General features: G+C 42.4%; 2 long non-coding RNA genes across 2 annotated transcripts; one reads left to right on the top strand and one right to left on the bottom strand.

Moving 5' to 3' along the window:
• Window positions 1-3,256: 3,256 nt before the first annotated feature.
• LOC144339999 (uncharacterized) lies at window positions 3,257-8,929 on the bottom strand. Its single transcript, XR_013415664.1, has 2 exons — window positions 8,366-8,929; window positions 3,257-5,934 (listed from the first exon to the last, which is right to left on the bottom strand). It is a non-coding gene; the product is annotated as an uncharacterized LOC144339999 (long non-coding RNA).
• Window positions 8,930-15,918: 6,989 nt separating this feature from the next.
• Window positions 15,919-16,817, top strand: LOC698161 (uncharacterized). The gene is made up of 2 exons (XR_013415663.1): window positions 15,919-16,474; window positions 16,581-16,817. It is a non-coding gene; the product is annotated as an uncharacterized LOC698161 (long non-coding RNA).
• The last annotated feature ends 51,342 nt before the right edge of the window (window positions 16,818-68,159 follow it).

The following is a 68,159-nucleotide window of genomic DNA, read 5'->3' on the forward strand; positions in this document are numbered from 1 at the left end:
AAGTCAAGAAAGAGGATCAAAAATAACCATTTAGTGAGAATTATGATCCCCATTCATTAAATACTGAGATGGAGGAAAATATATTTACAAATGGAAAAATAAAAAAAAAAAAGACTATGAGTTTTCCAATAAGTTATCTTTTTTGAATTATAGCCAACAAAGGTGGGAAGTAGTCCCAGAAGAAAGGCATGAGGTGCAGCTGGTGAGGGAACCCATGTGATGGGGCAGTCCTGTTGGGCACGTGTGACTCGGGGGATGGAGGAGGCTAGGGCATGAATGGGATGGTACAGGGGACCCTGACTTGCAGAAAAGGCAATGAGCTCACCCCTTGGTGCCTTGTGTTGGGGACGCTGATGGCACATCCTAGAAAACATGCCCAGCAGACAGAGGCGCGGCTGTGGGGTGAGGAGATGAACTCAGAGATGCAGCATGAGGCCTCTAGCTCCAGACAGCTCTGGAGAACAAAGTGAAGACCGATGCATTTATGTTGTTTAAAGGAGCTAATAAATATCTAAAGCAGTCATCTAAGTGTGTTCTAATATAAATCCTGTGTTCCTGAGATTGTGGGGATTGAGAGAGGAAGTGATGTCACTGTGGGAACTGCTCTGTGGGGACAGGGACGTCCCTCTTCCTCTGCTCCTGCTCACAATGACTCTGATCTGGCAAAGCTCCCATCCTGCCCTGACTCTGCCATGGGCACCAGGCTCCTCTGCTGGGCTGCCCTGTGCCTCCTGGGGGCAGGTGAGTCCTCAGACACCAACCAGCCTCATTGTGTGTGTGTTTGTGTGAATGTGTATATGTGTGAGATGAGTACAACTGCTTTCTTCATTCTGTTTTCAACTTGTGTCTCCACAGATCACACAGGTGCTGGAGTTTCCCAGTCCCCCAGTAACAAGGTCACAGAGAAGGGAAAGGATGTAGTGCTCAGGTGTGATCCAATTTCAGGTCATGCTGTCCTTTACTGGTACCGACAGAACCTGGGGCAGGGCCTAGAGTTTCTAATTTACTTCCAAGGCACGGGTGCAGCAGATGACTCAGGGCTGCGCAGTGATCGGGTCTCTGCAACACGGCCTGAAGGATCCTTCTCTACTCTGAAGATCCAACACACAGAGCAGGGGGACTCAGCCATGTACTTCTGTGCCAGCAGCTTAACCACAGCATGACACAATCGCCTCTTTCCTGCTCACAAACCTCCTCCTCTCTCTCCTTGCTTCCTTATGATACTATTTTGCATCCTCATCTCACAACGCTCCTCTGCCTCTTCCAGAATCATTGCTTGCATGTCTGCTGCTCAGATCAGCAGATGTGCGTTGTACACGTTAATCATTTTCTGTGGAAGGCCCTTTGCTGGTCTTCATTATCCATCCTTATTTTCCACGTTGGATACTGCTCCCTTCAAGATTACTTGTTGCCTGCAAGGGATCCTACTTTTTACATTCAAATTTTACTTCTCATTAATACATATTTGATGCTGTCTTGAAGGTAATCTCATTATCGTCCCAATCTTCTGCTAATCTTTATTTTCATGGTAACATTGACTGTTATTTTGGGGGACATGTATTTCATCTTTGGTAATGGAAATGAAATAACTATGCACTTCAATTCCTCTATGTTCCTCCTACTTCAGAGTAAATCCAATTTTCTTCCATTCCTCCCATTCTATCCCGCTCCCTTTATATGATAGTTTTAAGGGAGAAAATATCAGTTAGACTCTAATGGCTGCTATGTGATAAGAGTTATTTTGAATGAGGGTGGGATATTCAGCTTTGAGAAAAGCCATAGTCAGGGTTAGAACCAGTGTTGGAATCAGGGTTTAGGGAGATTGCTCATAAAACCTGCAGGATGGCACTTCTAGAATAGTCTCCCAGCTCACTCTGCAGACACTTCCCAGCACCCCTTGGGCCATTGCAGAAGCAATGATGAAACTTAACTTACTGGCCACAAGATGGCACTGTGGTCCACTGGGATCTAAGGGGCTCTGGGGACAGCCTGGGAGAGCAGCCTAGGAGGGGAAGGGTTAAGAAAAATTAAGGCTGGGATTCAATATTATGCAAATGTTGCAACAGTTTACAGTTATTGCTAGGCTACCTACAGCTATGCAAGATTCAGGAAATACCTCTAATCTTTAATGAGATCCACAGTTGAAGAATTCTGGCCGGCAACCTTGGTGTCAGGGGCAGGTGCAGACAGAGGAGCAACTGCCTCAAAGGAACATGGGGAGGCGAGGGGCGGGCTGTGCCCTAAGCCCAGTGTGTCTCTGCTGCACCCTATCTTCCCTGCAGGCCTCGCCGGGCAACAGCCTTCATGAGAGGAGGTGGATCCTGCCTGAGACCAGTCAGAACACCCTGGACAGCTGGACTCCTAAGGCATGGGGGATGACACCACAGGCCCACCAGACTGTTCCCTAGAGAGGGGCCTCCAAGCCCCAGCTCACAGTCCTGAGGATCAGGGCACTTAATTGGGAGAGCCCCTCCTCACTCTAACCCTGTCATGAACCCCAAACTCTTCTGCATGACCCTTTGTCTCCTGGGAGCATATGAGTCCTGGAAACAGCTGCAAAACCCTGTCATGGGTTTGCAATGTCTGGGCTCCAAGCCTTTTTTCCTCTTTCCTCTGAAGAGTCCCCCTACCTCTTAACTCTTGTCTTCACTTTCCATCTGCCTCTCCAGCAGACTCTGTTGATGCTGGGATCACCCAGACACCAAGATACTACATTATACAGACAGGAAAGAGATGATCCTGGAATGTGCTCAGGTTAGGAACCATTATTCAATGTTCTGATATTGACAAGACCCAGGACAGAGGCTGAAATTGATCCGTTATTCAGGTAGTGGTGGCAGCAGGACCAAAGTTGATGTCACAGAAGGGTACAGTGTCTCTGGAAACAAGCCTGAGCATTTCCCCTGAGCCTGGCATCCACCAGCACCAGCCGGACTTCTCTGTACCTCTGCGGCAGTGCATCCACAGCCCTGTACAGCCAGCTGCTCTCTGCACCAAAAGGGCAGCCACAGGTTGGAGGTGGGTACTCCTTACGGAAGGCCCTGCCTCAACCAGAAGAAAAAGCCGCCCTTTCTGAAGCTCTTCCCAGACTTCCCAGCAATGGGATCTCATTCTATGTGTGCTCCTGAAGCATGAAACTTAGAGTGAGCTGGGGTCTATCACTGTAGTGGGGATGTGTAAATGCAAACAACATAACGCTATTTTCCTCAATTTGGAATATTCTGGGAATTGTACAAAGGAACAGTAGCTTCCAACATGAAATTCATATTTCACTTTATTTTCAAGGGAGAAGAAGAAAGCAGAAAGCAACTGGGAAGCTTTGGCCTGCTTGAGTGATTTGGGATTCTCATGTAGTACACATAACATCACCTTGGCTTTGGTTCCTTTGGATACCGAGCGTGTGTTCTCTGGAGGACAAGAAAATCCGATTTTTTCTTTATAAAGTTACAAACACACAAGGGAACAATCCACTTAGTGACAATGTTAATAGATGCAACAAACTCTGCCATTAGACCTGAAAATAATCAGCTAGTAGAATTATAAAAAAGATTGTAAGCCTCTCACTTAAGTACCTGTTTGAGTTCCTCTGAGGATAGATGAAGGAAGGAAATTAATTCTTACCATCACTGTGACTTGGATTAGAATCCGTGAGTCCCTTAACTTGTTTTTCTTGTAAAATATTATAAAATAATATAGAACACGCATTTCATTTTCCTTTAGCCTGTCGTCCTCTTTAGCATCCCCAGGGAGAATCCCATATCCCGGTGCAAGACTTCTTATGTTGGGATCCATTAACTGAAGGACTGGGAGGACCATAGCTGGGTTTCACGGGAAATACATGCCTCATGTGCAGAGAACCCCATATGTCTCTTCTCTGCCCAATGTCCCCCTGTGAGGCTGCCAAGAGGGGAGAGTGCTGGGTCACCCAGGACCCCCCTCTCAAAAAGAGGAGTGGGCTGCTTGCTTGGCAGAAAAAAAAAAATCACCAATTGGCCAATCTGCTGAAAACCAATATGAAAGGCTAATATGTGAGACCGATGAACGCCCAATTTCTCAAATTATTAAATTTATAACAGTTCATGGTTCTTGGTATGACTTCAACAGCGAGTGAGCGTTTTTTTCTTTGTCTATAGCTTTCTTTCAGCCATTGATCCTCGGTTGTGTCTTAGCCTCTTATCAGCCCAGCTCATTTTGATACTAAATTTGGCTGTTGTATATCTCAGCAAGAAGCACGTCTCACATTCTCCGTATTTTATGTGGTCATGAGTGTGTTCCTGTCTTATTCTTATTTTATATGATGCATTTCTAAATTGGACGGTACAGAATACAAGCATCTATTTGTATAGGACTCCCGTCTTTTATGGGGATAGGTCAGAGTAGGTGAGCATGCACCGTGAGTCTCTGCTGGGATCTCTTTGGATTCTATGTCCACTGTCACATGGTTTATTGTCATATGCATATTTCTCATGGTTCTCCTGACTCAGCAACGCTCATTGCAGGATGTTAGAAATCTTATTACTTCTAATGGCAGAATGTTAGAAATTGTGTTAACTCTTAAGGCAAAATAAAATATCCCAGACTCGCTTTTCCATTGCTCTTTCTATTACTTGTGGTCCTGGAGATATCAAGGAGGGACAAAAAGGAGTATTTGCAAAGGTGTCGCAGGGTTAAGGGAACCCAATAAGAGAAGCAGAAGTAGCCTAGGAATAGCAGAATCTGTGGCTCTTCCTCACATTGGCCTGAAATTAGTAGGAGAGGATGTGGATCCCAAAGCATCTGGTACTGTAGCTTTAAGGCAAGGCTGCCTATAAGGTGCTATGGCCTTTGGTAGGGAAGAGTAACCAATATAAAATAACGAAGCAAGAGGAGAACCAGGGCATAGACAAATCAGAACAAGTGGTGACCCTACCTCCGTCTGCTCTCCTGACATTGTCTCCCATTAGCCAAACTCACTCTGGAGTTAGAGAAGAAGGGAGCCAGTTAACATAATACACTGGGGTCAGCCTCTGAAGGCAGGGTGGATCTGGAGAAATTAACATAAATTATCCAGATCACTATGCATAAGATGGCCTTGAGGGTGCTGAATCCCAAACTGGCTGGCTAGGTCTGTTCTGTGAGCTGATAAAGCCCTAGTGTTATTTCTGGGGAATCTGTACTCTTAATTTACAGACAACCCAGGTCTGCTTTGGATCTGATCAGATAGACTAAATCTTGGGGACTTTGTACCACTGGCCACTCAAGGGAGGGGCTGGAAATGTTATCTGAAGACGAAAAAATAGAACCAGAAAATTTGGTTGAATCTAACATCAGAGAGATGACCTTAGGACAGCCAGGAAGAACTGGAACATGAAGGTTTAATCACAGGCTCTTCACCCTCTGCTGATGGGCAGTGTGTGAGTTTCAGCATGGAGCACTGCAGCACTAGGTGGGAGGAGGGTGAGAGGGCGATGGGGCAGCCTGGGAGCTGGAGCAGTGTAGGCAGAGGAGCAACTGTCTCGTCACAGAAGCTTCTGCCTTCACCCAACCCTTCTGCTCTGCAGGGCAGGGAGAGAGTTTGGGTTGTGGGGAGCACTGGACTCAGGAAGCCTGTAGGGGGAGGACACAGGACAGTGACATCACAAGATACTCCTTGCATCAGCAAAATCAAGGCCCAGAACTCACTCAGCTCTTCCCCAGGAGGACCAAGCCCTGCATCAGGTGCAGTGCTGCCTGCCCTTCTGTGCCATGGGCCCCGGGCTCCTCTGCTGGGCGCTGCTCTGTCTCCTGGGAGCAGGTGAGTCCTGTGCACTGGACAGCAGCCCCATTCTCAGCCTTCCCACCCCTGTGTCCTCCACTTTACCTTGGGGAGGGCCTCCAGGCTGTCTCCTGGCTCATCCTCCATCTGCTTTTCCCACAGGCTCAGTGGACACTGGAGTCACCCAAAGTCCCACACACCTGATCAAAACGAGAGGACAGCAAGTGACTCTGAGATGGTCTCCTATCTCTGGGCACAACACTGTGTCCTGGTACCAACAGGCCCCTGGTCAGGGGCCCCAGTTTATCTTCGAATATGCTAATGAGTCAAGGACATCAGAAGGAAACTTCCCTCATCGATTCTCAGGGCGCCAGTTCCATGACTATCATCACTCTGAGATGAATGTGAGTGCCTTGGAGCTGGGGGACTCGGCCCTGTATCTCTGTGCCAGCAGCTTGGCACAGGCTGGCAGAGTCACTGGAACTCTGTGCACTAATCTCTCTGCTTCCACGTACAGCAGTCTCAGACCAGACAGCTGTGAGAAAGGCTGGCGGAAACAAGGCCAGGAGGATCTGCTCAGAGGATGCTGCTGCTTCAGGAGGTTCACAGCAAAATTACCTTCTTTGTCGGATGCTGTACACTATAATGATACAGTAGCTGGCACTCTCCTTTTTAGAAAAAGAAATTCATTTTGGTGTCAGGATTGTTTGACAGATGTGTAGTATAGAAGGTAAAATCTCAAGAGTTTGCTTTATATAATCAAGGGAGAAGAAATTGAGATTTGGTTTGGAGAAATTTGAGGAGAACATGATTAAAGATTATGAAAAAATAGAAGTAGAGCTACCAGATGATAAAAATTGTGTTCTCTGCAACATAACCTGTCAAAGTTTTCAATTGCTAGAAAATATGCAGCAAGGCCTTGTAATAACTGGCATCACCCCAGGGCCAGTCTAGGAGGGTCATTGCCACATAGCCTGTTGCCCCGGGGGAGGGCCCTAGAACTGGTTCCAATGTCTTCCTTCTGGACTTAGATCTCAAGTCTCAAAACAGAAGAATTCATTTCACTGCTGACGGTAAACAGATAAAGGCTCTCCCATTTCCCCAAAGATACATTCTGCTTCCATTGTATCTCTTCCTGACACTAACTACCCAGATCCATTCCCTTCTGTGACCAAACATCTCTTTGAATATTTCCTAAAACTCTGCAGCCTTTGCATTCTCTGCATTTGTGCTCAGTATTTCTATGGCCTGGAAGGACCTCTGTCTCCCAAGAAACAGCCAGACTCTGCTCATTGGTCAAGAATGGGCTCACGTTGCTTTCCTCTTCACTTCTTACCATGATATTCCCCAGCATTGTACTATACCAACATCTTTATTATTTTCATAGGAAAAGCCAAGTATTAATTAAATATATAGTGAATATTCTTTGATGTTGTGAAATGTATGTTAATTCCTGCTTATATAGCATTCTGGAATATTACTATTATTAATATGAGGGATATTATTAACCACTAACTATTTCCTGGTTAGAGATCAAAGTCACTTCTGCGTAGTGACAGCAAATGTGAGAACCAACGGAATCTGTTTGAATTACAGCTGGCAGTGTTATTCATTTCAAATTTTTATAATTTAGAAGTAAATTTTTAAAATCTAGAAACCCTTTTCTAAAATGCACTACCTAAAATTTAGTAATAATGAATCTAAATACAACATATGAAAACATATGAGTATAATTAACTGGGATTAGCTGTGGAATATAGGGTTTCCAGGCTGGGTCTCCTTGATATCATCACGCTGTTTAATTGTATGGCCTTTATAATTCTGGCTGGTCTCTACCATCTTAACACATTATTTGCAACTATGTAACAATTGTTTATTCATAATCAAAATGTTGGCTCATGTGTCCTCCGACTCCATTGGCGAAGGGTGGATTTGAAAATCAACCCGAAATTGACTCTTTGGGAAAGCATAGAGAGGGTGTGTTAGAGGGTGGGGATGGCAGGACTGGGGGCATCTCTGTTTCTGATTTGGACAATTTGAGGGTATCGCGTCAGAAGGTATGAATCCATGAGATTGTAGACTGTTGGCCACTTGGAGGCGCTGTGGCTCCACAATACTGCAGAGAACTCAGCGGAGGGGTGGGAGAGGAGCCGAGAGAGTGGGGCTGAAGGGGATGCCTGGCTGCCTGCCGGCATCAGCGGAGTGGATGGAATTCCCTGAGCGGGGCCTGGACACATAGAGTTAAGCACAACCTCTCATTGCCTTGGAAGAGTTGGGGCGCCAGAGGCCTCAGTTTGCACTAAAGAGGGAGTGTCTCTGGCTCTGCACAGGCAGCAGAGGGTGAACAGGCTGGGGTGGCAAGGACTGGGGAATCAGTGTCAGGGCGGGGACAGGGCGGGCGGAGGAAAGTAAGGTGTGATGTGGGCATGTGGGGACTGTGTTCAATCCTCCTCACGTTTGGCTTCTGGCCTGTACAAGACAGGAATAGTACATGGAGTAGCAGAACCTGAGGCCTGCCAAAGAGTACAGTGGGCTGGAGTGGCCTGCAGGGGAAAGTACGTCAGTGCGGTGACATCACAGGCCAATGCTCCTATCAGGAAGAAGAGAGCTTGGGAACTGCACAATACTTACTACAGAGATACCAGCCCGGAGCTGGGAGATCCTGCCATGGGCTTCAGGCTCCTCTGCTGTGTGGCCTTTTGTCTCCTGGGAGCAGGTGAGTCCTGGGCACAGCTTCAAAGTCTCCGATCTCCATTTCCTGTCCCTGAAATGCACGCAGGCCGATGATGGCTTCAGCAGGAGGCTTTCTTCTGTGCCTTATGCTTAACTTCTGTCTTCCGACACACAGGCTCAGTGGATGCTGGAGTCACACAAACCCCAAAGCACCTGATCACAGCAATTGGACAGCAAGTGACGCTGAGATGCTCCCCTAGGTCTGGAGACCGCTCCGTGTACTGGTACCAACAGAGCCTGGGCCAGGGCCTCCAGTTCCTCATTCAGTATTATAATGGGGAAGAGAGAGCAAAAGGAAACATTCTTGAAAGATTCTCAGCACAACAGTTCGCTGACTTGCACTCTGAACTAAACCTGAGCTCTCTGGAGCTGGGGGACTCGGCGTTGTATTTCTGTGCCAGCAGCGAAGCACAGCCCTGCGTGAGCATCAGCCTTCTGTGCAATAACATTCCTGCCCCACTCAGGAAGTGACGGTGAGGGGAGGGCTGCCAGCCAGAGGGCCTCAGGCCCTGGAGAGCGGACAGGCCTTTCCCAGGCACTCTCTGGTGCTTCTGTATGAGATCTGGTTTAATGCTCACTGGAACTGTCTAAGCGAAGTATTATTTCACCTGTTTACATATCTGAGGGACAGCAGATGTCCTGGGGCTCATATTTAATAGCTAGCCGAAGTCTGTTTTTTCAACACCTCTGCACTGTCCCTCCTCACTCCGGAGATCTGTCCTTTTACCTGGTGTCCCCTTTTCATGTCCCCAAGAGCAGGATGCTAAGGTCATGCATGAAGCTGTGATCATGATAACTTCTTCCCTGACAAGTCCAATGAACACATGATTTCCAGGCAAAACATACCCATTTACTCTTTATTGTGATTTAAAAAAAAAAAAGAAAAGAAAAGAAAGGTGCAGTTTTCTGCTCTGTGGCCCTCCTATGGGCAAGGCCAGGCATCTCTTTTACGGAGACTGTATGAGGAGGGAGCTTTCCCAGGTTCATAGCAAAGGGCAGGAAATGTTTTTCATGGGGCATGTAGTCTTCCTGTGCCCGATGCAATCTACCATCAGGGAAAGGACTTGAAAATTTGTTATTCATTAGTTAATATTTTTCATTCTTTTTTTTTTTTTTAGACAGAGTTTCGCTCTTGTTGCCCAGGCTGGAGTGCTGTGGTGCTATCTCGGCTCACTGCAACCTCCACCTCCTAGGTTCAAGCGATTCTCCTGCCTCAGCCTCCCAGGCAGCCTCCACCACACCTGGCCAGTTTTGTGTTTTTAGCAGAGATGGAGTTTCTCCATCTTGGCCAGGCTGGCCTCAAACTCCCGACCTCAGGTGATCCACCTGCCTTGGCCTCCCAATGTGCTGGGATTACAGGTGTGAACCATTGCGTCAGGTCCATTTTTTATCCTTTATCAATAAATCTTTTGGGGCATCCTACTTTGTGCAAGAGATTACATCACATGAAATACACAATGGAAAAAAAAGATGATTAGAAAAAAGGGAAAATTTTTAAAAATGAAGAAAAGGGTGTTTCTTGCATTTGAGGGTTTCGAGATCTGCAATTTTTGGTATATTCTAATTAGTTTACTCCGTTTCTGATTTATATGAATTTCCTCTTTCTTCTCTTTCTCTCTTTGGCTACCTACATCCTTTTGCCAGATTTTTAAAAGTTTTTAGTAATAGTATTTAACATGAGATCTACCCTTTTTATAGACTTGTAAGTGCAGAGCACAGTTTTATAATCTGAGGTCATGATGTTGTACAGCAGATCTCTAGATCTCATTCATCCTGCATGATTGAAATTTTATACACATTGGCAGCAACTCCCCATTTACTCCATTCCCCAGACCCTGGCCACCACCATTCTAGTCTTTGCTTCCTTGAGTTGCACTATTTTAGATAACTCATGTAAATGACATTATGCAGATTTTTGTCTTTTTGTGATTGGCTTATCTCATTTAGCCTAACGTCCTACCAAGTATAGTGGTGACAGTTTTACTTCTGCCTTCCAAAGTTCACACAAATAGCTCCTTGACCAACTGTAACCCAGAATCATAAAGACAAAGTCATTCTTAGAAATATAATTTTTTGTCCTGGCTAAGTTGGGTTAACACAACCTGGTACAGTATGGATTCTCCCAGGTTGAGGCATCTGGTCACATACCTGTTTCAACCTACCGTGGTCTCCAGTCTCCACTTTTGGGGGCACCACTGCTGCCCAGGTGAATATGGACACAACTTAGATGTCTCTGTCCTAGATGTTCCAGGCCCCAGCTACTGGCTTTTCTTTTAACCTGTGCCTGCAGTCTCCCTCCACTCGGACACAGGGCTCTGCCTCCTGCTTCCATCTCCTTCCTGAGCTTCCGCCCTGCTGGAGTTGCATGGACATCAGGGCCCCTGGTCAAAGTGTGGCGACCCACAGAGACAGAGCGGGGGAAGCTCACCTCTAGCTGCCTTCCAGGGCCCAGTTCTGTTATACCCCAAGCAAGTACTCTGGTCTCCCTTTGGGCTCCACAGTATGAGAAATGTGCTTCATGGATTCATAGCTGACCCCCAGCTCAGTAATCTGAGGACAAACTCAAAGGGAAACTCTCAGAACTGAGGGACTAGCCCTGCATTTCTCTGATGAGGGTAAGAATACAGTATTGTAGAGATGCCTTCTTCCCTGTGTAGACCTGGCCCTAAACAGGGAAAAACAGACAGGGTAAAAGTGCCCAAATATGTCTGAGGAGACTGAAAGAAAATTTCCTAAGAAAATCCTTCTCCTGACTTCATTCAGTTCCCAGTAAGACATACCTCATGCTCGGACCCCCAGATCAGCTGAGTACCCGGGATATCACAAGTCCCAGCATCTAACCCCACAGCAACTAATTCAGATACCGGCCTCTTTCCTGCTCCACATTGACCAACTGCCAGAAACGGTCTTGCCAATAGAGTTTTGTTGGCCAGGCATGGTGGCTCATGCCTGTAATCCCAGCACTTTGGAAGCCCGAGGTGGGTGGGCCACCTGAGGTCAGGAGTTCGAGACCAACCTGGCCAACATATTGTGAAACCCCATTTCTACTTAAAAAGAAAAAATAGCTGGGCATGGTGGCACATACCTGTAGTCCCAGCTACTTGGGAAACTGAGGCAGGAGAATTGCTTAAACCCAGGAGGCAGAGGTTGCAGTGAGCTAAAATCTCGTCACTGCACTCCAGCCTGGGCAACAGAGCAAGACTCCATCTCTAAAAAAAAGAGTTTTGTCCTTTGACCACCATGTCTATCTATATATCTAGGCAGATTTAATTTATGATTAATTTGACCTCTTAATCCCATTAAAGGGAAATGAAGGGCATATGTTTTCAATGTAAAGTATATTCATTTTATTTTTAATAAGTTGGAACTAGTAGTAAACCGAGGGTATCTCCAGTATAGTCTTAAGACAACCCATGGTAAACCAAATCTCTTTACTAGGACTTTCTTTTCCACATTTTAGTTCCTAGTTATCCAGAGTCCGGAATATTTAAGAGTTGAAGAGTCTCTCTATGACTGAGATGGTCTGCGGGGGTTTATAAACAAGTGTTCACTTGTCCAACAAGCCTAGGGCCACTCTTTATGGAAGCCAGTTTGTCAGCTGGTTTGGGAATTTTTGATTTAAAATACGGTATGTTGTTTAACTTGAATAAGCATAAAGTCTAGAAGTGTAATTTGCATATAGGCTAGTGCCTGAAGATTTGGGTAGGACAAAAAGGAAAGAAGAGATAATGTTTGCAGATTTAGGAAGTTTCATTATATAGAACTTCAGGGGCCTGTGGGCCCTGATTTGTGGAGATAGTATAAAGACAAAGAATTAGAAAATCAGAATTCTCTTCTGGAGCCTACATCGGGGTTGTCCTGAGAAAAGATTATGATATGAGGAACATAATCCATGGTGTGGTTAGCAGCCCAGAAAGCAGCAGACAGTTCTTGACTCATGCATTTGGGGGTGAGACTGGAGACCCTGGCAGACAGTATAGCCTGTTGAAGCTGTGCACTCTTAATCTTAGCCTCTCCAAAACTCCAGAGACAAATGTCAGACAAATATACTCCCATTATGAAGAATATTAAAACAAAAAAAAAATGAGGAAAAGTTGGCAGAATTCAGAAACATTCACAATAGGCAGCCTGAATGTTTAATTTTAGCATCATGAGATATGAAAGTTTGAAGAGCTATAGTTAAATGCACACAAAAGAGAATTGAAAGCTGAACAAGAAAAAAGAGACTCTCAGAAACCATTAACTTTTTAAAAAGCATTAAATGGGATGTCTAGAAATGATCCCTAAAATGACTGAAAGAAAATGGATAAAGTGAAGAGCAGATTAATGCTCATTGAAGAGATTTCAAAGACATTAATTTCAAAGACAAATCTGAAGAAGTTACCCAGAACAACACAAAAAATTAACTGTATAATATGAAACAGAAGTGAAGCAACAGAGAAGAAACAATGGAGGTTTCAGTTATATTCGAATATATGTAACATTTCATAAGAATTTCCCATTTATTCTTATATGTCATTGAAGTATAAGAGAAAGAAAATAAGGAGAATGATAAGAGGTGATATCGTGTGTGATACTAGCTGAGAAATTTCCAGGACAACTAAAGACCTAAAACCTGAGTTTCAAGAATTCAAATAAATCCCAGGTTAAATAGTTACCTCAGTGTTAAAATAGAAGAATATGAATGATGAAGAGACGATTTTTAAAGCAGTCCAAGAAAGATAAATATCTTGCAAAGGAATAGACTGAGACCAACAGAAATAGTGAAGAAAGAGAGTTAAAAATATCTATAAATGCAGATTATAGTCCTCATTCATCAAAGAGACAAGGAGACCTCGGCAGTTCATATTCTGAACCCTTGGGCTGGTGACCCGAAATATATTTGGCTGAGTGTTCTCATTTGTAAACTGAATTCAATTTGCAGAGTTTTGTTTGTTTGTTTGTTTGTTTGTTTGTTTGAGATGGAGTCTTGCTCTGTCACCAGGCTGGAATTCAGTGGCATGATCTCGGCTCACTGCAACCTCCACCTCCCAGGTTCAAGCAATTCTCCTGCCTCAGCCTCCCGAGTGGCTGGGACTAAAGGCACACACCACCAAGCCCAGCTAATTTTTGTATTTTTAGTGGAGACGAGGTTTCACCTTGTTGGCCAGTCTTGCAGAGATTTTAGAGAGATAACTTTAAAAACTAGAGTCATCTAAAGTACAGGTTCAATAAATCTTAGGTCCCTATAAATTCTCTGACAAATCTCCAGTCTAGCTCAGTTATTTACTCTCTGAAATTCTGGTAACAAAGGCAAGCACAGATTACTTTTGCCTGATTCAACCATGTTTCAGACACAAAGTCATCTAAAATGCAAATATAGTAGTCTGATAGTTCATTATGCAAAAGTAACATAAAGAGTTGCCATTTAAGGAAATATGAGAATGTTCCCCCTTATGAACTTCCTGCTTGATAACTGAGTTTGATATGCATGAAGGTGTGGTGCGCCCAGAAAGACATGGCTTCAGTGCAATTGGCCATCACACAACAGAGCTGATAGAAGAAGGCACAGCTTTATTGGAAAGGAGATTACAGAGGAGCTTCTAGTGGCTTCCGTGACCTCCTCTCCATCCCTCTCTGACTTCAGCCTTTCTGCCATGGACAGTGCCAGTTCCCATTCACCTCCTGCTGACTGTGCCCTTCCACACTGTCTGCTGGGAATGTTGCTGCCGCCTGCTCTGGGGCCTTCTCTGATATTATCTGAATTCACTTGGGCTGTACTCAAAGACAGCCAGAGGTCCTGATGCTCCTGGTGGAACAGGACAGGGGGACAAAAGCTCCAACCTGCCCATTCATGCAGATACTCCAGAGAGCACCCTATGCTCTTGGAGGTCCTGATGGATTCCATCTCCTGTTGCCCCAGCACACATAGAATATTGCACCTTTATCCTGGTTTCTCCCTTCCCTATTTTGTTTTTCTTGCTCTCTTACTTCTTCCTGGAATCATTTCCCAAATCAGCTACATATACCCAAGTCTCCCCATCACAGACAGTCTTCAGAGACAGACTAAACTGTGGCAGTGATGGAATGAAGCGACCATCGAAAGACCCTTCCTTTTGAAGGAGACCACTGTTTATCTTTTATTCATACTGCTACTCATTCATTTAAAAAGTCTTATGATGATGTATACAAACTAATCTTTTCCAAATCCATTTAGATTCATCTGGAGTTCCCAACATTCTCAGGATGGCTCTCTGCTCCCTTAAAACTTCAAACTTGTTTTGAACTGAATACAGAAGCAGAATCTGCCTGGACTCAGATAATCATTCATTCCTTTCTTCATTCATTCAACAAACGTTTAATAAGTTATAGGTGAAGACTAGATTCAAGTTTTGTGGGACACAAAGCTGATACATTTTAGGTAGCTCTTTGCAAAAGAGAATGCAAAATAGCAAAGTGTTGAAAAGATCCTGTGCAAGTGAGAAGGCCTGAGGTTATTCTTCATTGGCTTCTTGGCAACTACTTAGGTACTGTTCAGGTACTTGGGAAACACCAGTGCAAAAAACAGACAAAGCTTCAAGTTGAGGTAGACAATTTTAACATGTAATTATTGTAATTTATTACACTTAATAATAAATTAATTTGAAAGTAGAAGGATACATTCCTGGTAGGTGCTTATCTCCCCAGAGAAGTTAGAGTGTTGCTGAGAATACCAACATTCTTGGTAGATCATACCTGATTTAGGGAACGATCCTTAGAGCTCTGTAATTCTATGTGCCTTGCCTTGCAAAATGAAGGTCCTGATCTGAAAAGCTTTTTTTTTTTTTTTTTTTTTCCTGCCCTGGCCCAACCATGAGGATTGGCTTCTTTTCTGTGTGGCTCTTAGTCTCCCAGGATCAGGTGAGTTCTGGGCATAGATGAGAAAGTCCTTCCTGGGCTTGCCAGGACCCAACCACGGCCTCCTATGGGGGTGCTCATGGGCCTCCTCCCTGTCTCCACTTCTGATTCTGTGTCCTCTCTCACTGGAGCATGATTGTGGGAATTACTCATCCAGGTTGCATCAGGATGTGCAATAGATAACCTACTGTATCTGAAATAACTATTGCAGTGCTATGGACTAGGTGTGAGTTTTGCACCATAGCACATTTACGAATCCATCAACCTTCTCCCATTTGGTGAATATAAGATCTTCTGGATGGGAATAGAGCCTTTTCCTGTGACCCTAGAGGCTCCAGATAGGTGTAGTTCTGGATGAACATTTCATACACATTCCTAATGATTAGCCTCCTCTCTTCTTCCCAGGAAGTACAGTCACTCAGGGGACTTAGATGGTGCAGTGTTTGCGGCATCACCTGAAGCAAAGGGGGAAAACATGCCCATGAGAACACACAGCAGCCTGAGCTTGGATGGTGACACTCCCATCAGGTGTAATGAGGGGCTATAGCATGAAGCAAGTCTTCAAACGGTAATGACCTTGAACCTTGAACTTCGAACTTGGAGACCTTTCTGGATGTCATTTAACCGAGGTATCCCTGTAGGCTGACATACAAGTGTCCAGAGCTTAAACGAAGAGGAAAATAATTCAATTTGGAGTTGAATTTTGTGCAGGAAGTCATAAAAGGCACCAGGACTGCTATGATAATGTTCTTTAGCCTAGAGAAATATTCATAAAAGTGAAAATAGTATTCAAATAAAGAATTTCTCATAATGGAAATAAAATATACATAGAAGAACAAATTCCCCTACTAAAATCAGGGAAAGAGTTAAGGAGTTTATTAGATTTCTTTCAAAACAGACCTAAAAATTATTCAACTCTGTTATAAATGATTTGTTCCTGTGGGGAAGAGAAGGGGCGTGGCAGGTTAGCTCTGCAGTTCAAGCATTTAGCAAGGACAGTGACATCATCAAGTCACTTAGAGCCCAACTTCAATTTGCCCACAGCAGGGCTGGGAAACACAAGATCCTGCCCTGGAGCTGAAATGGGCACCAGGCTCTTCTTCTATGTGGCCCTTTGTCTGCTGTGGGCAGGTGAGGGCTGGTCACAGGAGGGCCTCCTTCCCTGGAATTCCCAAGGCCTCAATGCAAGCTTTTCTATTGGGATGACAGCATCAGTATCTGTTGTTCTCTATTACAGGACACAGGGATGCTGAAATCATCCAGAGCCCAAGACACAAGATCACAGAGACAGGAAGGAAGGTGACCTTGACGTGTCACCAGACTTGGAACCACAACAATATGTTCTGGTACCGACAAGACCTGGGACACGGGCTGAGACTGATCCATTACTCATATGGTGTTCCAGACACTAACAAAGGAGAAGTCCCAGATGGCTACAGTGTCTCTAGATCAAATAAAGAGGATTTCCCCCTCACTCTGGAGTCTGCTGCCTCCTCCCAGACATCTGTATATTTCTGCGCCAGCAGTGAGTCCACAGTGCTGCACAGCTGCCTCCTCTCTGCACATAAAGGGCAGTTAGAATGATTGAGGTTGCCTGTGCTCCCAAGTCCTAGCCTTCATAGGAGTCAGAGAGCCCTGGCTAGCCTGGGGGCCATAGAGCAGGGACCATATGACCCTTGGTGTTGAGGTCCATTCCTACCCCAGTCTCAGACCAACTGGAGGTCACCCCAACACCCTTAGCTTCTGCAGTTCCCTATTTCCTTTTGTAAAATGGAAAAGGCATCTTTAGTTGAGATTCCTAATTTCCTTGACAATTTGAAATCCACCATATTCTTCTCTCCCCTAAGGGATGGGTGACTTGTCCATCTACCCTTTCCCCTACCCTCTACCACCCTTCAACTCACAATCATAAATCTTTGCCCATGTGGTCTCTGCTCCTGGGGGGCCTTTCTTCTAAGGGTAATAGACCCACAAGGTCCTGTATCATTAGCCATTTACCTACCTCTTCGTCGTCATTTTGCACCATGTTTTCCCTGGCTGTCTGCTCCAGTCACGCTCCCCTACATGCAGTTATTTCTTCATATGTGTCCGTTGTTTTCCACCCTGGGGATTGTTTATACGAATTCTTTCTTCTGCGCTGAGTATGCATACCACCCACTTAGTCCTACATCTCTACTTCATTTCTTAAATTAAAGTGTATTTCAGGCACACTTGCTCTTAACTGTAAAGAGCAAAAAAGAAAGTTTACTAGAAAAATATTTTATGCATTCATTTGGGGGATGACTTTTTTAGAGGAGACAAAAAAAAGCCACAAGCCAAAAGAACAATATTCATAATGCTAATTGCACTAAATTGTTCCAAGCCAAAACACACCATAAAAATTAAAAAGTTAAGCTACAGCTTGGGAAAGGCATGAGGAATGCATACAAATGATGAAAAATCAGTGTGACAGAGAACATTCGGTGTGACAGAGAACGTTCAGAACATCACTGAATACCCGTAGCTCCTCCATGGTTTCTGGCCTCCCTTGCATTTGGAGGGTTGGGAACATGTCACCAGGTTCTGAAGAGTGGGATAAAATGATGTCACCTCATTTCAAGCCTAGCCCTTAAAAATATTCTGTGGCACTGTGTTGAGAGTCTCTAAATGTACTCCGGTGTTTAGAGTGTCAGTATATGGCATAGAGTTGTCCTCATGGCTAACATTTATTAAAATGTCATAGTAAATCCTCTGCAACAGATCATATGAAGAAAACACACAGGTGGAATCTGGAGGAATTCACAGGCGGGCTTCCTTATGCTCTCTTCCTCCCAGGAGGGGACACACAGAGCTCTCTCTCCTCCCAGAAGCAAAAATGCATGAACACATGTGCACTGTTTCTGCCAAGGGAGCCCATTACAGGCTTAGCATCCAAGAGGGTTTAGTAGAGGCTGTTCACACAGGCACCTACTGTCTAGCATGAACCAAAAGTCTAGATCCCAGAAGGAAATCTGATGTTCAGCATAATTATTATTTGCAACACCAGCCTAGGCACAATGAGCCACCCCTCTCAGTCAGGAGAAACTTTACGTCAGTTCAGGACCCTGTTCACCAGCCAAGTTCCCGGATTTCAGCCAAAGTCCAATCTTGCAAGCAGGACTTTCTAAGCACTTCAGTGTCCAGCCTCCTGTCAACTCTTGTGCACGGACACTCTTCAACTCTCTTTTGCCATGTCTTGAACTTGGGAGCTACAAGGTACAGATTGGCTGATGATAATATGGAAGCAGCCTGGCTCACTGGGTCATAATTTGGTGGACAATCACTGAAGAAAGCTGCTCATGCCACACTGAACTTTGTGGTCACGGGAAGTAAGACTTCACAGAGCTACACCAGTGAGATTTTAGATTTGTTTTGTTTCTTTTGTTTTCTGTAGCGCAGCTGTTTTTGTCTAAGAGAATTAGTATCTAGAATGAGTAAAATATTCTTATTACTTAATATTGAGAAGACAACCCGGCCGGGCGCGGTGGCTCACGCCTGTAATCCCAGCACTTTGGGAGGCCTAGGCGGGCGGATCACAAGGTTAGGAGATCGAGACCATCCTGACTAACACGGTGAAACCCCGTCTCTACTAAAAATACAAAAAATTAGCCGGGCGTCGTGGCGGGCGCCTGTTGTCCCAGCTACTCAGGAGGCTGAGGCAGGAGAATGGCGTGAACCCGGGAGGCGGAGCTTGCAGTGAGCCGAGATCTCACCACTGCACTCCAGCTTGGGCGACTCAGTCTCAAAAAAAAAAAAAAAAAAAAAAAAAAGAAGACAACCCAATAAAAACAGCAATACTGAGGATGAGTAGGCAATTCACACAAGAGTGAACATACGTTACCACTAAACATGAGAATATATTTTCAACCTTACTTACAATCAGAATATTGTAACCTGAAACAGTAAGTTATGATTTCAAAATTGCTAGACTGGATACTTTTCCAAGGAATGACAGTCCTACATTTGACCAGACATATGGACTAGTGAAAATTGTTCATATATTTATTACAAAAAATAATTACAACTACATCAGAAAACTCACTGTGGGATATATTGTGACAAACCACGTTTCTGGAAAATTTATCAGCGTATTTAAATCCCTTGGGTTCCTTTCATTGTCTTTAAGTTCAATAATGGAGAATGCAGCTGTCAGTGGTTTTCCTATTTTGAAGGTAGTCTTTCCATCTTTTAAAAAGTATGGTAAAATGAGTGTAACATATAAAGTTGTCAATTTATTTTTTAAATGTACAATTCAGTGGCATTAAGTACATTCACCTTGTTGTGGAATTATCAGCATTATCCATTTCCAAAATTATTTTCGTCACCCCAAACAGAAACCTTGTACCCATTAAGTAATAACTTTACTTTCCCCCTCCTCTGGCAAACTCTATTTTCTGTATGAACAAATTTGCCTATTGTAGATAATGTATTTATACGAAATCAGGCAATATTTTTCCTTTTGTTTCTGTCTTTTTTCACTTAGCATAATGCTTTCCAGATGCATCCATATTGTAGCATTGATCAGAACTTCATTTCTTTTCATTTTCAATCGTATTCCATTGTATGTATATAATACTTTTGTTTATTCATTCATTAGTCCATTGACATTTCGATGGTTTCCACCTTGTAGATATTGAGAACAATGGTGCAGTCAAGATTGGTCTGAAAATATCTGTTTGATTCCTTGTTTTCAATTCTTTTGGGTATATACCTAGGAGTGGAACTTCTGGGTCCTTTGGTAATTCTGTTTCTCATTTTGAGTAACTACTAAAATGTTTTTTTGTTGCAACTGCAAAATTTTAGCTTTCCACGAGCAATGTCCGGCTTCTTCACAACATTTCCAGGACTTGTTATTTCCTTTTCTTTTTTTTTTTTTCAAAAATATGATGATGATGATTACTTTTTTTTTTTGAGACAGAGTCTTGCTCTGTCACCCAGGCTGGAGTGCAGTGGTGCGATCTCGGTTCACTGCAAGCTCCGCCTCCCGGGTTTATGCCATTCTCCTGCCTCAGCTTCCCGAGTAGCTGGGACTACAGGCGCCCGCCACGACGCCCGGCTAATTTTTTGTATTTTCAGTAGAGACGGGGTTTCACGGTGTTAGCCAGGATGGTCTCGATCTCCTGACCTTGTGATCCGCCCATCTCGGCCTCCCAAAGTGCTGGGATTAGAGGCAGGAGCCACCGGGCCGGCCGATGATTACTATTTTTATAGCCATCCTAGTAAGTGAATGATATCTCATTGTGGTTTGATTTGCATTTACCTAATGACTAAAGATGTTACAAGTCTTTTCTTGTGCCTATGGGCAATTTGCATACCTTCTTTGGAGGTAATATTTATTTTATTTGATTGCGTTTTTAGAGTCTCCACTGACTTTAGATTTACGGTGGTGTACTGCAATGATACTAAAGGAAATTGAGATTAAACTTCTCTTGGGTGATGTGTTATGGCTAATGTTTTTAGTGCAGTACTTCTGAGACATTTTTGATACTGTAGAAGAGAGAAATAAGTAATTTATTGATATTTCCTGGAATTAGATTTTTTACAAAGAGAAGAGAGATATAAATAAGAAACAGGGGAAGATGAGGAAGAAATCTGTGGTGCTGATTTGAATTGGAGTTATTAATACGAACTTAAGATTTTAAAGATTATATACTTCCTAACTCTATCCAGGGAAGGGTCTGAAAAACAATACAAAGTAAATTAACTAATGGCTGTATTTGCTTTTTGTTTGTGTTCCCCAGTAACAATAGGTACATTACTTTATTCCAAATGTGATTCCTTGATATGGCTGCTTCCATATCAAGGGAAGGAAAAATGTTAGAAGATCTTTTGGTAGAAATCAAGAAAAAGATCAGAATCAAGAAGACAGGTTCAAAATCCATAGAAGCGCAACTTCAGCAAAGTCTCAGGATACAAAATTAATGTGCAAAAATCACAAGCATTCTTATACACCAGTAACAGACAAACAGAGAGCCAAATCAGGAATGAACTTCCATTCACAATTGCTTCAAAGAGAATAAAATACCTAGGAATCCAACTGACAAGGGATGTAAAGGACCTCTTCAAGGAGAACTACAAACCACTGCTCAGTGAAATAAAAGAGGACACAAACAAATGGAAGAACATACCATGCTCATGGATAGGAAGAATCAGTATCGTGAAAATGGCCATACTGCCCAAGGTAATTTATAGATTCAATGCCATCCCCATCAAGCTACCAATGAGTTTCTTCACAGAATTGGAAAAAACTGCTTTAAAGTTCATATGGAACCAAAAAAGAGCCCGCATCTCCAAGACAATCCTAAGTCAAAAGAACAAAGCTGGAGGCATCACGCTACCTGACTTCAAACTATACTACAAGGCTACAGTAACCAAAACAGCATGGTACTGGTACCAAAACAGAGATATAGACCAATGGAACAGAACAGAGTCCTCAGAAATAATACCACACATCTACAGCCATCTGATCTTTGACAAACCTGAGAGAAACAAGAAATGGGGAAAGGATTCCCTATTTAATAAATGGTGCTGGGAAAATTGGCTAGCCATAAGTAGAAAGCTGAAACTGGATCCTTTCCTTACTCCTTATACGAAAATTAATTCAAGATGGATTAGAGACTTAAATGTTAGACCTAATACCATAAAAATCCTAGAGGAAAACCTAGGTAGTACCATTCAGGACATAGGCATGGGCAAAGACTTCATGTCTAAAACACCAAAAGCAACAGCAGCAAAAGCCAAAATTGACAAATGGGATCTCATTAAACTAAAGAGCTTCTGCACAGCAAAAGAAACTACCATCAGAGTGAATAGGCAACCTACAGAATGGGAGAAAATTTTTGCAATCTACTCATCTGACAAAGGGCTAATATCCAGAACCTACAAAGAACTCAAACAAATTTACAAGAAAAAAACAAACAACCCCATCAAAAAGTGGGCAAAGGATATGAACAGACATTTCTCAAAAGAAGACACTCATACAGCCAACAGACACATGAAAAAATGCTCATCATCACTGGCCATCAGAGAAATGCAAATCAAAACCACAATGAGATACCATCTCACACCAGTTAGAATGGCGATCATTAAAAAGTCAGGAAACAACAGGTGCTGGAGAGGATGTGGAGAAATAGGAACACTTTTACACTGTTGGTGGGATTGTAAACTAGTTCAACCATTATGGAAAACAGTATGGCGATTCCTCAAGGATCTAGAACTAGATGTACCATATGACCCAGCCATCCCATTACTGGGTATATACCCAAAGGATTATAAATTATGCTGCTATAAAGACACATGCACACGTATGTTTATTGCAGCACTATTCACAATAGCAAAGACTTGGAATCAACCCAAATGTCCATCAGTGACAGATTGGATTAAGAAAATGTGGCACATATACACCATGGAATACTATGCAGCCATCAAAAAGGATGAGTTTGTGTCCTTTGTAGGGACATGGATGCAGCTGGAAACCATCATTCTTAGCAAACTATCACAAGAACAGAAAACCAAACACCGCATGTTCTCACTCATAGGTAGGAACTGAACAATGAGATCACTTGGACTCAGGAAGGGGAACATCACACACCGGGGCCTATCATGGGGAGGGGGGAGGGGAGAGGGATTGCATTGGGAGTTATATCTGATGTAAATGACGAGTTGATGGGTGCAGCACACCAACATGGCACAAGTATACATATGTAACAAACCTGCACGTTATGCACATGTATCCTACAACTTAAAGTATAATAATAATAAATAAATTAAAAAAAAAAATCCATAGAAGCCATTTCAAGGGGCTCCATCAGCCAAATCTGGGTCAATGCAAGCATTATAGAAGAATAATGAGGATACTGATTTATAACAAGTTATAAAAATCTATGAGGCTATAATGACAATAAAAAGAGATAGATAAGAATGTCTTTATTACGGAAGAATGCTAATTGATATATCTAATTAGAAAATCAATGTAACCATTCAATAATTATAGACAAATTCCACCAGTAGATGCCTAAACTAACAGTCTTTGTTTCCTTCAGTACTTTGAATTAACTGTTCTGCTCTCTCCTGGCCTGTTGGGTTTCTGCTAAGAAATCTGCCAAAGGCTGTACTGAGGCTCCCTTAAATGTGGTGTGTTTCTCACTGCTTGCTGCTGTTAGTATTCTTTCTTTGGCTTTGATTTTTGGTAATTTGATTATATTGTGTCTTGGTGAACCCCTTTTTGAGTTAAATTTGATTGGCAGCCTCCAAGCTTCCTGCACCTAGATGTTGCTGTCTTTACCCAGATTTGGGAAATTTTCAAAGATTATTTCCTTATATATGATTTTGGGGCCTAACAGCATATGTACATTGTTTCAAAGCATCAATACACGGGTTACTATTTAATTACAAAGGGTAAAGGGCACATTCACAATGGAGAGATCTGGGATCAGTCATCTCAAATTTAGCATTGCCAAAATGCATACAAATGACATTCCATGTTCTTGTGATTGACAGGATGCAATGGGAAATAGACGTTATCTATGGTGCATATTTCCCAAGTAATTAACCTCTAATAATATGAAAATTGTTATTGTGAGCTGTTTTACAAGTAAGCTGACCAGGACACTTCAAAAATCTATGGTCATGAAAAACCGAAAATATAGCAAATGGCTGGAGGAGATGTATCGTTGAAAAGTAACTAAAGAGATCCGACAACCTCCTGAAATACATGATCTTTGATATTGCCCTAGAGGAAAAAGTAAATCAAAACCAAGGGACATGTTGAGACAACTGGAGAAATTTGAATGTAAAGTATATACTGGATAATGATGCTATATGAATGCTAATTTTTTGAGTGTAATAGCGACATTTGTGGTTATGTAAGATAATGCCAATTGTTTAGAAGAGATATTAAATTACTAAGGATAAAACGTTTCAGAAATTAAGGGTAAAATATGCAGAGATATATAAAGGCCACAAAATATTAACAATTGGTATACAGATGTACATTTTAAGATTCTGTTTGTTTTATTGTTCTCTAAACTTTTCCATAGGTGTTCAGTGTTTAAATAAACTTTGAATGAAATGTATTAACAGACCAAAATAAAATGTTGGCATTATTTCAGTGTAATGTTGGGTATCTCTTATATTTAGTTTTAATATCTTTGAAATATTCTGTCAATATCATAAATAAATATAAAAGATAAGGTCTTTTCTAGCCCTATAAAATACTTTTTTCATAGGAGACAGGCTATAATTTTTAAGAAAGTTTCAAAAGAAGATAAGATAATTTACAGTTTGAGGACAAAACAGCTTGATATCCCTGAAACCGGCACAAAACTTAGTTAACAATGCATGCCAGGAGGCCATTTAACAAATGTTTTCTCTGTGTCTGGATATTCTGAGCATTCTGCAGTTTGGCCAAAAATTCAAAAGCTTTCAAAGGTGATTGAATGTAAACAGAAAAATAGTGATTTTGCCAAGTTAAGGCTGGGCAGTACGTATTTGTGTAAGGGGGAGAAGGGCTGCCTTAGTCTGTCTTCTGCTGCTGTAACAGAATACCTGAGGCTGGGAAACGTCTAAAGAGAAAAGGTTTACTTGGCTTACAATTCTGGAGGCTGGAAAGGCCAACACCAGGGCACCAACCTCTGGGCTTCTTGTGAGGGGTCTGTGCTGTGTCACAACCTGGAAGAGAAGTGGAAGAAAGAGCAGGCCTGTGCAAGGAAAACCGGGATGAGCAAGACCCTCACTTTGTACCAGCCTGCTCTTACAGTGACTAATCCAGATCCTGGAGAGAGAGAACTGACTCCTGGCATTAATCTTCCATGAAGAGTCCAACCCCATGACCCAAACAACTCCCATGTGGCTCAAAATTGCTACATTGAGGCTCAAAATTGCTGCATTGAGGACCAAGATGAGTTTTGTTGGGGACAAACCACAGCCAAACTGCAGGCGGGGCTCTGGCAAGACAGTAGGAATAGATGGAGCTGGGAGGAATTCCCCCCAGTTCCTCACAAACACTGTCTGATATTAGCCCTGATTCTACTGAGGACAGTATAGACATGGCCCCAGTATTTCTGACCCATGAATCGAGAGCCTGAGCCTGGTAACTCTGAGCCATTGGCCAGCAGGCGGCACTAGGGTTTGCTGGGGTTGGCTTGCTTTTAAATCAGGGGTCAGTGCTGTCTGAGGAGTTAAGTTTAAAGGAAAAGTGTGGCTTCATCCCAGCATTCAGGATCTAGTTGGCAGATGTTGTGAGTGGCCAGTGGAATGTGAAACATTAAATGGAAACTTCATCCCCCATCAATGCAGGTAGGTATCATCTCTTCAGCAGGCAAATACCAACTGTAGCAAATCATTGAGTGAAGAATGTTCTGGGCTTGCATGGGGATAGATGGAGGAGAGCCAGGAGCCAACCTGCATGCTCAGAGACCCATAGAAAGGGAGAACCACTTCCTCCTCAGGAGAACTCAGAGAAACCTTAGCAATTCACCTGTACCCCACACCTAACCCATTCCAGTTGTGCCTTGGACGGTGGACAAGAGGATGTAAATGGAACATAGGAGAGGAGAGTGGACAATTCCAGACCTCTGCAGATAGGCTTATCTCAAATAACCCTGCAAATATTCTGAATAAGAACCAGATGTCCCAGGGCTCTGGCCTTTTCTTCCCTGAGCAGCATGATGATGCCTCATTCCTGCCTTGACAAAGATTTCTGTCATGAATTTCTCAGTTGTGCTGCCCAGGAAGCAGGTGAGGCCTGGGAACAATGAGGAATGTCCTCCCGGGACTTGGCATGCCTCACTCGCAAGCACATCACATGTAGGTCCTGTGACTGATAGGTTTGATAGACAGATAAGTCCTGTTTCCAGCCACCAGCCTCTATCCCCTGAATGCTGTTGTCACTCAGAGCCACAACCCTGGTCACAAAGATGGAGCAGGTAGTAGCACCTTAATGTGAAGAAATTTTCCATCATGCAATTATTGCCTGGTGCCTACATGAGTTTGACTCAAACCAGCAGTTGTTTACCTCAGTGATAGAAGATTTATGACAGAGACAGATGGTTCTTGTAATTCTATACCCACAGGTGTTCACCTGATAACCTTGACATGTGTCCTGTAGGTTTTGGGGGTTTGGTGGAAATCTCTGAACCCGCCCCGCTGAACACATATGTCCTCGTTCCCAGCTCTCTGGACATGCATCTCCTTGTATTGTTGTCTTATGCCAACTCTCAGGTGCTCCACCCCCTAACTCTTCCCATCCTTTACCCCTTAGGCAATGAATAAAAGTACATTTGTGACTAATGTCACCCCATTAGAAAAAAAATGCCAGATACTAGCCTCTGCTGTTCAGTTGTAAATTACACTAAATCTACAAGGTGTTTTTTTTTTTTTTTTCAAGATTTCAACAAATCTGATTTTGGATTTCTTACAGTATCCACAATGATATTTTCAGGGATGAGAGAATCCTCACCCATCTTATAAGATATCAGAACTTTCATTACGTAGATGACCAAGAACCATAGGCAGAACCGTGATGAAGACTTGGTACACAATGCATCATGAAGACTGTACAGAAAAGAGAAAACTGGTCATGGACCTTCACAAAAAATGAACCCTTCCAACTCTCTCTCGGGGTATTATTTTACCCCTTTAGCTTAGAGCATGTCAGCTGGCTCAACATACTTCTAGGATAAACCTGTGTCAACTACCCCAGCTCCCGCTCTATCTAAGCTCAGAGCAATGAGAAGATGGAGAACCTGGTAAGACAGAAATGTCCAGAGAGAATGATATACAGCTAAGACACAGAGGTTACGAATTGCTGTCTGTACTTTGAGTTGCCTTTGACACATTCAAGTAGAAACATCCAGCAGAGGATGGGTTTCATGCGCGTCCGTGTGAAGAGACCACCGAACAGGCTTTGTGTGAGCAACAAGGCTGTTTATTTCACCTGGGTGCAGGCCGGCTGAGTCCGAAAAGAGAGTCGGTGAAGGGAGATAGGGGTGGGGCCGTTTTATAGGATTTGGGTAGGTAAAGAAAAATTACAGTCAAAGGGGGTTGTTCTCTGGCAGGCAGGGGTGGGGGTCACAAGGTGCTCAGTGGGGGAGCTTTTGAGCCAGGATAAGCCAGGAAAAGGAATTTCACAAGGTAATGTCATCACTTAAGGCAGGAACCGGCCATCTGGATATGTACATGCAGGTCACAGGGGATATGATGGCTTAGCTTTGGCTCAGAGGCCTGACAAGGGGCCTGGAGATGCAGTGGGTGATCCAATCCCCCAAACCCTAGAGATGTGAGTGAAGACACCTTGATGAACTTACACACAGTCCATGAATATGCTAAAGCAACTTCTAACTCTGTTTTAGTTCATAACAATTGGTTTCTAAGAACTTAGGCATTTGTGGAGACAAAGATGTCACTGTAGGAACTGCCATATAAGAACAGGGGCGTCCCTCCTCCTCTGCTCCTGTTCACAAGGACCCTGAACTGGCAAAGCTCCCATCCTGCCCTGAGCCTGCCATGGGCACCAGGCTCCTCTGCTGGGCGGCCGTCTGTCTCCTGCGGGCAGGTGAGTCCTAAGAACACCATGATCATCCCATTGGAAATTCCAGTGATTACTTCAGTCATTTCTGTCTTTCTGTTTTCAAATTCTGTCTTTTTTTCCCCAACAGAATTCACAGAAGCTGGAGTTGCCCAGTCCCCCAGATATAAGATTACAGAGAAAAGCCAGACTGTGGCTTTTTGGTGTGATCCTATATCTGGCCATGCTACCCTTTACTGGTACCGGCAGATCCTGGGTCAGGGCCCAGAGCTTCTGGTTCAGTTTCAGAATAAGGGTATAGTAGATGATTCACAGTTGCCTAAGGATCGATTTTCTGCAGAGAGGCTCAAAGGAGTAAACTCCACTCTCAAGATCCAGCCTGCAGAGCTTGGGGACTCGGCCGTGTATCTCTGTGCCAGCAGCTTAGCCACAGCGATGCAGAGACACTTCCCTCCTGTGCAGAAAACTGCAGGGCTCTCTCCTCTCTATCAGCTCACAGCAGCCTTTCCTTATTCCTCATCCTCCCAGGGAAGAAGTGAGCTTTCAGATATAGCTAGGATTCATACAGTGGGAGGAAATGAACTATTTCTTAAAACATGAGCGCTATCATTGTTGTTTGAAAATATGTCTTAGGGATTTGAAAGACTTCTGGGTGGGAATTCAAGAAACCAAAACTGAAAGTGATTTATCACAGACCTAGTCCTCAGGGGCAGTGATGGTTGTTCTTCTATAAAAAATGCGTACAATGTTGTATGTTAATTAAGAAAATAAATACACAAACTTGAAAAATAAAAACATTTAATCACCAAAACATGTGTGTTAAACTTTAATAATATAGATACTGATTTCATGCAAGTAACAAACAGCAGGCCCTCCTTCTGCCCTTGTCAGCATCTGAATGATTTGAATCTTATCCTGGCTCTGGAATCTCTTCTTGACCTCGCACTGGATGTTTCATGCAATCAAATCTCAACAGATACTATGTGTTTGGAAATCCTTTCCCTCTGTTTTTGTGGAAATGTGACAATGATAATAATATTGTAATGATGATGATGTTGATCATTTCAGCTATTTCATTCAGCACACTTTAAACTTCAAAGAAATGCACACAAATGGTTATCTTGGAAACAATTCCCAAATCTTAGCTCAAAATGAATTTTGCTTCACTGGAGTGCTTTAACTTTTCAATGTAACAGACATAGCCCAACACTATAGTTAGTCCTCATCAGAGGCTGGTGAGGACACTTCCACTTGTCTGCCCATTTCCTTGTCTGTCCATTAAAATAGCTCCTTAGTGCATTAGATATTCCTGCCAGAACTTCAGAAGCAATGAACTGCCCTGGTCCAATTGTCTCCTCTAATAATGCACTGTGTGTGTCCAAGTCTAGTCTCTACCCTAACCTCTGCCAGATTCTCTTGTATGAGAAATCATTCCAAAGTACTGGTTAGAATGCTTGGGAAGGCAGCTTCCTGGGAATCCTCTGAAGGACCATGGCTGTCAGTGATTCCCTCGTTACACTTCTTGAGAGTATCTTGTATTTCACTGAACGTAGGACTCTCAGTTATTTCAGTCTGTCTGTTCCTGTTCACCTCTGAGATCTTTGTGGCTTGTTTGTGTTGATTTTCTTTTGTGCTGCTTCTCAGTCATTTGTTTGTATTTTTCCTTATAAACCTGATTATTTTCAACATTGTGCCAGACACTGTGGTTGTAGAAATAATTTTTGGTCTAGGATGACATATCTTTCTCCAGAGATAATTTTACTGTGCTTTGTAAAGTGCATGGATGCGTAAATAATCCAGGACTCCCTGAAACAGAATTCAAGGCTTGAGGTATCCTGGAGCCCCTGGAGAGCAGGTTTCCTACTAGTTCATTGTTTCTATTCAAGTTCCTCAGTGGTCACACTCAGTGAAGTCTAGTCTTAGCCTTTACCCCCTAGCCTGTGAGTCAGCTTCCTGAGTGCTGGGCTGGGCTCAGCAAATGCCCCTAAGGACAGTGACTGCTGTGCTCACTCCCCAGGCTCCTGCCTTCTCCAAGATTCTGGACCAGTTATCCCTCATAATGTTTTTGGGTTATTAATTAGCTGCAGTTTGTGTTAGTGTGGTAATTTAACCAATGATTTAAATAATAACAGAAGGGTTAATTTTGTTACAAGAAAGGGATCCTGATCCAACCCCCAACAGAAGGTTCTTGGATCTCATGCAAGAAAGAATTCAGGGTGATTCCACAGTGCAAAGCCAAAGTAAGTTTATTAAGAAAATAAAGTGGTGAAAGAACAGCTACTCCATAGACAGAGTAGGGCTTTCCCAACAGTAACAGGAGGAGCACATCTACCCTAGGTACAATACTTGTTTATATACAGGACAAGAAAAGATCGTTGAGAGATGTGCTCTGCTACGAGGGTTTGTGATAAAGGATTAATTTTCTTAATTACTGTGTTTTGCAAGAAGTGATATTATAATCTTTAAAGTGAAATTTGGAATGTTTCTGTTCTCAAGATATTAGGGTATCATGACATTCCCAAGTCTGGGTCTGTTTAGTAAACATTATTAATCTGCTGCTTTAACCGTAAACATCTAGAGGTTAGGAATACCTGACTTTCTGGGAATGCAGCCCAGCAAGGCCCAGCCTCATTTCTTTCACTTAAGATGGAGTCACTCTGGTTTGAACGCCTCTGACAGTTTGAGTTTCCTCTTCTGTAATTACTCAGATGAAGGTCAGAGAATTTTATTTAAAGTTTTAATTTTCTTTGAATTTCAATGTCAGATTCTTAGTCTGTGATTTGCTTGATATTTAACTTAAATAGCATAGAGGAATGTTATATTGAAACTTTAATTTTGAGGAAAGGACTTTTTTTAAACTTGAAGGGGATTTATAATCAAATTGGGACACTCACTTGATTTTGACATTTTATCATTCACAATATTATTATGTTGTTAATTACATAACCTTCGATGCTTCATTGGAACAGGGTAATGCGAATAGAGAGTAAATATTTAAATTTGATCAGCTCTTTGACACACCTGACAAAAACAAGCAATGGGGAAAGTATTACCTATTTAATAAATGGCGCTGGGAAAACTGACTAGCTATATGCATAAAACTGAAACTGGACCCTTTCCTTGTACCTTATACAAAAATTAACTCAAGATGGATTAAAGACTTAAATCCATAAAAACCCTAGAAGAAAACCTAGGCAATACCATTCAGGACATAGACATGGGCAAGGACTTCATGACCAAAACACCAAAAGCAATCGCAACAAAAGCCAAAATTGACAAATGGGATGTAATTAAACTAAAGAGCTTCTGCACAGCAAAAGAAACTACCATCAGAGTGAACAGGCAACCTACAGAATGGGAGAAAATGTTTGCAACCTATCCATCTGACAAAGGGCTAATATCCAGAATCTAAAAGGATTTTAAACAAATTTACAAGAAAAAAAAAAAACCCATAAAAATGGGGCAAAGGATATGAACAGACACTTCTCAAAAGAAGACATTTATGCAGCCAACAACCATATGAAAAAAAGCTCATCATTGCTGGTCATTAGAGAAATGCAAATCAAAACCACAATGAGATACCATCTCATGCCAGTTAGAACGGTGATCATTAAAAAGTCAGGAAACAACAGATGCTGGAGAGGATGTGGAGAAATAGGAATGCTTTTACACTGATGGTGGGAGTGTAAATTAGTTCCACCATTGTGGAAGACAGTGTGACGATTCCTCAGGGACCTATAACCAGAAATACCATTTGACCGAACAATCCCATTACTGGGTATATACCCAAAAGATTATAAATCATTCTACTATAAAGACAGGTGCACACATATGTTTATTGCAGCACTATTCACAATAGCAAAGACTTGAAGCCAACCCAAATGCCTATCAATGATAGCCTGAATAAAGGAAATATGGCACATATATGCCATGGAATACAATGCAGCCATAAAAAAGAATGAGTTCATGTCCTTTGCAGGGACATGGATGAAGCTGGAAACCATCATTCTCAGCAAACTAACACAGGAACAGAAAACCAAACACCGCATGTTCTCACTCATAAGTAGGAGTGGAACAATGAGAGCATATGGGCACAGGGAGGGGAACATCACACACCAGGGCCTGTTGGGGCAGAGGGGTCTAGGGGAGGGATAGCATAAGGAGAAATACCTAATGCAGATGACGGGTTGATGGGTGCAGCAAACCACCATGGCACATGTATACCTATGTAACAAACCTGCACGCTGTGCACATGTACCCCAGAACTTAAAGTATAATAAAAAAATAAAAATAAAACCAAGTTAATCAGAAAGCAGAGAGTGAACATAGAATTTACTTCATTCCTGCACCGTCACGACTCGTTTGTGCCATGTTTTGTGAGCACACCTGAGGGTCAGGGGTCGGAACTGGAGGGAGTCACAGGTGTGTGGCTATCATCATTTCCTAGTTAAACCCAGTCCCCTGGAAACATGCTTGGTTCCACATTTTCCATTTGGGGGAACTTCCCTAAAGTAATACACTGGTTTTTGTCTTTCCATTATTTGCCAAATGTTTCCCATGGGAAGGGAAATAAGTTGTCTTATTTAGTCTCCTCTTCATCTGAGCTTAGTCTCTCTTCATCATCACCCTTTCATCCTGGCTACTGGGAAAAAAAGTAGATTCTTTTGGTGCTTCTTCAACACGCACTAAGATTAGTGGAACACTTTCTTTTCCTTACAGGGTTGGTCTGTAGTTTGCAGGGGAGAGAGAATGGATTAAATTCTGATTCAGAAGAGTGTTGGTTGGCCTATTTGCTCTCCTATCTGAGCATTGTTGGTTATTAACACTGATATTTAATCTCCACTTGTCTGACTTCAATGTTCATTTCTCAAGTGGTTCCATCTTAGGCCATAACAACATAAAGATTGCCTTTTGACCTTCTAACACCAACAAATCATAATTCCCATATCTCCATGACTCAATAAAGCAAAGCACAAGTCCCCTGTGTCCTGGCAAGAGAGCACATTTGTGCTGTTTCTGCCTACTGGCCACAAGGAGGCACTGTGGCTTTAAAAAGGTGACTTTTTTTTTTTTTTTTTTTGAATCAACATTTTCCAAGAATGGGGGAAAAATTAAATACTATCTGATTTTGATGGTGCAAGAAATAAAAAAGCCTGGGGGCTTCCAGTACCCCTGACCCAGCTGACCTTCCCTTCCTAGGCCCATGTATTTTCTGTGTATCTACTCAAGGAAAGGGAAGTGTGGCTGTGCAGTAAGAGTGGCAATTTAGGAAACACAGGCTCAAGGGCTTGATGCCAGGAGGGTCCCAGAAGAGGGCAGGACACTGGTGATCAGAGGGGCTTAGAGAGCATGATGCTAGTGTAAGCTGTGCATCAAAAGTGGTTCCTTTTGTTTCCTTCAGCAGTTGATTTTTATTATCATTATTACTTTAGTTGGCTGGCTACTTCTCTTTCCAACTCTTCATGCACTACCCAGGATCTCACCCTAGGCAGAAACAAATCCCCAAACTCTCACCAGCTGCGCTCATCAAACAAACCTTCCTGGCAGACTGTGATCTTGCCAAGAGCTATCAAGTCGATCAAGCTATAAACTGACTTCATCACTAGTCTAAAGAGCCATGGCAAGAACAGCTGCCGGAGAAACCCTAATTAAACTGGGAGGAGAGACATAAGGATTTTAAAGCAGTTTTCAAACTAGCCCTTCTCAAGAACCAAACATATAAGGGATCATTGGGAGCTGTCTCTGATGTGTGTTAAAGAGGAAAGAACAGACAAAGATGAGGTTGTGATGCCTGCTCTCTGTTCCTACAGATCTCCCCAGAAGTCATTGTAGACCTGCTACAAGTTCGCTCACTTTGCTGAGATACAACGTTTCTTTGTTGGCTCCTCCTCTCTGTGACCTAAACCTCTCTCCCTGCCCTCCCCTATCTCCCTTCTTCCAGAATGTTCTTCTGCCATTCCCAGAGACTTGCAGAACACTGAGGTTTGAAATACATGGAATAGATCATTTTAAAAAAATTAATAATGATCTCTGTTAAGTGACGAAGGTTTCATATGTGAATTGTGCACACACAAAAAATCACAGTACACTTCTGAGATAATGTTAGAAGGCGTATGTAACGACCAGGTTAGCTTTGATGAAGGAAATTGGGACTCAGGGTGAAAGGACAAGATAAGTTAGTACACAAGAAAATGAGTTGATTTATTCTGTAGTAATGGGAACTTGTTTTAAAAAATGGGGAAAGAAATTGTTGAAAACCATAACTCCCTCAAGAGGTCAGGGAATCCTGTAGCTTACATGGAATAGAAACTGAAAGAGATTAGACTGAGCTATTCAGAATAAACAAATATCTCAGACTAAGAGTTTTGGTTTGTATCTCTTCACAGGCTGAAATTTTTAATTGACTTTTGAAAGTGATACTAAATAATACTATGATAACCAATATTTTTATTTTTAAAGACCTTTAATTTGATTTCCATAGTAGAGTTACTTGCCATAAAAGATAAATGGTGAGAATGATTTGTATTAAAATGATTAATTAAATATGATTTATAGGGAAAAAGAGGCTTGCATTTTTCTTATTAAAGAAATTTTTCACAGATAAATTGATCTTTAGCACATGTGGGAGTGCATTTCTTGGGAGTAGGGGAACTAATACCTAGATTATGGAATATACCAATAAGAAGTAAAGTTACCCCATCCAGATTATATGTGATATATAGATTATATATATAATTACATACACCGCTAAGATTTTTAAGTCTTTAAGCTTTATGACAGTCTGAACTAAGTCAGTTTGTCTTCTTCACCTCATTACTAAGATAGCAAACATCCTGCTCTTTCCAACCCACTCCACCTACTCCTGTTTCTGTGTTCTGACCCTATTATGTCTTTTCCCCTGTACTATTCCAGATGTGCTCAGGAATCATACGCGGAGTCTTCTCCAAACTGTCCTCTCAATGATCCACGGAAAAATGAAGATTTGAGGGGAGGACGGTGGAGGAACTAAGACAGAGTCTGTGGTGCACCCTCTAGAAGAGCTGATAACACCTCTGTAGCCAAGACCTTTAAGAACTCAGAGTAAAGTATCTATTTTCTGAAAAGTTATCTACATTTGACCTTTTTTCATTTCTGCTTGTACTTTAAATTAGTACATAAACTGGGCTATGAATTCGGGATATGGGTAGTAGGTGGGGAGGCACAGACTGTCTCTAGAAGCCAGACGTGCTATAGCAACGTTTTATTTGAAAACAAGAAAGATCCTGGAGAACAAGAAGATATAGCATGTTAAATCTTCAAAGATGCAGGAAATCTGTGATTTTTAAATATTTCTCAGTCTAGAATTTACTAGAATTTAATGAGCCTTGCTGAGTTTCAGGTGTATTGAAGAAAAAGGAAAGTGAGTGCACTCAGACTGCTGGAGCAGTGCTGAGAATAGGACACCGCGAGGTTTACCTTAGCTTTCCTATCAAGTATTTGAAAGACTGTGGGCATTGATTTTAACTTTCCACTCTTCAGTGATGTGATAAGTTATTAACACATAATCTAACATAAAAAAATTGGCCGGGTGCAATGACTCATTCCTGTAATCCCAGCCCTTTGGGAGGCCGACGCGGTGGATCCAGAGGTCAGGAGATCGAGACCAGCCTGGCCAATATGTTGAAACCCCGTCTCTACTAAAAATACAAAAATTAGCCAGATGTGGTGGCACGTGCCTGTAATCCCAGCTACCCGGGAGGCTGAGGCAGGAGAATCGCTTGAACCCGGAAGGCAGAGGTTGTGGTGAGCCGAGATCACACCATTCTACTCCAGCCTGGGTGACAAGAGTGAAACTCAGTCTCAAAAAAAAAAAAAAAAAAAAAAAAAAAAAAAATCAAATTTGAATTATAGCCAAATCTTACAAAAAATTTATATGAAATATTTAATTTTGCAAAAAAAAAATTGATACAATGACCTCCAACCTTGTTCACCTTTTTTTATCTTCAATATGTCACACAGAGTTTGGCACATAATAGATGATAAATAAATTATTTTGACTCTATTGAGTAAATGATGATAATATTTCACATTCTCTCAATATAATAGTTGAATTCTATGTGTACCTTCTTACTTAGCAGCTAGTTTCACTTCAAAAGAGGCTTCTTCCTCCACGTGAAATACAACGGAGGGTCATTATGGTTTGTCTCAATTTTCCATACAACTTCTGCAATATTCCAAGCAAATGTGTTTCCCCAGTCAGGATTAATGGCCAGTGTTACACAGTATCCTAACCGCATCTAAAGCTGGAATTTGCAAACATCCTTTTGGAACAAAAAAATTTATGTTATAATAATACTTATCCAGTCTCATGATCCAGTAAAAGAAATTCTTCCCCACAACCACATTTTCCCAAAACCACATCTTTATGAAGCTGGAAACATCATCTCAGAAAGCACTGAAAGAAAAGTGCTGAAAACACTGAAAGAAAAATTCACCGTGCTCGGTAATATAATCTTATCATCCTTGCAATAAGAAGATACTGTGTGTATGAATGTGAGTGTGAGTGTGTGTGTGTGTGTGTATGAGTGTGGATGTGCGTGTGTGTGCATTTTCTCATAGAGACTCAACCACATGAAAATAGTTTCTCTTTGGATTGCATTACTAAGAGGCACTGGCTCATTAGTGGAGCACATACACACTTCTGGGGAGTGATAGGAAATGTCAGACTACTCAATCTGCCTAAGTTATAGCTGATAGGGTTGTTTATTTCAAGACTTTCTATAAATTCAGAATTAAATATGAAAAAGCACAGAGACCCCATAAAATGTACTATGTAAAATTCGGCAAATAATCTAAGTACAAAATATGAAGAGATGTGTCTGATCAATCAAAAGGAGACATGGAATATTGTATTTCCAGGCCAGATCTGCCTGATCTCTTTAACTGTTTTACTTTATGCCCTGTGTTATTCTGGGTTCTCTCATCTTATCACATGAATTGCAATTATGTAACATTTATTAGCAATCAAAATATTGGTTAATGCACCCTTTTCTCTCCACTGGCTAAGGGTGGATTTGAGGACCAATCCTAAATTGGCCTGCTTGGGAAAGCATTGATGTTGTGTATCTGAGGGGGTAGGGTTTGCAGGAGCGGGGATGCTGGAATCCCTGTTCCTCACTTGGACAATCTTGAGCACATCAGGTCAGAAAAGTGTGAATCCATGAGACTGTGGACAGTTGGCCGCGTGGGGGCGCTGTGGCTCCACAACGCTGCAGGGAACCCTGGAGAGGGGTGGGAGGGTGACCCAGGAGAGGAGGGTGGAAGGGAAGCCTGGTTGTCTGCTGGAATGAGCGGGGCGATTTGAGTTCAGAGTGGACCCTGAGTTAAACACAGACTCCTCATTGCCAGAGAAGGGTAGGGGTGCCAAGGGTCTCAATTTGCCCCAAGGAAAAAGTGTCTCTGTGTCTGTATGGGTAGTGGAGGATGCTGAGGCTGGGGTGTCAAGGGCTGGGGAATGCTTCTCAGGGCAGGGACTGGGTGGGCAGGCTTAGGAAAGTAGGGCTTGTTGTGAGCATGTGGGCGCTGTGCTGCACCTGCCCCGCCTTTTGTTTAGGGGCCCCGCAGAGCAGGGATGGAACATGGAATAGCAGAACCTGAGGCCTGCCTAAGGATACAGTGAGCTCACAGTGTCCTGCAGGGCCAGTAACTGGAAAGGCCAGTTTCCTATGGAAATGCCAGAAATATTCCTGCCCTGATGGAGGCTCAGGGTCTGGTGGTGGCAGCCTTTGCCAGGCACTCTGCTGCTTCTTTTTTTTTTTTTTTTTTTTTTGAAGGAGTCTTGCCTTGCTCTGTCACCCAGGCTGGAGTACAGTGGTTTGATCTCAGCTCACTGCAGTCTTTGCCTTCTGGGTTCAAGAGATTCTCCCATCTCAGCCTCCTAAGTAGCTGGGATTACAGGCACCCACCACAAACCCTGGCTAATTTTTTTGTATTTTTAATAAAGATGGAGTTTTGCCATGTTGGCCAGGCTGGTCTCAAACTCTTGACTTCAAGCGATCTGACTGCCTCTGCCTCCCAAAGTGCTAGGATTACAAGTGTGAGCCACTGTGCCCGGCCCCTCTGCTGCTTCTTCATGTGATCTGTTTTAATTCTGACAGAAATCATTCAAAATAAGTATTATCTTACCTGTTTATACATTTGACTGAAGCAGCTTTCCTAGGTCTCACATACACTCTGATTTCAGGCTTGCTGTAGTGAACAGTTATGTGCAAGTCCCCATTCACCTCAATCTAGCAGTGCCCTTCCACAGGTGCATGCTGGGAGTCTCTCTACTTCCTCCCCAGGGCTCTTCCATGATGTTATCTGAGCCCACCTGATCTGTACTCAAAGACAGCCAGAGGTCCTGATGCTCCTGGTGAGACAGAGGGCTAACGCTCCAGCCAGTCCCTTCATGCAGAAACTTCAAACAGCATTCTATGTGCTCCTGAGAGGCGCTGACAGATTCCATCTCCTGTTGCTCCAACACAAACTCAATATTGCACTTTATTCCTGGCTTCTTCCTTCCCTATTTTATGTTTCTTTCTTAATTCTTCCTGGAGCCATTTCCCACATATCATGCACCTAAGTCCCCATCACAGACTTTGTCCTCAGGGACAGCCTATACTGTGGCAGTGATGGAATGAAGCCACCATCCAAAGACCCTTCCCTTTGAAGGAGACCATTGTTTTTCTTCTACTCATACCACTACCCATTCATTTAAAAAGTGTAACGATGATGTATATAAACTAATCTCTTCCAGGTTCATTTGGAATTATTTCTGAATTCTCAGCAGCCTCAGGATGGCTCTCTGTTCCCTTAAAACTCTGAACGCAATTTGAACTGAATAGACTTGGGTTCTCTTTACAGAAGCAGAGTTTGCCTGGACTCAGGTAATCATTCATTCCATTTTTCTTTCATTCAACAAATCTTTCATGAGCTGCAGGTGCAGAGTAGATTCACGTTTTGTGGGGCACAAAGCTGATACAATTTTAAGGAGCTCCTTGCAAAGGAGAATGCAAAATGACAAAGTGTTGGAAAGGTCCTGTGTGAGTGAGAAGGCCTGAGGTTATTCTTCATTGACTTCATGGCAATTGCATAAGTACTGTCCAGGTATGTGGGAAACACCAGCACAGAAACCAGACAAAGCTTCAAGTTGAGGTAGACACTTCCAAAAAATTGTTTTAACTTATTACACTTAATAATGAGTTAATTAAAAAGTAAAAGAATATATTCCTTGTAGATGCTTTTCTCCCCAAAAAAGTTAGAGTGCTGTTGAAAGTACTGACATTCTTGGTAGATTACACCTCATTTAGGGAAGGATCCTTAGAGTTCTGGGATTCTATGTGCCCTACCCCCAAAATGAAAGTCCCGCACTGGAAAGCTTTTATTTTTCCCTCTGCCCTGGCCCAACCATGAGGATTGGCTCCTTTGCTGTGTGGCTCTTGGTCTCCCAGGACCAGGTGAGTTCTGGGCATAGATGGGAAAGTCCTTCCTGGGCTAACTAGGCCCCAGCCACGGCCTCCCATGGGGGTGCTCATGGGCCTTCTCCCTGTCTCCACTTCTGATTCTGTGTCTTCTCTCACTGGAGCATGATTGCGGGAATTACCCATCCAGGTTGCACCAAGATGTGCAATAGATAATCTGTTGTATCTGAGGAAACAATAGCAGTGCTATTGACTGGATGTAAGTTTGGCGCCAAAGCACGTTTACACTTCCTCCAATCTTCTCCCATTTGGTGAATACGAGATCTTCTGAATGGAAATAGAACATTTCTCTGTGACCCTAGAGACTCCAGATAGGTGTAGTTCTGGGTGAATATTTCATCCACTTTCTTAATGAGCCTCCTCTTTTCTTCACAGGAAGGACAGTTACTTAGAGGACTTAGGTGGTGAGTGTTTGTGGCTTCACCTGAAGCAAAGGGAAAAATCGTCCTCATGAGAACACACAGCAGCCTGAGCTCGGATGGCGAGGCTCCCATCAGGTGCCATGAGGTGCTAAGGTGTGAAGCGAGTCTTCAAATGTGAATGACCTTGAACTCATAACTTTGAAACCTTTCTGGATGTCAGTTGACTCTTTTAACCAAGGGTATCTCTGTAGGCTGAAATACAAATATCTAGAGGTTAAACAAAGTGGAAAAAAATTCAACTGGGAGTTGAATTTTGTATAGAGAAGTCATAAAAGACACCAGGACTGCTATGACAATATTCTTTGGACTACAGAAATATTCAGAAGTGTTAAAACAGCATTCAAATGAAGAATTTAGCATAATGGGAATAAAATATGCATAGAAGAACAAATTTCCCTACTAAAATCAGGAAAGGTGATTACACATTTTAAGATTTCTTTCAAAACAGATCTACAAATTTTTCCCAATCTAAGCTTCTCAACTATCTCTGTAATAAATGATTTATTCCTGTGGGGAAGAGAAGGGGCGTGGCAGGTTAGCTCTGCAGTTCAAGCATTTAGCAGGGACAGTGACATCATCAAGTCACTGAGAGCTCAATTTCAATTTGCCCACAGCAGGGCTGGGAGTCACAAGATCCTGCCCTGGAGCTGAAATGGGCACCAGGCTCTTCTTCTATGTGGCGCTTTGTCTGCTGTGGGCAGGTGAGGGCTGGTCACAGGAAGGCCTCCTTCCCTGGAATTCCCAAGGCCTCAGTGCAAGCTTTTCTGTTAGGATGACAGCATCAGTGTCTGTTGTTCTCTATTACAGGACACAGGGATGCCGGAATCACCCAGAGCCCGAGATACAAGGTCACAGAGACAGGAAGGCAGGTGACCTTGACGTGTCACCAGACTTGGAGCCACAGCTATATGTTCTGGTACCGACAAGATCTGGGACATGGGCTGAGGCTGATCCATTACTCAGCAGGTGTTGGTATCACAGATAAAGGAGAAGTCCCCGATGGCTATGTTGTCTCCAGATCAAAGACAGAGGATTTCCTCCTCACTCTGGAGTCAGCTACCCGCTCCCAAACATCTGTGTATTTCTGTGCCAGCAGTGAGTCCACAGTGCTGCACAGCTGCCTCCTCTCTGCTCATAAAGGGCAGTTAGAAAAACTGAGGTTGCCTGTGCGCCCGAGTCTGGGCCCCACGGTGGGAAGTCCGGGCCTCCATAGGAGTCCCAGAGCACTGCCCAGTCTGGGGGTGTCTTAGAGCAGGGGCCATATGACCCTCAGTGCTGTGGCTCTATTCCTAACCCTGTCTCAGATGATCTGGAGTTTGCCCCAACACCCTAACCTTGCTGGATTTCTCTTCCGCAGCTCTCTTTTTCTGCTTGCAGAATGGAAAAGATATTTTGTTCATATTCCCAATTCCCTTCATAATTTGAAAGCCAACATATTCTTCAGTGACTTCTTCATAAAAACCTTACCATATCCTCTACTACCCTTCAACTCACAGACACAAACCTTCCCCCATGTGGTCCCTGCTCCTGGCTGCCTTTCTTCTGAGGGCAATAGCCCTACAAGGTCCTCTGTCATTTGTCCTTCACCTTCCTCTCCACCATCATTTTGCCTCAAGTTTCCCCCAGCTCTCCACTCCAGCCACATTCCCCTACGTTCAGTTACAGCTTCATAGGTGTAGTGTTGTTTTCTACCCTGGGGATTGTTTATGAATAATAGATTATTTCTACTTCACTGAGCATATGTGCCTCCAACTTATTCCCAGGCCTCTCCTTCATTCCTTACATAAACATCTATTTCAGGTATGTTTACTCTTAACTGTGAAAAGCAAGACAAATTTTACTAGAAAAAAATTAAGAAATATATTTTAGCACTCATTTGAGGAATTAGTTTTTTAGATGACACATGAGAAAACCAGAAGCCACAAAAATATTTGAGGCCGGGAGCGGTGGCTCATGCCTGTAATTCCAACACTTTGGGAGGCTGAGGCAGGCGGATCACTTGAGGTTGGGAGTTCGAGACCAGCCTGACCAACATGCAGAAACCCCATCTCTACTAAGAATAGAAATTTAGTTGGGTGTGGTGGTGCATGCCTGTAATCCTGCAAACTCGGGAGGCTGAGGCAGGAGAATCGCTTGAACCTGGGAGGCGGAGGTTGCAGTGAGCCGAGATTGTGCCATTGCACTCCAGCCTGGGCAACAAGAGCAAAACTCCGTCTCAAAAAAAAAAAAAAAAAAAAAAAAAATCCTAACTCCAGTTGCCTTAAACTAAACTTTTGTACACCAAAACATAGTATAAGAAATGAAATGTTAAGCCACAGCACGGGAAAAAATTGAGGAATGCAGATGAAGAAAAATCAGTGTGACAAAGAAGACTCAGGTTCACCTACGGCTCCTCTATGCTTCCTGGCCTCACCTGCACTTAGAGGGCTGGGAGCATGTCACCAGGTTCTGAATAGTGGGAGGTGAGTAAAAATAATGCTAGCCCAATTTCAAGTCTAGCCGTTAAAAATATCCTATAGCTCTGTGCTGAGGGTCCCTGAGCGTCCTCCCATGTTTAGAGATTTGGCATATGGCATAGAGCTGTACTCACAGCTAAGATTTTTTAACATGTCATAGTAAGTTGTCAGCAGCGGATCATATGGAGAAAACACACAGGTGGAATCTGGAGGAACCCAAACTCAGGCCTCCTTATGCTCTCTTCCTCCCAGGGGGGTCACACAGGGTTCTTGTTTCACTCAGTAGCAAAAACGCATTAACACATGTCCAGTGCTTCTGCCAGGTGAGTCCATCAGAGACTCAGCAATCATGAGGTTTTAGAGGAGGCTGGTCACAAGCACATATTGCCTAGCATTAACCAAAATTTCAGACTCCAGAAGGAAATCTGGTGTTCAGTACAATACTGTTTGCAACAGCAGTCTAGGCACAATGAGCCGCTTCTCTCAGGAGAAATTTTGTCAGTGCCAGGCACTGCTCGCCAGTCAAATTGCCAAAGATAGCCAAAGTCCAATCTTGCAAGCAGGCAGTCTCAAGCCTGCTCTCAACTCTTTTCTGCACAGACACTCTTCAACTCTCTTTTGCCGCGTCTGGATGAATTTGGGAGCTTCATGGCACAGATTATAAACTGGAAGCAACTTGGCTCCCTGGGTCATAATTTGGTGGACAGCCATGGAAAAAAGCTACTCATGCCCTACTGGGTTTTGTGGTCATGAGAGGTAAGACCTGATAGAGTTCAGCCACTGAGATTTTAGGATTTGTTTTATTTTATTTTATTTTTTCTGTAGCATAGGTGTCCTTTTCTAATAAAGTTAGTGTATAAATGAGTAAAACATTCTCATTAATAAGAAGACAGCCCAATAAAAATGGCAATAGTGAAGCTGAATAGGCAATTCACACAAGTGAATGTAAGTTACCACTAAACATGAGAATAACTTTTTAACCTTACTTATAATCAGAATATAGCAACCTGAAATAATAAGTTATGATTCAAAAATTACTAGATCAGAAACTTTTCAAAGGAGTAACAGTCCTAAATTTGACTAGACATTTGGACTAATGAAAACTGCTTATATATCCACTGCAAGAGATAATGACAACTACGTCGGAAAACCCACTGTGGGATATATTGTGACTAATAGCATTTCTTGAGAAATTATCACTGTGTATAAATCATCTGGGTTCCTTTTCTTGTCTTTAGGTTCAATCATGGAGAATTCAACTTTAAGTATTTATTTTTCCTATTGCAAAGGTAGTTTGTTAAAAAAAAAATCTTTTAAAAAAGTGGGCCAGGCACGGTGGTTCACACCTGTAATCCCAGCTACTCAGAAGGCTGAGGCAGGAGAATCTCTTGAACCCGGAGGCACAGGTTGCAGTGAACCGAGATTGTGTCACTGCACTCCAGCCTGGGTGACAGAGTGAGACTCCAGTTCAAAAAAAGAAAAAAAAAAAGGGTGGGTGGGTGGGGGAAATATGTGTAACATATAATTTTGTCACTTTATTTTTAAATTGTACAGTTCAGCAGCATTAAGTTCATTCACTATGTTGTGGAACTGTCACTATTATCTGCTTCCAAATTGTTTTTCATTGCCTCAAACAGAAACTCAATACCCACAAAAGAATAACTCTGCATTCCCCCTCTTTCTGCTAACCTCTAATCTAATTTCTTTCCAAATGAATTTGCCTATTGTAGATGATTTATGTGGAATAATACACTACTCTTCCTTTCGTGTCTTGTTTCTTTCACTTAGCACAATGCTTTCAAGGTGCATTCATGTTGTAGCATTTATCAGAACTTCATTCTTTTTCATTTCTCAGTAATATTTTGTTGTATATATATACCACATTTGTTTATTCATTCATTGATTGATTAACATTTGGGTTGTTTCCACCTTGTAGATATTGGTAATAATGGTGCAAAGCATATTGCCCTGAAAATATCTGTTTGATTCTCTGTTTTCAATTCTTTTGGTCTATGCCTAGGAATGAAACTTCTGGGTCATTTGGTAATTCTATGTTTCTCCTTTTAAGTAACTACCAGAGTGGTTTTTTGTTGCAGCTGCACAATTTTAGATTCCTACCAGCAATGTCAAATTTCTTCATAGAATTGCCAGTACTTATTTGTTATTTTTCTTTTCAAAGATATTATTAAGATGATTATTGCTATTTTGTATAGCCATCCTAGTCAGTGTGGATAATATCTCACTGTGGTAGTGATTTGCATTTCTCTAATGACTAAAAATGTTAAGTGTCTTTTCTTATGCCTATGAGCAATTTGCACACCTTCTTTGGAGGTACTTTTTTGTCTGATTTTTTTTGGGGGGTCTCTCTTGACTTTAGAATTATGTTGGTGTACTGTGACAATGCTAAAAGAAATTGAGTTTGAACTTCATTCGGGAGATTTGTAGTTGGTAGTGTTTTTAGTGCAGTACTTCTCTATCTAAGGAACGGTCTAAGAAACAATACAAAGTAAATTGACTAATTGCTTTATTTGTTCTTTGTTTGTGTTCCCAATAGCAATAGGCACAGTATTTTATTTCTAAATGTTATTCCTTCTGAAAGGAACAAAGCATAAATGATTTATTCATAACTGGGGCAGGGAAAGTGCTAGAACATCTTTTGGCAGAAATCAAAGTTTTAAAAATCTATGAGGCTATAATAATAAGAATTTTTAGGTGAGCATCTTTTCATTACCAAATAATGCTAATTGATATATCTAAATGGAGAGTCAATGTAACTATCAACATAATTATAGACAAAGACCGTCAGTAGATGCCAGAACTACCAGTTGTTTTTTTTTTAACTTAATCACTTTGAATTGTACGACTCTACTCTCCTGCCCTGTTGGGTTTCTGCTAAGTAATCTGCTGAAGGCTGTATTGGGGATCCCTTGAATGTGATGTTTCTTATTGCTTGCTGCTTTCAGTATTCTTTGCCTTTGATGTTTGATAATTTGATTACATTGTGATATGGTTTGTCTGTGTCCCAACCCAAATCTCATCTTGAATTGTAACTCCCACAATTCCCACGTGTTGTGAGAGGAACCCTGTGGGAGGTGATTGAATTATGGAGGCGGGTCTTTCCTGCTGTCTCGTGATACTAAATGAGTCTCATTTAGATCCGATGGTTTGAAAATGGGGGTTTCCCTGCACAAGCTCTCTCTTTTCCTGTTGCCATCCAAGTAAGACATGACTTGCCCCTCCTTGTCTTCTGCTGTGATTGTGAGGATTCCCCAGCCATGTGGAACTATAAGTCCATTAAGCCCCCTTTTCTTCTCAGTCTCTGGTATGTCTTTATCAGCAGCGTGAAAATTAGCTAATACATGTTGTGACTTAGGGAACTCCTTTTGGTTTGAATTTAACTGGCAACCTCTGAGCTTTCCGTACCTGGATATTGCTGACTTTATCCAGTTTGAAGGAATTTTCAACCATGTTTTTTATATGCTTTTGGGACTGGAACAAGATATGTACATTTTTCCAATGCATCACTCCACGGATTACTACTCAGTTACAGAAGGTAAAAGACATATTAAAAATGAAGAGATCTGGTGTCAGTTACCTCAAATATGCATTGACAAAACAGCATAAAAATGACATTCCACATTCTTGTGATTGACCAGATGCAATAGGAAATACACATCATCTATGGTGTATATTTGCCAAGTAATTAGCCTCCAATAGTATAGAAATTCTTGTTGTGGGCCATTTTACAACTAAGCTGACCTGGACACTTCGAAAACTTATAATCATGAAAAACAGAAAATATAACAAGTAGATGGAAGAGATGTATAATTTAAAAGTAACTAAGGAGAACCGATAACCTCGTGAAATACATGATCTTTGATTTTGTTCTAGAGGAAAAGTGAATCAAAACCAAGGGACATGTTGAGACAAACAGAGAAATTTGAGTGTGAAGCATGTACTAGATGACAATGCTATATGAATGCTAACGTTTTGAGTGTAACAGTGACATTTGTGGTTATATAAGATAATGCCAATTTTTTAGGAGACCCATTTTAGTATTAAGGATAAAATGCTTCAGAAATTGAGGGCAATATATGTATAGAGAGATAAAGCAAAAGTCACAAGATGTACAATCGGCACACAGACATATATTTTAATATTCTGTTTGTTTCATTATTCTCTCACCTTTTCCGTAGATTCTCAGTTTAAAAAAAATTGAAGAAAAATATTAGCAGACCAAAATAAAAAGGCCTTGTTATTTCAGAATGATAACATTGTTGGGTATTTCTTATATTCATTTTCAATATCTTTGAAATATTATGTCATTACCATAAAATAAATATATAAAATAAGGTATCTTTTAGTCTAGAGTATACTTTTTTTTAGTCTAGAGTATACTTTTTTTTTTTTTTATAGGAAACAGGCTATGATTTTTAAGAAAGTCCCAAAAGAAGACAAGAGAATTTGCAGTCTGAGGACAAAGCAGCTTGGTATCTCTGAGACCAGTGCAAAACTTACTAATGCATGTCAAGAGGACTTTTAGCAAATACACAGGACTATTTACTCTGTGTCAACCAATTCTGAGTATTCTACAGTTTGGCTGAAAACTCAAGAACTTTCAAAGGTGACTGAATGTAAAGAGAAGAGTAGTGATTTTCCAAAGTTAAGGCTGGACAATATTTATTTGTGCAACAAGGAGAGAGGCTGTCTTAATTTGTCCTCTGCTGCTATAGCAGAATAGCTGAGGCTGGGAAAATGTATAAAGAAATTTATAAGGAAAAGGGCTTTATTTGGCTTGCAATTCTGGAGGCTGGAAAGGCCAATAGGGCATCAACATCTGCTGGACTTCTTTTGAGGGCTTTGTGCTGTGTCATAATATGGAAGAGAAGTGGAAGAAGGAGCAGGCCTGTGCAGGGAGAGCCAGGATGAGCAACACCATCACTTTATAACACCCTGCTTTTATGGTAACTAATCCAGATCCTGGAGAGAGAGAACTGACTCCTGGCATTCATCTTTGGTGAGGGATCTACCTCCATGACCCAAACAACTCCTATAAGTTTCAACTCCCATAAGGCTCACACTACCCCAGAGAAATGTGAGCAATGTGCCTGCAGCAACATTGCTACATTGAGGAACAAGCTTCAGCATGAGTTTTGGTGGGAACAAACCATACCTAAACTATAGGACAGGCTCTAGCAAGACAGTAAGAATAGAAAGAACTGAGAAACATTTTCCCTGGTTTCTCACAAACACTGTCCTATATTAGCCCTGATTCTATTGAAGATGTATAGAAGTACCACCAGTATCTCTAAGCCATGGACCAAGGACCTGAGTCCAGTGACACTGAACCATTGGCCATCAGAAGGCACTGGGGTTTGATGATGCTCAAATGTTTTTGAAACAGGGCTCAGTGCTGCCTGAGATGTTAAGTTTATAGGAAAAGTGTGTATCCTAGTATCCAGTATCTTGTTTGCAGAAGTTGTGAGTAGTCGGTGAAATGTGAGATATTAAAAAAAAAAAACAAACCCTTTATATTCATTGGTGCTGGTATGTTCTGCTCAGCAGTAAAATCTGAACTGTAGCAAATCTTTGAGTGGAGACTGTTCTGGGCTTGCCTGGGAAGTAGATGGAGGAGAACCAGGAGCCAGCCTAAACGCTCAGAGACCCATGCAAAGGGAAAATAACTGCCTCCTCAGGAGAATTCAGAGAAATGTGAGCAAAGCACCTGTACCTTACACCTTACCTATTCTAGTCATGCCCTGGACAATGTATATGATGATGTAAGGGAAATATAGGAGAGTGGACAATTCTAGTTTATGCCAGACAGGCTATTCCAAATTGCGGGTAGTAACACTACAGATATCCTTAACAAAAACCAGATTTCCCAGGGCTCTGGCCTTTTCTTCCCTGAGCAGCACAATGACCGGTTCCTGCCTTGACAAGAATTCTGTCGTGGATTTCTCAGTTGTGCTGCCCAGGAAGCAGATGAGGCCTGGGAGCAATGAGGAATGTCCTCCCCGGACTTGGCATGCCTCACACGCAAGCACACCACATGTAGGTCCTGTGACTGATAGGTTTGATAGGCAGATAAGTCCTGTTTCCAGCTACCAGCCTCCATCCCCCGAATGCTGTTGTCACCCAGAACTATAACCCTGGTCACAAAGATGGAGCAGGTAGTGACCCCTTAATGTGAAGAAATTTTCCATCATGCAATTATTGCTTGGTGCCTACATGAGTTGGACTCAAACCAGCAGCTTTTGGCCTCAGTAATAAATGATTTATGACAGAAGTGGATGGCTCTGGTAATTCTATACCCACAGGTATTCACCTGATAACCTTGACATGCATCCCCTAGGTTTTACCGGTTTGTCGGAATATCTCTGGGCGCACCTCACTGAACACATATATCTTCGTTCCCACCTCTCTGGACATGCATCTCCTTGTGTTATTGTCTTATGCCAACTCTAAGGAGCGCCATCCCCTAACTCCTTTTATTTCTTTTACTCAGGCAAGGAATAAAAATGTGTTTGTGACTAATGTTGCCCCATTAGAAACAAACAACAGATAATGACCACTACTGTTCAACTGTAATTTACACCAGAGGTGTAGCTATAAGGTTATTTTTAGATTTCAGCAAGTCTGTTTGATTTTGCATTTCTTACAATATATACTGATATTTTCAGGGATAAGAGAATTCCCCACTCATCTTTGATAAAAAATGAGAACTTACTTTCATTACATTGGTGACCCAAAACTATGGGCAGAACCATGATGAAGGCTTGGTACACAATGCATCATGAATGATAACAGCAAAGAGGAAACTGCTTATGGGCCTTCACTAAAAATGAACCCTTCCAACTTTGTGCCCAGCATATTATTTTATCCCTTTAGCTTACAGCGTGTCAGCTAGTTCAACAAGCTTCTAGGATATACTCGTGTCAATTACCCCAGCTTCTAAGCGCATAGGACCTGGAAGATAGAGAACCTAGTAAAAGAGAAATGCCCAAAGAGAAGGATAATTGCTGATAAGACAAAAAAGTCACTAATTGATATCTCTGTTTTGAGTTGCCTTCAACTCGAAACATCCAGCAGAGGATGGGCCTAGAGATGGAGTAGGAGATCCAATCCAGAAGCCCTACAGATGTGAGTGAGGACATGGCTGAACTTACACAGTCTGTGAATATGGTAAAGCAACTTTGTGCTCTGTTTTAGTTTATAATAATTGGTTTCTAAGAAGGTAGGCATTTGTGGAGGCAATGATGTCACTGTGGGAACTGCCATGAGAGGACAGGGACGTCCCTCCTCCTCTGCTCCTGTTCGCAGTGACCCTGATTGGGCAAAACTCCTATCCTGCCCTGAGCCTGCCATGGGCACCAGGCTCCTCTGCTGGGCGGCCCTCTGTCTTCTGGGAGCAGGTGAGTCCTAAGAACACCATGATCACATTGGGTCTCTCAGTGATTATTTCAATCATTTCCTTCTATTTTCAAATTCTGTCTTTTTCCTTCACAGAACTCACAGAAGCTGGAGTTGCCCAGTCCCCAGATATAAGGTTATAGAGAAAAGCCAGGCTGTGACTTTTTGGCGCAATCCTGTATCTGGCCATGCTACCCTTTACTGGTACCGGCAGATCCTGGGACAGGGCCCGGAGCTTCTGGTTCAATTTCGCAATAACGATGTAGTAGATGATTCACAGTTGCCTAAGGATCGATTTTCTGCAGAGAGGCTCAAAGGAGTAGACTCCACTCTCAAGATCCAGCCTGCAGAGCTTGGGGACTCGGCCGTGTATCTCTGTGCCAGCAGCTTAGCCACAGCGATGCAGAGACACTTCCCTCCTGTGCAGAAAACTGCAGGGCTCTCTCCTCTCTATCAGCTCACAGCAGCCTTTCCTTATTCCTCATCCTCCCAGGGAAGAAGCGAGTTTTCAGATATAGCTAGGATTCATACAGTGGAAGGAAATAAACTTTTTCTTTTCTTTTCTTTTCTTTTTGGTTTTGAGATGGAGTCTTGCTCCATTGCCCAGGCTGGAGTGTAGCAGTGCAATCAAGGCTCACTGCAGCCTCTGCCTCCTGGGTTCAAGTGATTGTCCTGCCTCAGCCTCCCCAGTAGCTGGGATGACAGACATGTGCCACGATGCCCAGCTAATTTTTGTATTTTTAGTAGAGGCGGGATTTTGCTATGTTGGCCGGGCTGATTTCAAACTCCTGACCTCAAGTGATTCACCCTTCTCGGCGTCCCAAAGTGCTGGAATTACAAGCATGAGCCATTGCACCTGGCTGGAAATAAACTATTTCTTAAAACATGAAGATTGCATTTGTTATTTGAAAATATATCTAAGGAATTTGAAACACCTCTCGGTGAGAGTTCAAGAAACCAAAACTGAAAGTGACTTATCACAGACTTAGTCTTCTGGGGTACTAATAGTTGTTCTATTTTTAAAATGAAACAATATTTTATATCATTTAAAAAATACATAAATTTGAAAAATAAAAACATGTAGTCAATAAACATGTTTTAATAATACAGACAATGATTGTATGTGAGTGACAAACAGCAGGCTCTCCCTCTGCAGTTGTCGGCATATGAATGATTTGAATCTTATCCTTGGTGATACCCTGACTCTGGAGCCTCCTCTAGACCTCTCATTGGATGTGTTATGCAACCAAATCTCAACAGGTACTATGTGTTTGGAAATCTTTTTCCCCTGTTTTTGGGAAAATACGTTAATACGAGTAATGTTAATGATGATGATGTTGATAATTTCAACTACTTCATTCAGCACCCTTTAAATTTCCAAGAAATGCACTCAAATGGATATCCTGGCAATGAGTCCAAAATATTAGCTCAAAACCAACTCTGCTACTCCAGAGCTCTCTACCTCTTCCATGTAACAAACATATCCCAACATTATATACGGCTGGGTCAGCTAGTTCAGAGACTGATGAGGACACCTTCACTTGTCTGTCCTCATATATTAAAATAGCTCTTAGTTGATGTGGTTTGACTGTGTCCCCACACAAATCTCAACTTGAATTGTATCTTCCAGAATTCCCATGTGTTGTAGGAGAGACCAGGGGGATGTAATTGAATCATGGGGGCTGGTCTTTCCCATAGTATTCTCATGATAGTGAACAAGTCTCACGAGATCTCATGGGTTTATCAGGGGTTTCCACATTTGCTTCTTCCTCATTTTCTCTTGTCGCCACCATGTAAGAAGTGCCTTTTGCTTCCAGCCATGATTCTGAGGCCTCCCCAGCCATGTGGAACTGTAAGTCCAATTAAACATACTTTTCTTCACAGTCTTGGATATGTCTTTATCAGCAGCATGAAAACAGACTGATACATAAGTGCATTAGATATTCCTGAAAGAACTTCAGAAGCAATTAACTGCCCCTGGTCCAGTTGCCCCCCTCTGTTAATGCACTGTGTGTGTCCAACTATAGTCTCTACCCTAGCTTCTGCTCAGACTCTCTTGTACTAGAAATCATTCTGAAGGATTGGTTAGAATGTTTGGAAATGCAGTTTTCTGGGAATCTTCTGAAGGACTGTCACTGTCCCTCAGCCCCTCCTGACTTCCCTTTCCATCCGCCTGACTGCAGGTCCTAACTGATGGCCATGAACTTACTGCACATCTCCCTTCCTTCTCTGCAATTTACTTAGCTAATAACACCTCAGCCCGGTGGTGGGTGACCATGACCATCCTCCACTTCCTTGCCAGAATTTTCATTTGGTTCTTTTTCTAATCTATGAGGTCATCTTTTATGGTTAGTCATTCCCTCATAACATTTTTTGAGTGTATCTTTTATTTTGTTGAGCATAGGACACTCAGTTATTTCAGTCTGCCTGCTTATTTTCACCTCTGTGGTCTTTGTGGACATTTTTGTGTGTGTACTGCTTCTCAGTCATTTGTTTGTATTTTTCCTTATAAACCTGATTATTTTTGACATCGTGCCAGACACTACGGTTGTAGAAATAATTTCTGGTCTAGGATGGATATACTTTCTCCAGAGATAATTTTATTGTGCTTTTTAAAGGGCATGGATGCATAAACAATCCAGGACTCCCTGAAACAGAATTCAAGGCTTGAGGTGTCCTAGAGCACCTGGAGGACAGGCTTCCCTCTACTTCATTGATTCTATTCAAGTCCCTCAATGGTCACATTAAGTAAGTTCTGGTCTTTGCCTTTACCCCCCTGGCCTGTGAGTCAGCTTCCTAAGTGCTGAGCTGGGATCAGCAAATGCCCCTAACAGCAGTGACTGCTGTGCTCACTCCCCAGGCTCCTGCCTTCTCCAAGATTCTGGCCCAGTCATTCCTCATTGTATCTTTAGGATACGAATTAGTTGCAGTTTGTCAGTGTGGTTGTTTTACCCAAGTACACAAATAATAACAAAAGCGTTAATCTGAGTTCCCTCTTCTGTAATTATACAGATTAAAGTCAAAACATTTTATTTGAGGTTTTAATTTTCTTTGAATTTTAATGTCAGATTCTTAGTCTGTGATTTGTTTGATATTTGACTTAAATAGCATAGAGACGTTATACAGAAACTTTAATTTCAAGGAAGGACTTTTTAAAAACTTGAAGTGGATTTATAACCAAGTTGGGACCCTCACTTGGTTTTGAGATTTTATCATTTGAGTATTTTTATGTTATTTATTACATAATCTTTGATGCTTCATTGGGTCATGCAACAAGATGAGAATAGAGAGTGAATATTTAGACTTGATCAGAGAGCACAAAGTGAACATGGAATTAATTTCTGTTGATGAAGAGTCAAACTATGTAAAATATTTGAAGACATTTATTCTAAGCCAAATATGAGTGACCACGGCCTATGAAACAGCCCTCAGGAGGTAGTGAGAACAGTGCCCAAGGTAGTCAGGGTGCAGCTTGGTTTTCTACATTTTAGGGAGACATGAGACTTGAGACTTCAATCAAACACAGTTAAGAGATACATTGGTTTTGGCCAGAAAGACAGACAACTGGAGGCAGGAACGGGGAGAGGCTCCAGCTTAAAGGTAGATTTAAAATTTTTCTGGTTGATAACTGGTTGTCTCTCAGGTTAAATTTTAAAAGAGCCCTGGCTGGGTAGAAGTCCATTCAGATGACTGGGGGGCCTTAGAATTTTATTTGTGGTTTACACTTCATTTCTGCATTGTTGTGACGCATTTGTGCCGTGTTTTTTGAGCACACCTGAGGGGCAGGGGTCAGAACTAGAGGAAGTCTACTTATATCATCTTTCCTACTTAAACCTAGTCTTCTGGGAAAACGCTTTACTCCACATTTTCCATTTTGGGGAACTTCCCTAAAGTAATGCTCTAGTTTTATTCTTTCTATTGCTTGCCAATAGAAAGCAATTCCATGTGGGAAGAGAAATAAGTTATTTTATTTAGCCTCCTCTTCATCTGAGATTCATCTCTCTTCATCATCTCCTTTTCATCCTGGCTACTGAGAACAAAGGCAGATTTTTTGGTGCTTTTTCGAAATGCACTGAGATCAGTGGGGAACTTTCTTTTCTTTACAGGGATGGCCTGTAATTCGGAGGGGAGAGAGAATGGGTTAAATTCTGATCAAAGACAGTGTTGGCCGGTCTTTTTGCTCTCCCATCTGAGCCAGGTTGTTTATGGATATTAAAACTGATATTATGTCTCCATCCGTCAGACTGTAATGTCCATCTCTCAGGAGGTTTCATCTTAGGTCATAACATCGTTTTATGACCCTCCAACGCCAACAAATTATGATATCTCGTTTCCCCACGGCTCAATCAAGGGAAGCGCAAGTTCTCTATGTCTTGACAAAGAGCACATTTGTGCTGTTCCCGCCTACTGGCACTAGGAGGCACTGTGGTTTCATTGTCAACCGAAGTCTATGGGGGAGGGGATGGGATTCCTCCCTGGAGGATCCTTAATGAAAACCCTAGAGGTGGACCTAGATTCAGGGATCTGGGTTGGAGGTGTCTGCAATGAAGGCTGAGGATAAGGGGATTAGAGACCAACCCTTTTGCCTCTATTGATGCGGAGATGGGTTTTGCTCTAAATTGAGATTTGAATGGGGCTCTGAGTGGCAGGTGTGCTTGCAAGTGAATACACCTCCGAGCTCACTGAAGACGTGGAGGCACAAAGAGCTGGGTGGTGCAGCACCCATGATCTGGTCTGGGGAAAGCAGAGAAGCAGTTTTTGTGTCACAGGAGCCTTGCAGAGCCTGGCCCCAAGCCAGCCGAGGCCAGCCCTACCTGTTCTGTTGAGTGTAGAGGGAAGAGCAGGTAGAATTGGAGGTGCTATCCTGGACCATGTCAGACGGAGCTTGTCCTGAGGGAGCTTCAATCACAATGATGCTACCAGCAGCATATACACTTATTAGCAAGGCTTAGGGTGGAGTAGGACAGAATTTTCTCCCCCAAGAACTTTTGCTCTGAGTAGGAAAATGCCCCAATCTAGTTCTAAGTCTGTTACTCCAGATGCCTCTGTGTCCCTGGAAGAAGGTGGGGTCTGGGCATATAAAAGTTTTGTTTGTTGGTTTGTTTCGCCTGGCTTGATTTCAGGTTTTTCCACGTGATCGCATATCTGACTCTACCAGTATTTTGTATCCGGCTTCTGCCTCTCTCTCCCATGAGTCCCATGGCTGCTACAAGGTACTCAATTTCTATTGCTGCTGTTACGAAGTACCACTAACTTGGTGGCTTACTGCCAGACAAGTATTACCTTACAGTTCTGGAGGTCAGAAGTCCAAAATGGATGTTACTGGGCTAAAATCCAGGTGTTGGCAGGGCTGCATTCCTTCCCGAGGCTCTCAGGGAGAACTGTTTTCTCTCCTTTTCAGCTTCTAGAGGTGACCAGTGTTCCTTGGCTCATGACCCCATTCAATCTTCAAAGTCAACAAGGACTGGCTGAGCCTTTGCTCACTCTGCATCACTCTGACACTCACTCTTCATCCCCCCTCTTCCATATTTTAGGACCCTTGTGATTACATTGGGCCTCTATATTGAGGTCAGCTGATTGGCAATCTCACTTCACGTGGAACTTTAATTCCCCTTTATCAGGTAATTCAACACATTCATAGGTTCCAGGGATTCGGCCTGGGCATAGTTGAAGGGCCGTCGTTCTGCCTACCAAACATAGGCACCTGGTAACAGGGAGGAAAACATGTTGGTTACCTTGAAAACTGATTGATGACCACTGTTTTACATTCTGGATCTAACACACACAACAAAGGGATGGAGCCCACAAGGAAACAGACACCTCAGGTCACACAAGCTCATCCATCAACTATTTGCTCCTTAGGATTGGCAAGTGCCCTGGGTTGCAGGGGACTCAGCGGTATGCCTCTGTGCCAACAGCGAAAACGTGACCTTAAACTGCTCCTTCTTCGTTAGCAAATAACCTAGTTGACCAACCCACAGAGCAGAGGTTCTCTCAGCTGTGTACACTCTACACCCTGAGAGGAAGTCAGTTAGTGAGATGCAAGATTCCTTTATAAGAAAAAGGCCAGGTGTAAAGATTAAGAAATGCTGAGCTTTGCTAGAGGTAAGAATAAGATGTAAATCAACTCTGGAGCATTTAATTTCCAAATCTTTGTGAAAAAGACCATCTTGTTTCTGATTGATTGTGTGGATAGAGAATGTGAGAGATTCTGTGCTCTGGGCTTTGCAAATTCAATAGAGTTCAAGGATCAATAAACTCAGAGAGGCCCTTCACTGCAAAGAAGAGCTTTGAAATCTAATAAGCTTTTGGGACACCGATCCAGCTCCAGTATCTTTAACAATGCAGTTGACGTGCTTGCTCTTCCTGGGTAACTCAGATGCTAACTTCTAACTCTTTTAAGGGCATTTGAAGAACTAGGAGCACAGAGCCAACAGTGAGAGATATAGGAGAGTTTGCAGAGAAGTTGGCTTGCAATAAGGCAATGAGTTCATCTTTAAATACTTGGAGCTTGAGGTGCAGATGGATATAGTTGGCAGGCTCCTAGGTAAGTCATGTTATGGAGAAGGTGCTATGAATTGACAATATCAAAGCAAATCTACAGGGACCCTCTGCAAATGTGCCTCTGTATCTCAGATCAATTATAGCTGACTTCAGTCCTGCCTGATTCATCTCCCAAAAATGTAGCCTCCACTTAAAGGAGCTTTCAAGTTGGGGGTGGTGGCCCATTCAGTGATGTCACTGACAGATGCGTCTTGTGGGGGTAAAATGTCCCAAAGTATCTTTTTTCGCTCATGTTCATAAGGGCCCTGGTCTGGAATGTGCCACATCTGCTCTCACTCTGCCATGGACTCCTGGACCCTCTGCGTATCCCTTTGTATCCTGGTAGCGAGAGAGTCCTCACATATTTATCATCCTCATGCTGGGCCTCTGTCTAGATGACTTCTTGTGTTTTCCTTATTCTGTTTCCTAATTTTGCCTTCTTTTATAGCATGCACAGATGTTGGCATTATCCAGTCACCCAAGCATGAGGTGACAGAAATGGGACAAGCAGTGACTCTCAGATGTGAGCCAATTTTAGGCCACAATCTCCTTTTCTGGTACAGACAGACCTTCGTGCAGGGACTGGAATTGCTGAGTTACTTCTGGAGCCAATCTATTATAGATGACGCAGGTATGCCCATGGATGGATTCTCAGCTGAGAGGCCTGATGGACCATTCTCTACTTGGAAGATCCAGCCCACAGAGCAGGGGGACTCGGCCGTGTGTGTCTGTGCAAGTCGCTTAGCCATAGCACTGCAGACTCTCCCCCTCCCTGTGCAGAAATTCTGGTGCTTCCTCTTTTCCCCACAGCTCCCAGCAATCCTGAGCAGTCTTTCCTGCCTCACCCTCCCCACAAGAATAATTATGTGGGTTTGGAGCATGGCAAAGACAGAAGACGATACAATATCAACATACAAAATCTTGTGTAGGAGATAATATAGAAAATGCGTTTTGCAAATTTCTCACAAATTGTGTGTGGGGTCAGAACTCACACACAGGTAGGATAAACCTTAATTACCCACACTGTAGGTTTCCCTGACTTCCTATATTTGCCACCCCCATCCAAACAGTGGGAGCTCCTGAGAATGGCTATGTCTCGTGAACTACTCTGCCCACTTCACTCTCTTCTCACTCTAAGCCATGAACAGAAATTTCCCCTACAAGTGCTCTTTATTATAAATGAAAGTTCTTTTCTATGATTGTGGACATCCCTTTATAATGCTAATTTCAATTTAACATTTATATATGGATTTTTACATTACACTTAAAGAGATTTTCAATATGGATAATACGGGCAGTTTAATACATTAGAAGTAAGCTACCCCTCTTGGCCTACAGGGAACCATTTGTTTCTATCTTGCATAAGGCAAGCCAGGTGCTAGCTAAAGGTCTGTGTGCACTCACAGGACACTGATGAGATCTCCTCCACTGCCTGTTCTGGAACTATTAATATGAATATACACAGGGTGTCTAAAAGCACACAGGGCCGGGTATGGTGGCTCATGCCTATAACCTCAGCACTTTGGGAGGCTGAGGCAGGAGGATCGCTTGAGGTGAGGAGTTCAAGACTAGGCTGGGAAACAGTGAGATTTTGTCTCTAAAAATATATATATACTAAAAAGTAGCCTGGTATGGCAGCCTTAGCTACTCAGGAGGCTGAGTTGAGAGGATTGCTTGAGCCCTGAAGTTCGAGACTGGAGTGAGCCATGATCGTTGCAACAGAGTAAGACCCCGAATCACACACAAAAAATAAATAAATAAAGTTAAAAAACATACACAGGCCTGGCCAGTCTTACTGTGCCCTCTTTCCTCCCTGATGCTGCGTCCTGAACGGCCAAATCTGTATTTTTTTTTTTTTCTGGTTTATGCCACACATTTCTACACAGCACTCACAATTTATCATGAAGAGTTATAATGTCTTTCTTCTCTAGTAGTATTTACACACTGATTATTTCTCAACCCCTATCAGTGTATCATCGGCAACTGCTGCAAAATGTGCCTGTATTTTGCCTGCCCAAGACAATTTGGGTTTACCCAAGTTCTTCCATAGAGGCCCAGGTTTCACTTGTCACTGTCCTATTTTGTTATTCAAAGGCCAAGACTTTCAAGATTAGAATGATGCGGAATGAAATTCAGGGTATTCTTTAATGTACATCGGGAGACCTACTCTGTGTTTATATATTGTTTTGGTGTCTTCCTTGCTCTTCGGGCTTCTCTCTGCTGCCTCCAGATCATTTTCCTTCCTCCTTTGAAGCCCAGCTCCTTTACACACATGACGTGAGAACAGGACCCTTCTTTGCTGCACTTGCTTCTTTCCCTTCAGAACTCTCTTCTCATTCTATCCTTCTGTCTGCTATTAATCTTGTCATCATTCTTAATGACTACTCATCACATAGACCATTTTTACATTGGCTTGGCTCCTCACTTCCTTGACTTCACTTTTGAACACCTACAGTGTTTTTAAGAGTTGCTTCCATGATTATAGTAAATATCTACTAAATAAATGCATATCTTTCTCAGCTTTGAGCTTTCTGCGGGTTGGCACTTTGTTGGACATTTTATCCATTAATCCTGACATTGTATATCTGACAAGGAAGGTATTAAAAATCACATGTTTTGAATCAGTGAATCAATAAATAGATTTGAAGAGACAAATGCAAAACAAAATTGTTCAGAGCTGGCTGTTCCGGAGTGGACTACAGATAGACCGTGTAAGAAAGAATAAAATCATCTGGTAATTCCAATTTATCTTTAGAATCTTTGGACAGAACAGCTCCAGGGGAATCAAGGGATCATAGATGGAAAGAGAGACAAAGAGGTTAGGAGGTGAGAACTGGCTAGCGTAGCAGTCCCTAACCTAAGGTTTTCAAAGATAATATCGAGGTCCTCAATTTCTTTTTCATATTTTTTGAAAATGACAGGAAATTATGCACATGACCCAAGCTATACATGATAAGGAAATTGACTCACGTCTTTCCGGAGATGAAATAATAGTAAAGTTCTGTGAAATTATGAAATTAACTTATAGGCTCATCTCATGCCTGATTGGCAGTGCTGTGTGTTACAAAAATGACAAAATATATGATTACTTTAAAAACATTATTTAAAAAAAATTAGCATTTGCCAATAATGGGGGGTAAAAAATTAAATACTGACAGATGGTACAAGGAATGGAAACGTTTCAAGCTTCCAGAGCTCTGACTCGGCTCACCCCACTTTCCCAGGGCCCGTCTTCTAAAGTTCATCTGCGTAGAGAAAGGCAAGTGTGGTTGTGCAGGAAATACAGCAGGTTAGGAAATTACAGGCTCTAGAGATTTTACAGGCTTTAACATCCTGTGTATTTGTGCTATTTCCACAGCCTGGAACAAACTGTATTCTCCCCAAACAGGGCCAGACACTGCTCATCTATCAAGGACTGACTGACATCTCCCTTCCTCTTTGCTTCTTACCCTGACATTCCCTGGTACTGTATGTAGTGTATCATTCTCTTTCCTTTACATTCAGAGGAAAATTCAGGGTATATAATTGATACTACTTGATGTTTGTGAAATGAATAAATTAATGTCCATTTATACAGAGCTCTGAAATATTATCTATTACTGTTTTCCCTTCAAAAGGGGCTCCTTTTACCTGAAATATAACAGAGAGTCATTATGGCTTGTCTCAATTTTCCATACAATTTCTGCAATATTCCAAGCAAATGTGTTTTCCCAATCAGGATTAATGAGCAGTACTACCCAGTACCATAACTGTATCTAAAGCTGGAATTCACAAATGTCCATTCGGAACAAAGAAATTTATGTTATAATAATATTTATCCAGTCCCATGATCCAGTAAAAGAAATTCCTCACCACAACCACGCTTTTCCAAAACCACATCTTTGTGTGTCTGGAAACATTATCAGGGGTGCATCCCAGAAACCAACCTAAAACGCTGAGAGAAAAATTTGCTGTGTTCAGTAAGACAATCTTATCATCCTTGCAATAAGAAGATACCGTGTGTGTGTGTGTGTGTGTGTGTGAGTGTATTTGTGTGTTGTGTCTGTGTGTGAGTGTGTATGTGTGTGCATTTTCTCCTGCAGATTCATCCACATGAAAATAGTTTATCTTTGGATTGCATTACTAAGAGGCACTGGGTCACTGAGGGAGCTCGTAGGCACTTCTGGCTAGTGATGGGAAACGTCAGACCACTCAATCTGCCTAAGCTATAGCCAATAGGGTTGTTTATTTCAAAACTTTTTATAAATTTAGAATCAAATATGTAAAAACTGGAAGCCCCTTTTATTAAATACACTATATTTGGTAATAATGACTCTAAATACAAAATGTGAAGACACATGCATCTTATAAATCAAAAGGAGATATTAAGTATTTTTCCAAGATCATTCTGCTGGATATCTTCACGCTGTTTAATTCTAAGCCTTGTCTTATTCAGGCTCTTCTCTTCCACCTTATCATACAAATTGCAATGACATAACAACTATTAATTTTGCAATCAAAATGGTTAATGCACGCTTTTGTCTCCACTGGCTAAGGGAGGATTTAAACATTAACCCTAAATTGGCTTATCTGGGAAAGCTTAGAGAGGGTGTATGTGAGAGGGTGGGGGTTGTAGGAGTGGGATGCAGGGTCTCTGTTACTGATTTGGACAATCTAGAGCTCATAAGGTCATAAGGTGTTAATCTCTGAGACTATGGATCTATAGCCACTTGAAGGCGCTGTGTCTCTGCAATGCTGCTGGGAACCCTGGGGAGGGGAGGGCAGGTGACCCAGAAGGCTGAAGAGAATGCCTGGCTTGCCTGCTAGCATCAGGTGGGGGCCATTTGCGTTCAGAGTGGGTTCTGAGTTAAACACAGATCTCTCACTGTCCGGGGAAGGGTAGGGGTGTGAAAGGCCTCAGTTTGTACCAACAAGAGAGTGTCTCTGTGTCTGTCTGGCCAGTGGACGGTGAAGGGGGCTGGGGCATCGAGGGCGTGGGAATCAGTGTCAGGGCAGGGACAGCGGTGGGCAAAGTAAGGTGTGACATGGACATGTGGACACTGTGCTCCACCTGCTCCACCTTTAGTTTTGGGACCCTTCAGGGCAGGAATGATACATGGGATAGCAGAGCCAGGGACCCGCCTAAGGGTACAGTGGGCAAAGGATGGCCTGCAGAGGAGGTAAATAGAAAGGCAAGTTTCCTATGGAAATGCCCAAACATTCCTGCCTCCACTCAGAAAAAGACCACGAAAGGGATGCTGGCAGCCAGAGGGACTCAGGATCTGGTGATCCAACAGGTCTTTCCCAAGTTACCTCTGCTGCTTCTTTATGAGATCTGTTTTGATTCTGACAGAAATCATGCAAAATAAGTGTTATCTAACTGTGCATACTTTTGACTAAAACAGCTTTCCTGGGTCTCATATACCCTTAGATGGAAGAAACCAGATCTAGCGTTGGATAGATCAGTAGTGAGGTGACTGTAGTTAACATCAACCAATTGTGCATTTCAAAATAGCTGGAAGAGAATAATTCAAATGTTCCTAAGGTAAAGAAAAGACAAATATTTAAAGTGATACCTATTCCAATGACCATGATTTGATTATATTAATGTATCAATGATCACATCTACTTAAAAAATATGTATATCTAATATGTATCAATAAATAGTTAATTGAAAAGAACATAACTGGCTGAAGTCTGTTCCTCCAACACCTCCGCCCACTGTCCCCACTCTGCAGATTTGTCATCTCACATGGCCTTCCCTTTCCAGGTCCCCATTAGCAGGAAGAGAAAGTAGGCATTATATATGATCATTATAGTCTCTTTGCTGAAAAGTCCAAGGAACATACAACTTCCAGGCTAACCATATTCACTCATCCTTCATTGAGACAAAAAAGAGAGGTGCAATTTTCTGCACCATAGCTGTGCTATGAATGAGGCCAGGTGATCTCTTTAATGAAGGCTGTGTGAGGAGAGAGTTTTCTCAGTGCACAGAAAAGGGAATGGGATGTTTTTAAAGGAAAGTGTAGTTTTCCTGTACCTGATGTAATTTATTATGAGGGAAAAGACACAAACCATTATTATTCATTAGTTAATTTATTCTTTTCATAAACATTTTAAGCCCCCCGCTTTGTACAAGGGATGGTGCCACATACATTTAAAAACGAAACAAAAAATACAATTTAGAAAAACAGATAAGACGATTTTTTAAAAAGTACATTTCTTGCCTTTGACAGTATTAAGGCAGTTAATATTGAAATGTATTTACTGAATTATTTTGAAAGTTATTTATTAAATTATTTTGCTAATTCAAAGTACTTTAATGTTTCTGAATTATACAAATGTCCTCTTTCAAAATCTTTCTCTTTAGGTACCTACCTCCTTTTACCACCTTTGTAAAAAAATTTTAGTGAGGACATTTAATATGAGATCTATCCTCCTAACAGGCTTGTAAGTATACAGCAGAGTGTCATAGTCCACAGAAACAAGGCTGTACAGTAGATCTCTAGAACTTCCTCATCCTGCTTAACTGGGAATTTTGTACCTGTTGACAGCAACTCCCCATTTCCACCAATCCCTAGCCCTTGGAAACCAATGTTTTAGTTTTTACTTCCATGAGTTTTTGACTATTTAGGTTGCCTCATAAAAGTAGAAAAAGGCATGGTGGCTCACGCCTGTAATCCCAGCACTTTGGGAGGCCAAGGTGGGCACATCACGTGAGGTCAGGAGTTGGGGACCAGCCTGGCCAACATGGTGAAACCCCACCTCTACTAAAAATACAAAAATTAGCCGGGCATGGTGGCAGGTGCCTGTAATCCCAGCTACTCAGGAGGCTGAGGCAGGAGAATCATTTGAACCCGGGAGGTGGAGGTTGCTGTGAGCTGAGATTGCGCCATTGCACTCTAGCCTGGGCAACAGGGCAAGACTCCATCTCAAAAAAAAAAAAAAAAGAGTCATGCAGTATTTGTCTTTCTGTGTCTGGCGTACTCACTTACCATAATGTCCTCCAGGTTTATCCACATTGCCACATATGGCTAGATTGTCTTCTTTTTTGATATTATTTCCCAGTGTGTATATAACACATTTAAGGTCTGTGGTAATAAATGCATAGTATTTGACTGTTTCTATAAAACCATGCATCACATGAGTGGCAGGGTCATTTGCAGAGGTGCAGGCTCTGAGTGCCTCAATGCACCTTTATGGTTCAATTATGCTGCATGGAGAAGACTCAGAAAAAAATCATAATTCCATCCTTTATTGTCATTTTACTATGCACAAAATAGAAGTCCTTCATTTGCAAAATTTCAGTTAATTAGAAATTCAACTGTCAGAAAAAGCCTTAAGACACAAATGCTATTCTCATTTTACAGAAAGGAGGGAATTGACCCACAGGTTAAATAATATGATCATATTAAATGGCTATTAGGATGCAGTACTGGGGGTCCAGCTCTGACCTGTCAGTCTCTAATCCCTGTGTTTATAGCTCTGTGCTATAAGGCATTTTCATAAAGAGCGATGCCTAACTTTTAAAATCAGAGTATTTGCTCTGTACATCCCTTTCAGACCTGCTGGCTCCAATAACATCATAGACAGAGGTGAATTTAATCCTGGAGACAGTGTGGGGAAAGAACTCTGAAAAGACGCCATGACACCCAGCCCTGACTCCCACTCTAACGCCATCACATCGCTACCTGAGGCCAGCTCTTGACAGGTTAGGTTTAGTTTGCTTTTTGTTTTGTTAATCTATAAAATGAGACTAATACAGTCCACCTATAAGGCCGTATACATAATTTAGTATCATAAAATATCTAGCCTATAATAGGAATCTAAATATCTTGATTCCCTTTGTTAATCTCAGACAGCCTCTTCCACCCTCGCCATGCACAAAGGCAGATTCAGACACATTCTGCCTAGAAATCTTAAGCTGAGAACTTAGAAGTCACAGAAGTGGAAATATATATGCCTGATGATTCTTTACATGAAATTAACTAAAGAATGTAGCATGCATATCTCCTCAGATATTTAAAAACCAATTTTATTAATATATAGATTATATAAACATTACACATTTTAAATGAACAGATCAGTGATTTTGGAGCAACATATGTGTATAGACCCTTCTAATCCCCATCCCTGTTAAGATATCAAACATTTCCATCACGCAGAGAGTTTTCTCATTTCTCTGTGCAATGCCTCCCTCCATCCCTGACAAGCAGTGATATTTATCACTAGAAAATAGTTTTGCTCAGGTATATTTTTAATGGAAATTTACAACCTCTAACTATTAAAACACTTCCTCTTTAGTACACAGGTAAATATTCAAGAGAGGGAGGTGCTCCTAAGGATTTTATGGCTATGCCCATCAATGATAGAATGCATAAACAAAATGTGACACATATACACCATGGAATACTATGCAGTCATGAAAAAAATGAGATCATGTCCTTTGCAGGGACATAGATGAAGCAGGAAGCCATCATTCTCAGCAAACTAACACAGGAAGAGAAAACCAAACACCGCATGTTTTCACTTAGTGGGAGTTAAACAAAGAGAACACATGGACACAGGGAGGGGAACAAAACACACTGGAGCCTGTCGGAGGGTAGAGGGTGAGGGGAGGGAGAGCATTAAGGGGAATAACTAATGCCTGCGAAGCTTAAAGCCTAGATGATGGGTTGAAGGGTGCAGCAAACCAGAGTAGCACATGTTTACCTATGTAACAAACCTGCACATTCTGCACATGTATCCCAAAACTTAAAGTAAAATTTAAAAAATTAGAAGAAAAGATTTTTATGGCTTTAGAAGGGTTTCAAACACTTCCAGAACCCTGAGAGATACCTGATCCATGTTAGGGATAATCCTGCCTGGAGATAGACAAAATGATGAAATGACATCAAAAATCTTCCCAGCTGGAAGAGTCTGTTTCCACATAATTTGTTCATTCGTTTTCATTTTTTTCTCATACACTCATTCACCTAAATTATTTTATAATGATATTCTGACAAAAACTAACAATCTCCAAGAACATTATTTTGAGTTTCCATTGGACAATATTTAGCTGTGATTTAGCTCTGCTTCCTGAGCACATAGAGTACACTGGGACCAAGCGCACCACGTGCAATGGTGACTCCATTGACAGATAATGTCACACTGAGAGAAGGGTTCTCTCTTCCTTGACCCCAAGTGTCCAACCCATAAAACATGAGCCTTGAGTTAGAAAATTCCCCTTTCTGTTCTGGCACTGCCTGGGCACAAGCCTCTTTTGCTATGTGTCTCTTTGTTTTCTGGACCAGAGAAATACTGATCACATATGTGGCATCCACTCATTGGTTTGTTGGACCCCAGCTTGCAGGTAAATAGTACCAGGTGGTCCTTTGCTGTGACTTTAACTTCTGTGTTCTTCACAGAACACAGTCCCGTTGATGGGATCCAAAGTCCCACTGATACTGAGTGACCCAGACCCTGGTCTTGTGCTTGTGCTAAAAAGGAAAACAGCACATAGGGAGGTGAGCAGAATATGAAACACAATTATGTACTCAGAACCAGCCATACAACTTATTAGCATCCCCTCTGTTCAAAAATTGGTAAGAATTTGAAGAACATGACAATGTTATCCTGACTGTGGTGTCCTAATAAGTGTGGGACTCTGTGCACCAAGATACGTTATTTGAGCTCCTTTTTATTTATTACTAAATTAATGGCAGGAATCCTGCACAAAGGGATACCCCCTACGAAACATGACAACTCAAATTAAAACAGAGCACTCTTCCTTACCCTAAAGTCTGCCCTCTCTCCCTGAGTCCCTCATGCATAAGACCACCTTTGTGTCCACAGGTCATGGGCAGTGCTGGGTGGCCACCATCGTCCACACATAGAAGGTAGTCAGCAGTGTGAGGTGGTTCTGTCTGCTGTGATCTCACCCCAGGCACAGAAATGAAGGGCCCTGGGTGGAGCTGAAGGTGCTCAGCTGGGTTTCTCAGGAGTCCCATCTGTCAGTGAGTTGACAAGAAACAGAGCAAAACGACTCCTCCAATGTTGATGAGCCTGCCCCTGGGATTTGGAAACTTGATAACAGAGAAAACCGATATAGACAAAGGATTTTAAACAGGATTATGGTCAATTAAGCAAATTAGAAAAGGATACTTGAAGGAGTATTTGGGACACAGGAGTCAAAAACACCAGGAAGACATGAGGAGATTCCCTAAGACTCTAGACTACAGCACTATGTAGATAACTAACACTAGAATGTTAATTATATCATTGAAGAAATAAAATTTACATTGAATTTCAAACTGTTTACAAAAGGTCATGAAAATCTTTTTGACTTGTTTCAATTCAGACATATGTGTTATTCTCATTCTCAGCTGTTCACTGGTGCATTTATTTTGGATTTGACCATCTGGGGAAGAGGCGTGGCCTCTCCTGGCCTCTCCCTCCCTGGGGCCCAGGCAGGGAGAATGAGGTCTCAGAATGACTCCCTTGAGAGTCCTGTTCCCGTTTCATCAATGCACAGACCCAGAAGACCCCTCCGTCATGCAGCATCTGCCATGAGCATCGGCCTCCTGTGCTGTGCGGCCTTTTGTCTCCTGTGGGCAGGTGGGTCCTGGGCAGGGCCCCTTGTGTGGATTTCAAGGCCCAGCGCCTTCCCACTAGGGCTGCAGCATCATCTTTGTTCTCCTTCTCTGCAGGTCCAGTGAATGCTGGTGTCACTCAGACCCCAAAATTCCAGGTCCTGAAAACAGGACAGAGCATGACACTGCAGTGTGCCCAGGATATGAACCATGACTCCATGTACTGGTATCGACAAGACCCAGGCATGGGGCTGAGGCTGATTCATTACTCAGTTGGTGAAGGTAGCACTGAGAAAGGAGAAGTCCCCGATGGCTACAATGTCACCAGATCAAACACAGAGGATTTCCCACTCAGACTGGAGTCGGCTGCTCCCTCCCAGACATCTGTGTACTTCTGTGCCAGCAGTTACTCCACAGCGTTACAAGGCTGCCTCCTCTCTGCACATAAAGCCAGGCAGGCTCTGCCCTCCTCCCCCACCCAAGACTCAGGGATGCCCTGGGCAGAGTTCTCTACACCAGAGTCCTTGGAATCCTGAATGACCCCAAGTGGCCCAGGCAGTATGAGCCTCGCTCTGTGCCAGGTGCCTCTGCAGGCAGTCTCAGCCAGGCCTGGACTGGTCCCAGGTCCTCAGATGTCTCCTTTGTTGCTCTGTCTGTTCTTTTCTCAGAGCTCTCCTTTTGGGGTGGGGTAAGGGCTTCCCCAGCTCCTACTTTTCTACTCATTATCCTGAGTCCCAGGCCACTTGGATAAAACAGGATGTGTATTTCAGATCCATCTAGACTCCCGTCTCTCTCTGGTGACCTTATTGCTTCCTCTCTCTAGGGTTTCCCCCAGCCCCCACCCTCACATTGTCTCTCTTGTGGCCCACATTTCCCATCTGGGCAGTCACCCTCCAAGGCCTTGCTGGGTCTCTCCTCCCCTCACCTCCTTGCCGCTCTCTACTGAAGCCATGAGGTGAGCCTCTCCTGTGCCTCCTTCATTCCTATCACAGAGACTTCAAAGCCCATTTCCTCCACACTTGGCTGGAGGCTTCCTTTCTGCAGTGGCCAGCTCCTACCTGTCCTCCAGATCGCAGCACAATCAGCCCCTCTTGTGGGAAGCACTCCCTCCCCTCCCAGCTGAGATCAACTTTCCTCTCATAAGCTCTCATAGATTCATGTGTCTGTTAGTAACCTTTAGCACAGTTGGGCTTTTTCAGATACTTATCTGGTTATTTTTTAACTCCACCTAATTTTTAAGCCCATGGGAGCTGAGGCTGTGCCTACTGCTTTTACCAACATTGTTGTCTGGCATGTAGGGAGAACCATTTCACAAAGAATGGATGAGTGGATGACAGGCTGAGTGAGTGATGAGTGGGTGGATGAACCAATAATAAAAACATGCTAC

Source organism: Macaca mulatta, chromosome 3 (genome assembly GCF_049350105.2).
Source record: "Macaca mulatta isolate MMU2019108-1 chromosome 3, T2T-MMU8v2.0, whole genome shotgun sequence".
Lineage (NCBI taxonomy): Eukaryota > Metazoa > Chordata > Mammalia > Primates > Cercopithecidae > Macaca > Macaca mulatta.